Source organism: Vombatus ursinus, unplaced genomic scaffold (genome assembly GCF_900497805.2).
Source record: "Vombatus ursinus unplaced genomic scaffold, bare-nosed wombat genome assembly UNPS02000026.1, whole genome shotgun sequence".
Taxonomy (NCBI): Eukaryota; Metazoa; Chordata; class Mammalia; order Diprotodontia; family Vombatidae; genus Vombatus; species Vombatus ursinus.
In genome coordinates, this window is record NW_020939804.1 from 1 (window position 1) to 54,211 (window position 54,211).

The 54,211-nt window shown below is 43.6% G+C and overlaps 2 protein-coding genes across 2 annotated transcripts; one reads left to right on the forward strand and one right to left on the reverse strand.

The window, feature by feature from the left end:
* Positions 1–17,577: 17,577 nt before the first annotated feature.
* Positions 17,578–31,037, reverse strand: LOC114046557 (putative protein ZNF720). The gene is made up of 5 exons (XM_027867290.1): positions 30,972–31,037; positions 30,233–30,292; positions 27,775–27,901; positions 27,132–27,227; positions 17,578–19,561 (listed from the first exon to the last, which is right to left on the reverse strand). Exons 2-5 carry the CDS (start codon positions 30,254–30,256, stop codon positions 19,140–19,142), a joined length of 669 nt encoding a protein of 222 aa, XP_027723091.1. The 5' UTR covers positions 30,257–30,292; positions 30,972–31,037; the 3' UTR covers positions 17,578–19,139.
* A 4,838-nt stretch (positions 31,038–35,875) lies between these two features.
* Positions 35,876–51,520, forward strand: LOC114042864 (zinc finger protein 3-like). The gene is given in 3 exon segments (XM_027862019.1): positions 35,876–35,892; positions 50,906–51,195; positions 51,198–51,520. Coding segments are annotated over 3 exon segments (630 nt in total).
* Positions 51,521–54,211: the final 2,691 nt, after the last annotated feature.

A 54,211-nucleotide genomic window follows, 5' to 3' on the forward strand; every position in this document is an offset into this window, starting at 1 on the left:
TTTAATAGACACTTTGAAAAAACAAAGAAGCCAAGAGAAACAAAGAGAGGTATTTGAACAATTGGAAAAGGCCATAAAATGATCAAGCATTGACATTCTAATAAGAGAAGAAACAAATGTCCCCTCATAATCTTAATGTCTTTAAAGGTCACAGGAAATAAATAAGACAGAGAGCCTAGGAATAGTTTTGTTATATGTTCATGAACTTAAAAGAAAAAAAGGAAATAAAAAAGAAATACACAATGAAAAAGAGAGACAGAAAGAAAAAAGGAAAGAGAGAAAGAAGATAGAACTATCTCACACGCTTGAGAAGAACTATACAAATGTGGAGAGAGGAGTGGGGCAAAGGCCTATATAGAAATCTTACTTTCATACGGATCTGACAAATAAGGGTTGAAAACACACATACACACAAACACACAGTTTGGTGTAGAAATACATTAAATTCAACAGGACATCAGGAAAAAATAGAAAGAGGGAAGGAAGGATTAAAAGGGAGGGAAGATTCAAAGGGGGGATGGCTTAGGAATAAGCAAAACGGATTCCAATTTCAGAGGGTGAATACTGAATGCAGGAATAAAAGGAAAGAATGAGAGGATAAGAATCTGTGATCAGGAACTGGTCTAGAGACGGTAAGATCAGAAGCATATTACATTAACTACACACATCTCTACTGTTGAGCACACTCCTCTCCCACCATTCTCTATTTCCCCATAAAAAGTAAGAAAACTGGCAAAGAGAGAAAAAAGCATAAAATAATAAAATGGAGGGAAATATACAACAATCATCACTGTGAATGGGAATGGGATATACTCATCCATAAAACAGAGGAGAGGGGCAGAAAGGATTAGAAAGCAGAATCCAACACTATCTGCTTCACAACATACACAAAGGGGTTCAAATAAGGGGCTGGAGCAAAACTGCTGCTTCAAGCGGACTAAGAAAAGCAAGTTGTAGTAATCAGTAAGAAATAGTAAAAATAAGTGTAATTAAAAGAGACAAACAAGAAAACCCCATTATGCTTAAAAGTACCATTGACAATGTCAATATTAAATATATAAGCATGAAATGGCTATCTAAATTCTTAAAGGAAAAATTAATATAGGCAATAAAATTATAATAGTTGGGGAATCTCAATGTAGCCCTCTCAGATAAGATAAATTTAACCAAAAGTTAACAAGAAAAGAGTAAACTAACAAAAAAGTAAAGAACCTAAACAGAATTTTGTAAAGGTTGGATATGATATATCTCTGGCAACTACTGAATGAGGAGAGACATGATTATACATATTTCTTAGTTGTACATGGCATCTTTACGAAAACTGACCACATATCAGGGCATAAAAACTTTACAAACAAATATAGGAAATCAAAAACATTTTATATCAAAACAACCTTTACCAACCACAACTGAATAAAAATATATTCACTAATGGGGCATTTGAAGAAAGGATTAAAAATTAATTGGAGGCTAAATCCTAAAGAACAAATCATAAAAATAACTGGATAAAGCCAGAGCAGTCATGAGGGAGAAATTTATCTATAAAAACTTTCATCAACAAAAAAGAGAAATAATGAGTAAATTAATTGGGCATGAATATTTTTTTAAAACCTACAAAATCAACAAATAAAAAAAACACTAATAGAAATTCTAAAAATCAAAGATGAGATAAACAAAACTGAAAGTGAAAAAAACAATCAAATAGATAAAGCACTAGCTTATTTTATTTTATTTTATTTTTTAGGCAACTGGGGTTAAGTGACTTGCCCAGGGTCACACAGCCAGTAAATGTCAAGTGTTTGGTCTGAGGTCACATTTGAACTCAGGTCCTCCTGACTTCAGGGCCAGTGCTCTATCCACTGAGCCACCTAGCTGCCCCTTACTTGATTTTTAAAGAATAAAACCAAATTACCAGTATCTAAGTGACACCCAAATAAGGTTCATTTTAACTCTAAAATTCCAATGTAAAATACGAAAAATTTAGGAAAACATGGAAATACTTGTACCAACTGGTAAGAGTGAAAAAAGAAAAAACAAAAGGACAATACACAATGGTTACAACAATGTAAACAAAGACACCTTCGAAAGACAACTGAACTTTAGTCAAATATAGTAGCTAATGTTGGTTCCAGGAGATTGAAATTAAAACACACTTCCTACAACTCAAGAAGTCTTTGTAAGCACCTACTGTCCGCAAGGCCCTGGGCTAAGATATCTTAATATAATGATAAACCTGAGGTCCTTGCATCCTGCTGAGGGGATACAGCATTTTCAGAAACAAGTATACATGATATAATTTGAGAGGTAAGAACTAGAGGTATTAGGGAAAGTAATCTACCAAAGAAGCCAGGGATTATTTTAAGAGGCAAAAGCTAGAACAGAATGCATTCCGACCACAGTGGTCAGATTCCACGAAAGGCCGATGACTGGATATGGAATGTCCAATTCCGGGAACAAGTAGACCAACCCATTAGAACAAATGGGAATTTCAATGTACCCCTCTCAGATAAGACAAATTTAATCAAAAGTTAAAAAGATAGCAAAAGCTGTTTCCATAGGCCAACCTTTGATGATGACCAACAGACTTGAACATGTTTTGTCTGTGGTTCTAACTATTTCAAGTGGACACTTCTAATAAGAAAAAAGGATGAAGGGTTGTTTCTCTCCTTCTTCATCTCCAACTCTTGGAATCTAGGACTTTCTTCAAGGTTCAGCTCAAGTGACACTATAATACATACATACACACATACATACATATATAATATAAATATATATGTGTATATAATATATATATATATATATGTGTGTGTGTTGCCTTTCATCTTTCAATGTTCTTTATATTTGGAAAACAGAGATCTTGCCCTCCTTGAATAATAAATTTGCTATCTGCATAACTATTGTATCCCAAGTTCCTTTATATCCCCGGGGCCTAAGCACAGTATGTTTAACAAATGTTTCCTGACATGAGTTGAGCAGGAAAAAAAGATACCTTTTATGAAGACTAGATGGAAAAGTGAGCAGAAATATCAGGAACTATGATACATACAGTGGAAAGCACACAAGGCAAGCTGAGAAGATGAAGCAAGAGTGGTGCTGAATTCCAAGCGGTTAGGAAGGGCCCTAATAAACTAGACAGATGTTTAATTAAAGCCAAGACATGAAGGGATCTTGAGTTCATAATGTATGACAACAGGCAGAGGGAAAGGGAGATTTTTCAATTGGAGAAGAGAAGCCTCATGTGAGGACACATCAGACATCTTCTAGTATTAAAAGGGCTGTCATGTAGAAGGCAGCTAGGTGGCACAGTTGATAGAGTGTCAGGCCTGGAGTCGGGAACACTCACCTTCATTAGCTCAAATCAGCCTCAGATACTTACTAGCAGTGTAACCCTTGGCAACTCACTTAACCCTGTTTGCCTCAGTTTCCTCATCTGTAAAATGAGCTGGAGAAGGAAATGGCAAACCACTCTAGTATCTTTGCCAAGTAAACCCAAAATGGGGTCACGAAGAGTTGGACACGACTGAAATGACTGAACAACAATAACCTGGAGAAGAGCTATGATGCTTGGCCCCAGAGGGCAGAGCTCCAGGCAGAAGGTATGAAGAGCTGGTAAATACATCCCCCATGTGAGCTGTCTAGAAGAGGAATGAATGGGCTGCCTTGAAGGTGGTGGGTTCCACCTCAGTGAAGGTATGAAAACAAAGGCTGAACGCTTGGCAGGTAGGACCTGGAATGGATTCTGAAGTCCCTTCCCATGCTGAGATCATGTAATTCTTTCTCATGTCAAGTCTTCAGTGGCCTAATCTATAAAAGCAGATGGTAGAAAGGACATCTAAGGACACCTAGATCTACTATTCGGTGACCCTAGGGAAACTGGCTGGTTGAAGTAAAGGTGAATATACATGAGAACACTGCAGCTGGACAGATGCAGGCTTTCTCCCTGAGCCCAGGAAACTTTGAGGCATGGACCTCAGCCAATACTTGAAAGACACTGCCCCTGAACAACCAGAAGACTGCCGCTCTTCCTTGCAGTGACTTCCATCTGCCTGGTTTTCAATCACCCACCTGGAAAGATGCCGCCTGAGACAGCTGGAGTCCATGGTGCTTCTCCTCTCTCCAAATGGGAGATAATACCTGGTTTGTTAACAGCCAGTCCTGCTCAGGGGGAAGAAATGGGAAAGTGCTTTGAACAGTCTCTCTGGGTCCTAGTTTTCTCATCCACAAAATAAGGGTCAGGAATTAGATAATTTCTAGGGTCATCCTTTCCAACTCTAAATTTGGGATCCTATGAGCCCCAATATCACACATATTCTAGAATATGCCTGCCCACCAAGCCAGCTGAGCCCTGGAGACACCACACAGCCCCTAGCAAATGAGAATGTGAAGCCCCAATAAGCAAATTTGGAGTCAAAAATGAAATCTGCCTTTACCCAGGGAGACCAGGTTCCTGTAGTTCTCCAGCATCACATCCCTGAACAAGTTCCTCTGAGCAGGGTCCAGTTGCCTCCACTCCTCCAGGGTGAACTCCACAGCCACATCCTCGAACGTCACTGATTCCTGAAACATTCAACAAATTCCTGGTCACGCAGGAAATCTCTTTCACATGGGCCTTGGGGAAGACCACAAGTTGTCTATGCAGGGAATATTTTTTTACAATTCAGGGTCATAAGTATTCCTTACGTCTGCCTTTTCCACCTCTCCCTTCCTCCCCCACAACTGCTCACCCCAAGTGGCTGGTTACCGCCCCGCCCCCCCGGAAATTAACTTGCTTTTACTTTTTATATAATTTGAATTGCCCTACCTGTGTTCATTTTGTTCTCCCACCCTATCAGAGAGTAAGGTCATAGAAAGCAGGGCCATATTCAATCAATCAACAAACCTTTAATAAGCACCTTTACGCGAGGCATTTTGAGGTACAAGCATGGAAATTAAACAGTCTGTTCTCTTCATGGAAGAAGTTTTGGGAGGTGTTCTTACAGATGGGGATAGTTCACATTCAATGGGGGAGGACTAGGTATATGCACTTAAGGATATAAAAAAGCAATACAAAATAGAGAGGTATTGGCCCTGACACATGGGGGAGGAAGAGATCGAACGTCAAGAAAGTCTTCTTCAAGGTGCCAAGATGGCTTGGTGTGTTAATGATAATGCATACACAGCATCATTTGCACTCTGCCCCAGAGAGGTCCAAAAGTGGAAAGCTATGAGCCTTAATGCCAATCCTGAGTTGTCTGATGGAGGAAAGTCAAGTACATAGGATAGGATAATCTTTGTCTTAATAAGCATTTTTGGGTAGTTGTAATCCAATATCCAAAACATATTTTCTTTAAAATAAAGGACAAAATAGGGGAGTAGGATTCCTCTCCAGGACTCATCTCCACAGGACTTCCTCTCCCATGTCATAAAAACCTTTTCACCCTGGAAGCTCATTCTGTTCCCGGTAGAAGCGGCCAGCCCTCCAGCTCCTCCTAATTGTCTGGTTCCTCTATGAACCTCCATTTTAAGGAGGAGGCCCCGACCAACCAGGTCTTCATTTGTCTCCAGGCTGCACTCCTGACTCATCTCCACAGGACATTCTCTTCCGTGCCCTTCCTCCCACAGGTAGCTTCCCCTCCTTCCTCCCCTTTTCATCTACCTTTTATGTGTAGTCTTCCTCCATTAGAAAGTAAGCTATGGGGGGGGGGGTGGAGCCAAGATGACGCAGTGAAAGCAGTGACTTGCTTGAGCTCTCCCCCAAACCCCTCCAAACACCTGTAAAAAATGGCTCCAAACAAATTCTAGAGCAGCAGAACCCACAAAAAAAAAAAAAAAAAAACCAGAAAAAAACAAATTTCCAGCCCAAGACAGCCTGGGTGGTTGATCAGAAAGGTCTATCGCGCCAGGCAGGGAGGGGAGCGCAGTTCGGCGTGGGCGCGGAGGGCACAGCGACCCCGGAGCAGGCCTCAGAGGACTGAATCGCGGGCAGCTGGGGCGGATTCCAGACTTCTCGCCTCTGGGATTCGGGGAGCTGGGGGTGGGGTGGGGGAGGGGGACTCTAAGCACGCTCGTCCATTCAATCCCATCGAAACTCCAACTCACCTGGAAGGCAGCTACAGGGACGACGGGGATCATCCCCTTTCCCTCTCGGAACACAGCAGGGATCTCTGCAGGTGAATGGGAAGGAGAGCGCTCAGGCTTGGGCCCGGGGCTCAGGGCAGGAGCCCCAGGTCGGAGGGGCTCGGGGTGGGGCCGGAAAGCACCTGCCCGGCCCCATCGAGTTACAAAGGAGGGGAGTCGGGCTCAGAGCCCCGCGGCCCTGCGCCGGGGACGCGGACGGCTGGGAGCGGACACCCCGGGCCGGAGCGGCGGCGTCCCCCGCCTCGTCCCTCCCCTCCCCCGGTGGCCGCCGCGGCACAGATGGACGAGGAGAAGGGGCCGGGCTGGAGCCCCGGGGAAGGGGAGGGGAGGCGACGCTGGGGGGGGGGGGGAGAGGGACCCGGAAGCCCTCACTAGGAAGGAAGCGGAAGTCTGCGTGGTCAGCACCGCCTGTTCCGGTCGCTCTCCGAGGTGCCTGACGGAGCTCCTGCAGCTGCCTATCGGTCCCCGGGCTGGGACTTCCGGGAAATGTAGTTCTGCGCCTCGGGCAGCCGTGGGCGCCTGCTCCGAGGGCGCCTGCTCCGAGGGCGCCTGCTCCGAGGGCGCCTGCTCCCCTTCCCCGCCCAGGTAATCAAAACCCATCAACAGACGCTGTGTTCGACAGCATGGCCATAGTGTGTACACACAAGTCCACAGCTGTGGTCCCCCACCTCTCCACCGGTTGTGATGTTTCATTAGCTCATTAAAATTCCTGTCTTCAACTGCCTTTTAGTATTAATTTTTGACACTTTCAGGGCCACAGTGTAGATAAATATGCCTTTTTTTTTTTTTTGGCTTCTTGGTGAGGCAATCGGGGTTAAGTGACTTGCCCAGGGTCACACAGCTAGGAAGTGTCAAGTGTCTGAGGCCGGATTTGAACTCATGTCCTCCTGACTCCAAGGCCGAAGCTCTATCCACGACACCACCGAGCTGCCCCGTATGCGTTCTTAATATGTAATAATTGGGTTTTCAATCAAGAAGGCTAAGCAGTTAAAAAAAATATCCAGGGAGTGGACCCCTTCCAAAACTCCTTGCACCATCGAATCTCCTCCTCAACTCACCAACAATACTGAGGGAACGTTCAGGAAAAGAAATACAAAGAAGCAAGGTTAAAACACTTGGAGAAAAGGAAAGAGCTATAAGGATGACCCTGGAGCTTTGAAACCCACACGACCCTGCATTTGGTGCATTTTTCCCCTCAGCACCTCCACCCACACTTCCCTGTCTTCCTACTTGATCAGGTTGGGGGACAAGGGCTGTGGGGTTCTTTTCCCTCTTTATCCTGCAATATTGTCCTGAGCTCTTCAGGTTCAGAGGTACTATTGCCCAGTACACAAGCCCAGCCAAAGGAGCTCCAGGAATATGGGTTTCCAGATGGCAACCATATTGAGCAGAGGCCCAGGTCCTCCCCACTTCCAAACTAGGGCCACTAGAGCCCCAAACCTGCAAGAGCTGCCTGCCCTCCCAGAGCAGCAAATTCTGAGCAAACAGAAGAGTGGAAGTTGGCTTCATCTTCTAACCAACTAAGGCTCAGGACATTCCTAGTACCCCTTGAACCACCTCAGCTAAGGGTTAAGAAATAGAATATGAGCAGTAAAACAAATCAGATAAATAAAACCCAGGATCAATCAAGCACAGTAGCACAGGGTTTAATAAAATCAAGATGCCAAACTGATGGCAAATCTAGGAAAGCTGTCTGGCAGAAGTTAAATTTTAATTTTAATTTAAGTTAAACTAAGTGAGAGGTGATCAAAAATTTAATTTGGGGGAGCAAAAAGAATGCCCTAAAGAGCAAAATTGACCAAATGGAAAAGGAAGTCCAAAAGCTTACTGAAGAAAATACTTCCTTAAAAATTAGAATAGAGCAATTGGAAGCTAGTGACTTTATGAGAAATCAAGACACTGTAAAACAAATCCGAAAGAATGAAAAATTAGAAAACAATGTGAAATATCTCATTGGAAAAACAACTGACCTGGAAAATAGATCCAGGAGAGAGAATTTAAAAACTATTGGACTGTCTGAAAGCCGTGATCAAAAAAAGGGCCTAGACATCATCTTTCAAGAAATTATCCAGGAAAACTGCCCTGATATTTTAGAACCAGAGGGCAAAATAGAATTGAAAGAATCCACCGATCTCCTCCTGAAAGAGATCCCCAAAGGAAAACTCCTAGGAATGTTGTAGCCAAATTCCAGAGTTCCCAGGTCAAGGAGAAAATATTGCAAGCAGCCAGAAAGAAACAATTGAAGTATTGTGGAAACACAATCAGGACAACACAAGATTTAGCAGCTTCTACATTAAGGGACCAGAGGGTTTGGAATATAATATTCTGGAGGTCAAAGGAGGATTACAACCAAGAATCACTTACCCAGCAAAACTGAGTATAATCCTGCAGGGGAAAAAATGGTCATTCAGGAAAATAGAGGACTTTCAAGCATTCGTGATGAAAAGACCAGAGCTGAATAGAAAATTTGACTTTCAAATACAAGACTCAAGTGAAACACGAAGAGGTAAACAGGAAAGAGAAAATCATAAGAGACTTATTAAGGTTGAACTGTTTACATTCCTGAATGGAAAGACAACATTTGTAACTCATGAGACCTTTGTCAGTATTAGGGTAGTTGGAGGGGAAAAAATTATATGTATGTATATATAGATATAGATAGATAGAGGGCACAGGGTGAGTTGAAAACAAAGGGGTCATATCTGGAGAATAAAATTAAAGGGTGAGAGAGGAATATACTAGGAGAAGGAGAAAGGGAGAGGTAGAACAGGGTAAATTATCTCACAGAAAAAAAAAAGAAAAAAGGCTCTTACAGTGGAGGGGAAATGGGGGAAGGTGAGAGGGAATGAGTGAATCTTATTCTCATAGGATTTGACTTAAGGAGCGAATAACATACACACTCAATTGGGTATGGAAATCTGTTTTACCCTACAGGAAAATAGGGGGGGAAGGGGACAAGAGAGTAGGGGGATGATAGAGAGGAGGGCAGATTGGGAAAGGGGGCAATCAGAAGCAAATACTTCTGAGGAGGGACAGGGTCAAAAGAAAGAATAGAATAAATGGGGGGATGGGATAGGATTAAGGGAAATAGAGTTAGTTTTTCACAGTATGTGTACTATGGAAGTGTTTTGCATAACTGCACATATATAACCTATATTTAGTTGCTTGCCTTATCAATGAGGGTGGGTGGGGAGGGAGGAAGGGAGAGAATTTGGAACCCAAAGTTTTAAAAACACATGTTTAAAAAAATGTTTTCACATGCAACTGGGAAATAAGAAATACAGGAAATGGGGTACAGAAATCCATCCTGCCCTACAGGAAAATTGAAGGGGAAGGGGATAAGAGAAGAGGGGGAGAGAGATAGAAGGGAGGGCAGATTAGGAGAAGGGGTATATGCATGCCATCTTGGGGTGGGGGGAGGGGCGAGATGGGGTGAAAATTTGGAACTCAAAATCTTGTGGAAGTAAATGTTGAAAACAAAAAAATAAATTAAAATTACCATTAAAAAAAGGGCAGATCTGAAAAGCTCTTCAGTTTATCTGATTGTCTTAATTGTGGTCCTGCTGCAGCAGATGTTAGCTGCATCACTGACTACAGAATTTTGACACTGCTTTGTATCTTGCCTTCCTCCATGCTGCTGAGGACTCCTGAAAAATCATCAGAATCCCATGTCTTTATTATACCTATCCTGGATCTTACTTGGGACGTATACTCACGTCTGAGTGGTCTGAAGGAGTGGTTAATCACTGAATGTATGAAGGGCTGCTGGACACTAGAAGTCAGATTATTTTCATTCTAGTAGACTCCCAGTGGGCCCATCCAAGGACTCAGAGGGCAGACCACCAAGGGAATGGACATCCTTTTTTAGGCAGAGGTGGGTGTATGACTCCATCTGGGCTACAATTTCGGTGGTCAGTCGGGCTGAGTGCATTGTGGGAATGTATATCATGAATCCTTGCGTGTTAATACCTCTTTGAGCACTTAAGGTAATCTCTGTGCTGGTAAATATGGGTAGGGCCAGATGGAAAAACATTAAAGTGGCCTGATCCATTGAGTGTAGTTACTAATACCAGGTCCTGAGAAGAGTGAAGTCCTCCCTAGTGGTGGGACTGAAGGCCAAGGTATTTTGATACACAAACTCCCCTACCAATAACCCTGCTTGGCTGGTGAAGAAGGCAGCTAGCAACTGGTGGCTTACAGTGGACTATAGGTAATTTAACATTTTTATCAAGCTGATTGCTGTGACCATCCTGGACATCATCAATGTAGCAGACCAGGTAGCCAACCTGAGTAAGTGGTCTAGAGTTTTTGTCTCCATTTCACTTTTGCCTTTTTGTAATTCTTATGGATGAAACTAGGTAGGCACAGTTTGCCTTTACCTGCTGAACCCAGAATACCTTCAGCACTCTTCTTCCAGGCTGCCTGAACCCTACCTTCTACAGACACAATCTGGAAAGCAGATTTGAATGCATGCTATAGGTTCAATGAAAAAAAAAATTTGAGGACATTGAAGTCTGCCACCACATTAATGACATAAGGTTGATCAGGCAGGGTGAAGCCACAATGGAAGAAACCCTATATTACGTAGTGTTCCACCTGAGGAAAAAAAAAAGGATTTGAGGGGAACAACTCTAAGGAAATCCAGAATCCGACCTGCTCAGTCAAGTTTTGGGGAATACTGTGAATGGTAAGAACCCAAGCAAGCTTGGATATAGGCCAGAGCAAGTTAGTGACACTTGTTTGTCTACAATCTAAAAAGGAAGTTCAGAGGATTATCGGACTCTGGGTTTTAGACTCCTCACTTGGTATTCTGATGGCCCCTATTTTCTAAGTCTTCCACCGCTGGGCTTCTTTCAAGGGAAGTCTGGAACAGGCTTCAGCCCTGGAGGGCCCAAAGTGGCCATCCAAAAGTCTCTCCTCTGGGCCCATAATTGGGGAGATCTCTGTAAGTGCTAGATCACGTTACGTCTCTGGAGCAGCTACTCCCTGTGTCACTTTTGAAAAACAGCAGTTCGCCTGTTACTGGGTGATAGTTGCTACTGAATAGATGATGAAGACTCACACTATCACCCTTCGTCTAATGTTGGGGATGCAGGATGGTCCTACTAATAAGATGGGCAGGACATAGGAGGGCTTTATTATTAAATGGAAATGCTACAACCAAGATCATGCTTGCCTGGGGCCCTCAGCTGTATTCCTTCACAAACAGGTTATGACTCTGCCAGAGGCTTGGAGTTCCCGTCCCAGCCCTGACATCCTGCCTCCTTTGTTAGCCCAATGGGCCCCCACCTATGAAGACCTATCTCCTGAGAATCACTTACATTTTTTTTTTTACCGACATCCCTGCATACTATGAGAAATGCCTATTCAACTGGACCTCAATGGCTATCCATCCAGTAAGAGGGAATACCCTAAGGGATGGGGGTCCTGGAAGGGCTTCTACTCACTGAACTATAAGCCATATGGCTGGTATGGCAGAAAGTCTGGTGGAATGGCAGACAAGATCTTCATCTATACTTATCCCTGACTAATAGCCTTGAATCTGCCCAAGTGTTAGGGGACAACCAAAGGCTGTCTCCTTTGGGGTCAGAACAAATGTATGATTTTTGCCAGTGTTTCTTCTCACATATTGTTGTTTGTAGGGCATGTCAGTGCCTGTCAGAGATATTGTAAGTCCTCTGTTGAATAACCAGGTTGATGACTTTATAAAGACAGAAGAGGATGAGGAGCCTCAGAAAAGGGAACACAACAGCACATTGCAGTGGGTATGAGATCATACAATCCCCTTAACTAGGGATGAGATGCTTTTCTGCCTAATGGTGCTAGAATAGACTCTTGAAATAACAGCTCTTCATCATGCCTCTGACTAGAAGGGCTGAGTATCCCTTCTCCCAGAAACCATGACCTTGCTGAACCAGTGCCATCTCAGAGCATGGAGGAGCCTGCAGGCCTGGGGTTTTTAGATTCAGCCTCCAGCGAGGCTTACCCAATAAGGGTAGATTGCTTTTTCAGACATAATTTTGGTGGCCCTTTCATCCCTTCCTTATTCTGCCCCTTGAGCAGAGTCACCCAGATCTCTTAGAGGGCTCCGTATGCCCCAAGGAAATGGCATAGGCACTCTTCATTCTGCAGGGCTCCATTTTCCAAAGGCCACCCTCCTTTGCACTTCCCCACCACGTCCTCAGGAACCTCATTATCAGGAGCTTCACCTTCCCGAGATCCATCTTTTCTCCTTCCCACTCTCACCCCCAATTTAAAAGGAAAGAACAAGGTCCTTGTAACAAATGCATACACTCAAACAAAACCAGTGCCTGCATTTGTCCGGCAGCCCCTTCTCGGCTCTTACTCTCTGTGGTCTCTCTAGAGCACCCGATACTGTGGGTTACCTCTTTTGGCTCTTCTCTCTGAGCTTTTGTGACTTTGCTCTCTCCTAGCTCTCTTCCTACCTGCTCCTTCTTCATTAATTCCCCTCCACACTGTGCTTCTGACTCCCTGATTTCCCCACCATAACAGCTGTTGTCCCCCCCCCCCACCCCGTGCCTTCTCTCAGCTCCTGGAGCCTTCTTACTTTGGAACACCACTCTGCCACCCTGGCCCCATCCTCCCGTTGGTGAGTTCCTTCCGGGGGTGGGCCCAGGTTGGCCATGTTTCATTCTCCTATCCGCTGTGTTTTTGATTCTTCCGGACTTTACCATCACAACTCGGCTACCTTCTCACCCTAGATCAGGGATGCGGAACCTGCAGCCTCGAGGCCATATGTGGCCTTCTAAGTCCTTGGGTGCAGTCTTTTGACAGAGTCAAAGTTTTACAGAACAAATCCTTTTATTAAGGGGATTTGTTCTGTGGAGTATGGATTCAGTCAAAGGGCCACACTTGAGGACCTAGAGAGCCACATGTAGTCTTGAGGCCGCAGGTTCCCCATCCCTGCCCTAGAACTTCCCTTATCATTAGGGGCCTTCTCACCTTGGGACATCCCTCTACCATGCCAGCCCCTTCTTCCACTGGTAAGTTCCTTCTGGAGGCTTCTATTTCGGAGATGGGCCCACCCTGGCCATGCTTCATTCCCCTCTCGGCTGTGCTTCTAACTTTCCAGACTTTGCCACCTCGCCTCAATATGGCTACCATCCTCATCCCACCCCATCCTTTTAGCCCTCTTTTATGTATTTTCTTCCCCATTAGAATGTAAACCCCCTAAAGGCAGGGGCTATCATCTTTTTTTTTTTTTTGCTTTCATTTGTATTCTCAGTGCTTAGCACAGCTGTGGCACACAGTAAGTGCTTAATAATCAATTATTGCCTGCCTGCCTCCTTCCTAGTCTTTATGGTTTCTTCATCTGTGCCAAATCCACCACCTGTGGGTGTTTGTCCTAGACCCTCTTCTCTTCAGCTACCATAGACTTTTCCAGACTTAGAAGCAATTTTCGGACTTTGAAAGGTTGGTAATTCCTGGGTCTCTAAGTCAGAGCTTACTAGTGGGAGTTTCCTTGGACTCGTGACCACTCGTAGGAACCCCCTCTCTCACCTGATTTGGTGAGATAAGACATAAGACACGGATCACGAGGAAGTTGGGCAATGCAGCACTGAGATTAATGTCTTCTCTACTGTGCATTTGTCAGTCAGTCAACATTTTATTAAGACCATCCTATGTGCCAAGAAATGTGCTAAGCTCTGGGGATACAAAGAAAGGCAGGTTAAACAGTCCTGACCTTCAAAAAGCATGCATTTTAAACGAGGTAGAAATAAGATTTGTACAGTGTAGAGGGAAAGAAATCTAAGAGAGAAGGGACTATTAGTAACAGGGGACTGGGAAGGGTCTTATGCAGAAACTGAGCCTAGAGCCGTCTTGAAGGAAGCCAGTAAAACAAAGAACAGAAGTGAGAGGGCAGTGCATTCCAGGTAGAGGTACAATCAGGGCAAAGGCAGAGACCAGGGATGGAGTGCCATGTTCCAGGAGCTGCAAGAAGGTGGATTATAGAGTCTGTGTAAACAGACTCAGGGTAGGAAGGGACCCAGTTATGACGAACTTTAGATGGCAAACAGAGGGATTTATATTTATTCCTGGAGGTAATAGCAAATGGAGCTCATTGAAAAAGAAAGTGATATAGTGACTTTGACTCAGTGGTGGATGCACTGGAGTGGAGAGCCCTGAGGCAGGGAGAGCAGTTAGAAAGCTATTGTAGTAGTCCCGGTGAGAGATAATGAAGACCTGAATTAAGATTGTGAGCAAAGAGAAATGGATGTATATGAGAGATGTTATAGAGGTTTAAAAAAAGGCAAGATTTGGCAATGGATTGCATATGTAGAGTGAGTGTGAGGGAGGAATTGGGAAAGGAACTGAAAATTCGAGCCTGAGTGACAGGGACAATGATGGTGCCCTTGACAGTGATAGGGAAGTTCAAAACAGGAGAGTTTGGAGAAGAATGGGTTGTTTTGGTTGTGTTGAATTTGAGAAGCCAATGGGACATCCCATTCAAAATATCCAACAGGGAGCTGGGATGTGGAACTGGAGCTCAACAGACACTAGGGTTGGATGTATAGATATGGAAATTATCTGCATAGAGAAGATACTGAACTTAGGAACCTTTTATATTTTTAACGTCTAATGGGGAAGAAATGAACAGCTGTCTTATAATAGGAATACATTATACATCAAGTACCCTTTGGGAAAATCCTGGACATGAGCCAAATCTGCCTGCAGTAGGAGGCAACTAGGAGATGTAGAAGATAGTGTGCTGGAACTGGAGTCAAGAAATGTTGTTCAATAGGGGAAGCTAGGTGGCGCAGTGGATAGAGCTCCAGCCTTGGAGTCAGGAGGACCTGAGTTCGAATCTGACCTCAGACACATGACACTTACTAGCTGTGTAACCCTGGGCAAGTCACTTAACCCCGACTGCCTCACCAAAAAGGCAAAAAAAAAAAAAGAAAGAAAAGAAAGAAATGTTGTTCAACTGTTTCCAACTCTTCATGACCCCACTGGGGTTTTCTTGGCAAAGATGCTGGAGAAGTTTGCCATGTCCTTCTCCAGTTCATCTTACAGATGAGGAAACTGAGGCAAACAGGGTTAAGTGGCCTGCCCAGAGACACAGAGTTCGTAAGTGTCTGAGGCCAGATTTGAACTCAGGAAGATGAGTCTTCCTGACTCCAGGCCCAGCACTCTGTGCTGTCAAGAAAACCCAAGTTCAAAATCCTCCCTTCAGACACTTGTTGTGTGACCCTAAGTGAGGCACTTAACTTCTACCAACCTCAATAGCTTAATCTGAAAAATGAGGATAATAGCGGCACATAGCTCCCAGGGTTCTCGTCAGGATATGAGATAGCATTTGCAAAATGCTCTGCAAGCCTTAAGTGGTACATAAATGCTAGTTATTATTTTTTAAAAGCAATTCTCCCTAAAATTCTGAGATGGGGATGTGAGGTGGCAGGATTCAAGGAAAAAACCCTAACACCTTTTTATGAGCCAGATCTGCTTTGGAACGAACCTCAACTTTGAGTATGAGCCCAGAGTGGAGGTCCCTTTAGTGGGAAAGGGGAGATGCCCTAGCCCCACTGGGCCCAATACTGGTTGTTTCATTACTTTCAAAACTCCTATAGGTACTTCCTATTGGAAACCATTTCTGATCTCACTACATGTAAGTACCCTGTCCCTCTTCAAATCATATTGTCCATACCTATTTAATTGCAGAATCTCCCTTATAAAATGTCCTTTTGCTGCCTCATGGCCACTAATCACAGATTTAAAGCTGTGAATTACTTGGTCCAACTTCTTCATTTTACAAATAAGAAAGTTAAGTCCTAACATGTTAAGAGAGCTATCCGTGGTTACACAGTAGTAGAAGGTATAGCCAGGTCCTCTGATTAGATTCACCTCTCCTCCCACTGTACCAGGCTATACCATCTCTATGCAGTTCACCGTCATCATTTCTTCTCAGTTCCTTAGGCATTTTCAACGGCTGCTTGACCTAACAAGCATTTACAGAGCATTTTAAGGTCCGCAAAGTGCTTTATAAACATTATTTCATTTTATCCTCACAAACACCCTGGGAGATAGGTGCTTTTATTATCTCCATTTTACAGATGAAGAAACTGAGATAGAAGTTGTGACTTATTCAGAGCCACACAGCTATTAAGTGTCTTTGTTTGTGGGTTTTGTTTTTTTTTTGGCTAGGAAACGGGGTTAAGTGACTTACCCAGGGTCACACAGCTAGTAAGTATCAAGTGTCTGAGGCTGCATTTGAACGCAGGTCCTCCTGATTCCAGGGCCAGTGCTCTATCCACTGCGCCACCTAGCTGCCCCAAGTGTCTTAGTTTGGATTTGAACTGAGATCTTTACAATTCTAGCTCTGCTGCTCTATCCACTGCACCATGTAACTGCCTCTGGACATCACCTGGATATCCAAAAGACACTTGAAACTCAACATGTCTGAAAAAAAACTCATTACCTTTCCCCTTAGATCCCTATTTCTCTGAAGGGCATCATCATCCATGTTTACAACCTAAGAGCCTCCCATTAGAATGTAAGCTTGGTGAGTAGATTGTTTTATCCTTTGAACTTGCATCTCTAGCACAGTGCACGGCACATAATAGGTGTTTAATGAATGATTGCTGGTTGATCATCAGATCTTCTTTCATTCAATGCCCATATCCAGTCTGTTGCAAGGTCCTGTCAATTCTATCTCTTCAATATCTCGCACATCTGTCCTCTTCTATTCACACATAAGTAAAATGGTATACTAGGCTACATTTTAAAGAAATAACAGGGCCAAGAAAAAAGGAGCTGATAGTTCTGTTTTGTAAGACCACATCTGAAGTGCTGTGTTCAGTTCTAACCATCATATTTTAGAAACTACAAGCTAAGGTACATCCACAAGACAGTGCCCAGGATGGTGAGTAAGCTGGAAAATACTTCTTATCAGGATCTGTTAAAGCTACTGGTAGAGTGCGAAGAGGTGGGATGTATGACAAAAAAAGACTTTTTCTTTTTTTTTTTTTTTTTTGGTTGGCCCCAGAGGACAGAATCAAAAGCAATAGTTACAATGGATGGAAGTTGTGGAAAGACAGTAAAGCTTGATGTAAGGAAAAGCTTCCTGACAATTACAGCTATCTAAAAATTTTCTAATGATGATTCCCCTTCCAAGGAGAGACCACATGGCCATATTAACATCACCATCCAGTGAAAAGCAATGCTAATTGGTCAGGTCTGGGTTCTACTTGATGTCCTCAGATTCTCTGAAACAGATTTTGTGAATGCTCTTTTGTAGAGTAAGATGGGAGTTGTGGCTGAAGACTTTAACCAGTCACTGCACTCAGAGTTTCTCTCCAGCATAAACTCTACAATGTTAAGGCAAAAGTCATTGCTAAAGGTTTTCACAAAATGGTAACAAAGGGTATGGTAACTGTATGGATAAGTCAATCATCATTTCAGTTTGAATTGTGTAATGTAGTGATAACACTAGAAGCAGTTATGGAATGTATCAGGATTTACTTTTGGCATTAATCAAAATGCTCATTAATCAACATACTATAAGTGCCATTTACTGTAAGCCACGGACCTGTAGCCTGAAGAGTGGATGTGACTCCAGACCCTAGGAACCTAAGGTTGTACCCATGCAATAGGCAACATTGATAAAATCACTAATGCACCAGTGGCAACCAGGAACACTATACCATATGCTGTGTGCCTCCTCACCCAGTCAGGAGAGAGGTTTTTATGCCCTCAGGGACTTAATGGAAAACTACAGACACAGTTGGGTTCTTCTGAAGGAAGCTATTTAACACAGGACGGAAGCTTATACCTGAGTGTGTAATTCAGAACTTGGCCCTTTCTGTGTGTTTCCAGATGCAATTCTCCCTAGTTACCCTTGCACATTGGACAATTAAAGATTCAGGAACTCAGGGCATGTGGTACATCCCTTCCTTATTTTTGATGAGAAAGCCAGGAGTTAAAAGAAATACTATCCTGCAATATAGAAATTTAAAGAGCAAAGTAAAAGTGAGCAATGCAGCATATGTTTTAACACAGAGAAGTTCTACACACTTGGTGAAAAATGTCATTTTGAGGTGATTCACAAGTCAGTAAAACTACTGGTCTCTACAAAGGCTTTCTCCCACCTATACAAATACTTTTATGTTTACTAAGGCATCAATGATATCTAAAGAACTTTTCACAATTAATATAGTAAGTCTTTCTTTCAGGTATGAATTCTTTCAATAATGACACTAGCTAAAGGACTGCCCGTATTCTGAGATCATAAATTTTGGTGCTTGAAAGGGATTTTAGAGATCAACTAATTCAACTTCCTTATTTTACAAGTAGTGAAACTGAGGCCGAGAGAGGTTGAATGACCTGTCGCATATCACAAGTAAGTGACAGAGCAGGATTTTTGAATTCTGGTCCTCTCTCTAAATCCAAACTCAGTGTTCCCTCAACTGTTGGTAGAGGTACTTCTAACTTCACTGAAAAGATGTATCTCCAATATGAATTCTCTTATGTGTAGTAAGCTGTTGCCTCCAGCTAAAGGATTTCCCACATTCATTACGTTCGAAGTGTTTCTCTCCAGTATGAATCCTCTCATGTGTAGTAAGCCTTTCCTTCCGGCTAAACGATTTGCCACATCCATTATATTTAAAGGATTTCTCTTCTGTACGAAGTCTCCTATGTTTAGTAAGGTCTCCTGAGTAAAACATTTCCCACAGTTGCTACAGTCAAACTGTTTCTCTCCAGTATGACTTCTCTTATGGTTAGCAAGGTATCTAGGATGATTAAACAATTTCCTACATTTGTTATATTTAAAGTGTTTCTCTCCCATCAGAATGTTTTTCTGTTCAGTAATATGCTGATGCCAACTAAAGGACTGACCACGTTCATTATACTCAGTGGGTTCTTCTTCAATCTAAACTCCCCAACGTAGAATAAGACAAGATCGGCAACTGAACACTTCCCCACATTCATAACATCTATTTGAATTTTCTTCAGTATCTTTCTTATGATGTTGAATAATGTCTGAATGGCAACTGAATGCCTCCCTACATTGATTGATGACACTTGCAAAGCTTCTTGTCAAAAAAGATTCCAATGTGATTACTTTCATCCAAACACTGTTTGAAGTTCTTTCTACGTGCATCACATCTCTGCAGACACTGTCCCATATGAACTCTCTGATGTGGAACCAAGACTGGGCCCAGACCGAAGCCTATTCCAAATTTGTTATATATATTGGCATTAAACTTAGTAGAAGTATTTCTGTGGTTGATCATAACTTGCTGGGACTGTTTTTTATGACTGCTCTCCTGGTATTCTAATCTAATATCACATTCCCAGCCTTTTCCAAATTTGGAATTACAGATTCCATGCTTCTTAAGTTGTTCCTTGGATAGCTTTCCAACAGAAATGTCTTGCCTGGGAATTGCCTCCATTGTTTCACACCTAGTGCCTGGCTTAAGGCACACTGAAAAAAAAAAAAAAAAAAAGAAAACAGTGTCAATATGCAATAATCTCTGTGCTGAGGTAACAAGGTGGCATAACGAATAGGGTTTAAATCCCGTCTCAGCCACTTAGTAGCTGTGTTAAAGTTATTTTACCTCCTTCACCCTCAGTTTCCTCATCTGTAAAATGGGAATAATAGAAGCTATCCCACACAGAGGTGGAACAACAGAACAACATGGTGGTTGTGAGGATCAAAAAGGATAACAAATATAAGATATTTTGCAAATGTAAAGCAATATGTACATGCTAGCTATTGTTATAATTTTGTTAATCTCTAGGTTGTCTCATCCATCAAAGATGAATAATATACAAATGACAGAACACTGTTTACAACAAATTGAAGCCTAAGATATGTGAGAAGATAGTAATAGAGCATCTTAATGCTTTAAATGAGTTCAAGTATCTAAGACTAAATGAATTACACATTAGGGTATTAGAAAAAATATGATCACAGAATTACTGTTGATGAGCTTTAGAAAAATATCTGAATTTTCAGGAAAAACAAACAGGTTGAATCTGGAAATGACAGACTGACAAGCCTGATGCTAATTTCTGCCAAGATTCCATAACCTACAGTAAAAGAGATGGTTTATGTGCAGTTATAAATGAAAGTCTTGATCAGTAAGACCTAGCATAGGTACATTAAGAATAAACCCTTGTCCAAAGGAAAAAAAAAATTCCTTCATGCTCTTAATTGACACCTTAGATGGTCGATCAGAACACACTGCATACAACATGTATCTAGCTTTCAGCACAGTATTTGATACAATCTCCTAAGCTACCTTTTCGGACAAAATGAAGGTAATAGTAGAGGGGAGGAGCAGGAAAAGGGAGTTAGTATTTGTACAGCACCTACTATGTGCCAGGCACTATGCCGAGCACTTTACAAACGTTTTCACATGTGATCCTCAAGACGACCCTAGGAGAAAGACTGTGTTACTATCTCCTTTTTTTAGATGAGGAAAAAGGCAAAGGTTACGTGATCTGCCCAGGGTCACGCAGCTAGAAGTATCTGAGGCTGGATTTGAACTCAGATCTTCCTGTCTCCAGGCTCAGTGCTCTATCCACTGTACAACCCAGCTTCCCCAGGTAGGCGAACACGTTAAGTCACCTTACTTCCCAAACTTTTATGGGGGAAGGATGGGGATCATATTGCTTGCGCTGCAGCCCCCACCCTGTCTTTGAGCTTCCTTACAGGACGGTCCTATCCATTGGGCGGGGGGGCTAAAAGAGATAGCTGCCCTAAAGGAGAGTCTTTCCTGTTCCTAGCCCAGCAACTGGCCCTGTTCAATCAAGGGATACCATTCCTGCTCTGCAAGCACTCTGCCCAGTTCTAAGGAACTCCAGAGCCAATTTACCTCCTGTCTAAACCGAAGCCTATATAAGCTTTGTCCTCTCGTTCCTTTGGGGAGTCTCTGACTGTGAGGGTGGGGCTCCCTTACTGGAGAACTCAACAAAGCCTCGTTGGTTCCTAAATGGGTTTGGGGTTAGTTCTGGTTTGTTCCTGCACCAACCATTTTACCCATGAAGCTCACATTCTAATAGTGAAGACAATGGATATGAATCAATACATACAAGGCCAATATAGAGTAGATGCAAGGTCACCTTGGAGAGGGTGATGCTAATACTTGGGAGGACCAGGAGAAGCCATCTGCAGGAGACAAATGTGTCTCCACCACTATGATTCAGGGTTCTAGATAATTCAATGCTTCTATCAATATCATCTAAAGTGTTCATCCAAGAAAATACGGAAAATCCATCAATTGTGCAGATGACACATAGCTATGAGGAATAGCTAATTTACCATACGACTGAATCAAAATTTTAAATCTGCTCAACAGGCTGGAACAGTAGTCTAAAACTTTGACATCCTGCATTCAGAATTATACAAGTACAGAACTAGGGAGATATGCTCACGTTCAGAGGGCTACAAAGTTCCTGTGGATATCAAGAGCTGTATGAACAAAGAGTCTGCTCATACAACCGTTGTTGTTCAGTCAATTAACCTTTCTAGGCCTGCTTCCTAATCAGTTGGACTGACCCTCTGATGTCTCTTTTAGCTGCAGATGCCATGATCCCTCCTGGTGCTGCTGCATGGGCCCACCTCTGGCAGTACTGCTTTTGGGAACAAGCACATTGTCCCTAGTTTTATGTGACAGATTTTGAAATTGTCCCCAGGCCCCACACCATTCTCATGCCTTTGGTTCACGTCTTTGAAATGGTGTCCAGAACTGAACAAAAAACTCTAAATGTGGTCTGGGCAGAATGGAGTAGAGTAGTCCTATCACTGGAATCTGAACACTATGCCTCTGTTGATGGAGCCTACAAGTTATATTAGGACAGCTAGGTCTCTCCCATCCACACATCAAAATTATTCAAGAATCTTTTAAAGCTATAACAACAGTGATAACCTCATTCAATGACACTCTCTTCATGAACATCAAACAAGGCCTAAAATAAGGAAATGTATGTTCACTAAAGAAGTTCACCACTGGGGGTAGCTGGGTGGTGCAGTGGATAGAGCACCGCCCCTGGAGTCAGGAGGACCTTAGTTCAAATCCGACCTCAGACCAGACACTTGACACTTACTAGCTGTGTGACCCTGGGCAAGTCATTTAACCCCAATTGCCTCACCAAAAAAAAAAAAAAGAAGTTGACCACCGTCATGGAGAAGATCCAGTGCAGAGCTGAGTTGAAGAGGAAACTGATGATGGAGTAACATAGCTGTGAGGTATTAATTCATACGGTACACGAAGGAGGGGAAGTTTCAGGAGGCAAGGCCAAAATCTCGGGATTTTTTTAATCAAGAACACCCATAACCTTTCTGTATGATTACTTTCCTATCTACACAAAATCTTAATGAGAATTTTCTACACACCTATCACAGGCGCCTTCAAGAAAAGCATTCACGGGGAACAAGCAAGCAGCTTTGTACAGATGATGCTCAATACCAGAACACATCTTCAGCGCCGCGCCAGGGGACGACACAAAGAATTCCAGGTCTCAGTCTGCTTATTGCTTGCTAATTAGGAAGAAGCACGGGACTTGGAGCAAAACGCTTCCTTGGAGTCTCCCTCCCAACAAGGGGTCTCCCTATTGATAAATCAAAAGCTTTCATGATTCCTTGAAAGAGAGAACAGAGCCTTGCTCTGAGACACTCTGGTGAGTCTCAAAACAGGGAGAGAGACACGCTCATTAGAGGCATCTATCCCTGGATGGAGGAAATCCAAACTTAATAACAATAATAGCAATGTTTACATAGTGTTTTAGTTTACAAACCACTCTGAATAGATTATCTTATTGAATCCTCTCCACAAGGGATTTTCCTAAAGCACAGGTCCAGGCGTGTCACCCACAACTCAGTAAATCCCAGTGGCTCCCTGTTGCCTCCAGGAGCAAGTTCGAAATGTGTTTGGCATTCAGAGCCCTTCCTCACCTGGTCCCCTCCTACTTTTCCAGTCTTCCTACATCTTACTCCCTAACGTGGGCTCTTTGAGCCTCCTGGCTGTTACAGGAACAAGACCCTCCTGCTCACAGCTCTGGCCATTCCCTCTGGTTGTCCCCCAGCCCTGGGACGCTCTCCATCCTCCGTCCTGGCTGCTGACCTCCTGGCCTCCTTCAAATTGAACTAAAAATCCCACTTTCTACAGGGAGCCTGCCCCAGTCCTTCCTAGTCCCGGGCCTTCCTTCTGTTAATTATTTCCTATTTATCCTGCATATAGCTTGCTTTGCACATATCTGTTTGCATGCTGTCTCCACCATTGGACTGTAATCTCCTTGAGGGCAGGGGCTGTCTTCTGTCTCTTTTTGTATCCCTAGTGTTGAGCACAGCGCCTGGCACATAGTAGGCACTTAACATTTATTGACTGATTCAAAAACCCTGGGACGTAGATATTCCCATTCTTCCTATTTCACAGTTGAGGAAACTGCAGCTCAGAGAGGCTGAGGGGCCTGCCTGGGGTCGCACACCAGGGTCATCCTGACTCCCAGGGCCTGTACGTGATCCCCTGGGACGGCCTGGGGCTCACTGGGAAGAGGGAGCGCCCCCAGATGCTCCTGCCAGCAATTCTGCACACTGATTTCACGCGCACCCGGCCTGCTCCGTGCCTCCCATCTCCTACCTCTGTGCTTTCCTCTAGCTTCTCCCCGTGCCTGGAATCCATGCCTTCCTGAACTCCACCTCCTAGAAGCCGCAGCTCAGGTGCCACCTGCGACAGGAAGCCCTGCCTGGTCCTCCTGGACTCTTCACGCTCTGTCGTCTCTGAGGTCACTTTGTGTTTACTTAACTCTTGACGCGGTGGGGAGCCAGACTACGAAAGGTTTGACACACTAGACATTTCAAAGCTTGGAGGATGTAATAGGTAGTCACCCCTCCAGATTCAATTACCAAGATGACTCTCAAGGCTCTAGATCCAGGCCCGGTTTCATATGTGAACTCCACATGCCTGTTGCACATCTTCCCTTGGGTACCACATGGGGATCCCAGATGGCTCCATTAAGCTCTGGAACCTTGCAGAAAGCCTCCAGAAAGAAATCCGTAACTACTCATAAGAGTTCAGCCTTGCCATCCCAACAGGGAAGACTAACTGGATGGTCAGATTATGACACCCAGGTGGCCATCCGTGTATATATCTGGGGCAGACAGTACAAATGGGTACGTTGGACCCATGGAGAAGATTGAGTTGAGCATGAAGAAGAAAACAGCCTGGATTACCTTCAGGGCACTGAAAACCTCCTTCAACAACCCCAAACACTTTCCAGCAACAAAAGCCTACCTTTTTTAATACCAACACTCTCCTGGTGTTGTATGGCTATAAGGCATGGAGTACCACAGTCTGCAAAGAATGAAAATGTGTAACACAAAGAGGGCAGTGGAGGTGTGGATGATGGCTTGAGCTATAGCATATAACAAACGAGGAATGTGGAAGAAGAGGAGTGAAGGATGTTATCAAGGAAATACATAATGGAAAGAGAAGCCTGGCTGGTCAGATGGTGAGGGTGAGGGATGCCAGGTGGGCAACCTCAGAGAGCTTCACTGGTATCCTCATGGTATAAAACAAGAGGGAGGAAGGCCTCCAGCGTAACGTGTGGACTCACACAAGCCATGTGCAATGCATAAGCATGGCGGGTGGGAATCCAAATTGATTCAATCATAATCTAATTTAGTATTTGAATAATCACAACAACAGTTAAGTAAATGCAAAGTATTTTCTGCAGGGAGACAGCTCTACAGAGGCCAGAGAGGAGAGGAAGGCTTCAGAAGATGGCACCTGAACTGGAGCCTGAAGGAAGCCTGGGCTTCTGAGACTGATAAAATCATGACACTGATTTTAGGGATGGAGGAGAACCTATACAAAGGCACGAAGATGGAAAGTTGAGTTCAGGTAACAGCTAGCAGTTGGCCAATCTTGCTAGAATGAAAAGTGCATAAAAGAGAATAATGGGAAATAAGTCTAGAAAAGTAAGTAGAAATCCAGATTATAAAAGGCTTTAAAATGCCAGACAGAAAAGCTTATAATTTCTCTTTGAGGTAACAAGGAGCTACATTCAATCATTTGGATAAAGATTTCAATTATTTCAAAGCTCTATGTCCAACCCTGATCTCACAAGTGAACTCTAGTCCCACATCACCAACTGTCTGCTAGGCATCTTCACCTGGAGAGCACATGAGCATCTGAGACTCAACATATCAAGAATAAAACAAATTATAATTCTCCTCAAACTCTTTCCAGTCCCAAACTTCTCCATTTCATTCATTTATTCATCATTCCCTACTACGAGCCAAGCTCTAGGGAAATGAAGAGAAAAATAAAACCATTCCTGCCCTCACAAAACTTACTCTCTATCGAAGGAAAGAACACGCACCCCAATAAGGCGGTACAAAGTAATTTCCAGGAGTGAACGGGGGTGGAAAGGGGAGGTACGAAGAGGACTTGATACCAGTGGGATTGGGATAAGGGTTTCTCCTTGATTCCACTCCCCCAGAGTCATCCAAGATTCCTCCCTTCATTCCACTATATCTACCTATTTATCAAGTCTCATTAATTATGCTGACATGTTTCTCCCATTTTCTCCTTCTCTACACTCACAACCACCTCTCTTTTTCTACACTTACACCCTAGAGATGCATCAGACCTTCATTACCTCTTGTCTAAACTATTTCATTAGTCGCCTACATGGTCTACCTGCCTTCTGTTCTCATCAGTAATAACCTATCTTCCACACATGACAACATTTATTTCATATGCATTTTACACACGTTTACATTGCTGTTGTTGTTTTGTCCTTTATTTTCAAAGAGGACCAATGACATCATGGGTGATACCTTGACTCATGGGTGAACTGGATTTAAGTGAAGCAGAATTGCACAAAATCGTCAGCCTCACTCTCTCTTCCAGAGTCATGGAAGTCCCATGGCAAGTCCAAAGTCAGGATGACTAGTGATGGCCTGGGATGCAGTGGATAGCTGACCTTGAATGATAGGCTCCTTAGCGACAGAAATCATTTTTCATTTTTGTTTTGTGGCCCCGGGGCCTAACACAGTAGGTACTTAATAAGCTTTTGCTGGCTTGAATTACATTGTAAAAGATAAAGGATTACAGTGGAGGGGACAAGGCAGGAAAGACTTGGAACCAGAGTACAAGAGAAAGGGTTAGTGTCTGAGACAAAGAACACTTTTCTCTGAGACAGGATGTGAGGAGGGGTAGAGATATGTCTGGAAATGGGAGAGCTCCTAGCTCACGTCAGAAGATATAGGTTCAAGTTACAATGCCAATAACGTGCAAGCTGGGTGGCCTTAGGCAACCTCTGAGCTGTAAGGAAGGACATGGATGAAGCAGAGAGTAGACAAGGTAGATGGGGAAACCACGGCAGTGAAGGAGCTCCAGAGCATGGCTTATGTTGATTGGAGAGGAGAGTGATGGGGAGATGGGACAGTCTTCAAGTATGTGAAGCTTGACGAGACTTACTGTAGTCGCCTCCCAAAGGGAGAAGTTGGGGCAATGGGTAGAAGTGAAAAAGAAGTGAATTTACACTTGATATAGAGAAAAATTTCTAAATAATTAGAGCAATCCAGAAGTGGAAGTGAAGGCCTCAGGAGGCAGTGAGTTACATCTCACTGGAGGTCTTTCTCCAACTGGATTAGAGGCTCCAGGTAAGATGGAAAAAGATGAAAAAAAATCACTTAAGTTTGAGTTGGAAGATAAGGCCTTTGAGGTTCTTTACAACTCGAGGGTCCTGGGATTGTTTCTTACTTTATCTCCGTGGGCCTCAGTTTCCTCTCCTATAAAATTAAAATCTAGAGATGACAGATTAGTTCCTCTCCAGATCTAACATTTTGTGATCCTATAGAAAGTGGTTTGCAAAAGTGAAAATGAGTATTTACAAGGAGTATGTAGGAGAAAGCTCAGAGTCAGACCTTCCCCTTGACCCTAGGAAACTGTGAGGAAGTCTGCTGATCCAAAGTTTCAAAGGGTTATCTCCTCAAAGGAATAGTTCACTATTCCTCAGTGACTCCCACGGACTCTACTCACCTGGGTAGGTGCTCCTTAGGACTTCCTGCTCTATTATCCAGGGCGTATCTCCTCTCTCCAAGTAGAAGAGAACATCTGGTTTATCAACTGAAAGTCCTGAGGGGGGAAATGGGAACGTTCTTTGAACAGAGCCATCTAAGAATGCAATCTCAACTTTTTCCACTTTTGGGAAAAGAAGGTGTGCTAGGAAGGACGGGCGGCAGAGGAGAACAGGGGACCTCTGAAGGCTGTTCAGCACTGTGTTACAGGGTCACAGAGTAAACTGGGGCTCAAAAAGAAAATTAGCTCATATGACTCAATTCTTGAATGGAACATCTTTCTCATTTTCACATAGCTGCCCTGGTATTTTAATGCAGTGGAACGAAGAATGGGGAAGGTACAGCTTCAAAGCTAGGACCTCAAAGCTGTGGATTTCCATCTGTACAAAGAAAAGACCTTACACCTGGGAGCAGGGTTCTGGCCCGTGCTCTTTCTTGGTTCTGAAGGAGTTAAGGATCTCCTCATATTACAATTGTTTTAAAATATCTCAGCCTACCAGGGCAAAAATGGGCTAACACTAGATACCCCCTGGCTCCTGGAAAGCAAGAGCACAGAGTCACCCCAGCCAGCAGATTCCAAGTCACAAAGGGAAGTTTGTCTTTACCCAGGGAGACAAGGTTCCTGTAGTTCTCCAACATCACATCTTTAAACAAGTTCCTCTGAACAACATCCAATTGTTTCCATTCCTCCTGGGAAAATTCCACAGCCACATCCTTGAAGGTCACTGATCCCTGAAATATTCAATACACTCCTGCTCACCCTGATCTTCTCTCACATGTACTTTGGGGGGGATCTGAAGTTAACTAGAAGTAGAAGGGCTATCTTTCAAAATGTGCTGGGTACTGAGTACTTTGAGTCAAATACTGGAGCACGTGCTGGATACTGCATTCTTTACTTGATGTTAACTTACCAATATTCCTGCCCCATCACTCAAAGTCATCCATATATTATAGTCTGCTCAAGTTAAGTCCCCAACAAATGGTACTCTTAATTTAGAACCAGGTAAGTACTCCTAAGTACACAAAAGCAATTGGGTTCTATGCAGTTTTGCTAAGTCTATCTTGTTGTTTTAGAGGTTAAATTGAGAAGTGCCACGTTCCCAAAACCATAAAAGTCCAAGCAATGCCCTGAACGCTTTCATGGTGACAAAATTCGTAGCCAATGTAGGCACCCAGAAACTGTAACTTCAAAACACAGAGTAGTAAGAATCTAGATTGCACAATAAGGTAACTTGGTTGATAAAAAGGCTTTAAAAGGCCTATCTGGTAAGACCTCAGAATGACATCCTGTCACCTACTTTCCTGAAGACTGTAGCCTTTGAAAGCCAGGGGAATTCCGACTCACCTGTCCTGATCTCCTTTCACCTGAAGGTCTTGAAGGAATCCCAGTCCTCTATCTTGAACCCAAAACCCCAGCAATATTCAATATGACAAGAGTCATGAAGATGCTACAGATACTATTGAAGTCTTTCAGGGATGAAAATTCTCTTGAAGGGAAAAGTGGACAGTGAATGAATTTCCCCACCCCACTAAAGGACTAAGAGTTCCCTTGTCCCACTTATGGACCTTTAAATGTAATGTTGTAACTCATCTCCAACCTGTGGGGACAAGGAGCCCTGAATCTGATCAGAGGTCAGGGCTGTCCTCTTAAGTTATGAACACTAAAGGTTCTTGGGTCAAAAAAGGAGTCTTCTTGCTTCACTAGAAAATAAGCCCATTTTATCTATCAAAATCCCTTTAAAATCCAAACTCTCCTGCTTAAGAGATGCAGATGTCGAGCTCTCTTTTGCCAGTGGGTTGATACTGTCAGGAGGAAAAAGCCCTTAGGAGATATCTTCTGTCAGAACTAGTCTGGAGAAAAAATTCCAGGTGTCAATGAAAGGCTCTATTAAGTTGATGAGAAGATATAGATAGCACTGTTTGGTTAATTGTATGAATATTAAGGAAAACTATCAGCTTTAATCCCAACTGTGATTTATTTGTCAAAGGAAAACAGTATTTGCTAGGATGGTCTTTAATAGTATTAGAGGATAATTTTGGCTATTCTTTAACATAATTCTAACCAAATTTCACCCTAAATAAAGAGAAAACAGAGAGGGATATAGGGAGATTGGACTTAGCTGGAACCTTGTTATTGTTCAGTTGTTTTTCAGTCATGTTCGACTCTTCATGACCCCATCTGGGGCTTTCTTGGGCAAAGATACTGGAGTGGTTTGCCATTTCTTCTGCAAAGGGGGAACCTTACGCTCATACAAATGCTATCCAGGGCCTCTTGTGCTACGCGGTGTTTGGGCCTTTTGGTTTAAATGGAGCTAAATAAGAATGTTCAAAATGTAATGCATTAAAGGGAGAATTGAGCAAAATCCCTAGCTTTGAGTTTCTGCTGGGGAGAAAGTGAAAGCAAAGACCCACAGGAACAGCATCACATGATAGATAGGTGCCCACCTGTGGAGAAACAGATGCTGAAATATGGTACCAGCCTCTCAGGAGACAAACAGGAGATTGTGACAGAAGTCGAGGCTCTTTGCCCTATTGGCATCCATAACTCTGTGCCTCCTCCTTTTAAGCTTTTGCCTCCCATCACCACTCAAGTGAGTCAATCAACAAACTTTTATGAAGCACTTACTATGTGCCAGGTACTGTGCTTAAGAACTGGAGATTCAAAGCCCATCAATCAAAGAAAGACAAAAACACCAGCCCTATCCTCGAGGAGTGTACAGTCTAATGGGTGATACGACATGCAAACAAGTACATGCAAACAACTATAATCTCAGAGAAAAGGCATGGGACCTGTGTTTAAAATCCACACCTGCACCCCTTTCCGAGTGGCGTTAACTTCTCTAAGCCTGTTTCTACATCTGTAAAATGAGGTCAAACCAGATGACCTCTAAGATCCTTTCCAGAGCTAGACATATGATTCTATGGTTTACGAATTTTTTTTATTGAGACGGTCGAATTATTTTGCAACTCTAGATCTCTCTCCTAACCGTTCCATTCATATTATAAAGATATGTGTCTGCGACTTGAGAATTCACTTCAGTAAAGGCAGAAACTCCCACTTACCTGGACGCTGGCTGTCCCGATCATCGTACCCTTTAGGAAACAACAGTCTTCAGAAGGCGGCTGAGGAGGAGAAAGGAGACATGAGGAAGGCTGGCATTTCCTTACATCTCCCGAAAGCAGGACCAGACACTTGGAGGCTTCTGCAGAAATCGCAGGATCACAGATTTAGGGTCGTGTCAGGGGGCTCAGAGATCTGATCGTCTAATCCAGATGCCCCCTTTGATACACGAAGAAACTGAGGCCCAGAGAGGTTTCCCAGCTTACCCAAGGTCTGCACAGTTAGGGTTAGGGTTAGGCCTAATCCAGGGTTAGGCCCCTGGATTAGTTTAGCGAGGCTGGACCTCAAATCCCGTGCTTTTACCAGAGGAAAGTCGGTGCTGAGCATGAGGAGCTCCTCCAAACTTGCCCTGCTAAGGGCTGTCCCCCTGACAGTGCCAACCCACAGGCCAGAGGGTTAGGACAGGCCAAACGAGCGGGCTGTGCTGCTGAGCGAGGGGAGGGCTGCAGCCCCGGACCAGGCAGTGCCCAGCTCCTCCGGGAGCGAAGCAGGGACGCAGTGGGGGTCGGCCTAAGGCCTGGGCACAAGTCCGGGAGATAAAGCCTAAACCTGGGGGGTGGGTGGGGGGGAGAGGGAGAAGGGGAGCAGGCCGAGGGGCAGAGAGGACCCCGGGCATTGGTCACGGCCGCGGCGGGGGTCAGGACGCCTGGGTCCCCGGGGAGCTGTGGGACGGACACTCACCTTGACAGAGGTCCAGCCGGGAAGGACCCGGTACAAAGAGAACACGGGAGGGGCAGCTGGGTGGCAGTGGATAGAGCACCGGCCCTGAAGTCAGGAGGACCTGAGTTCAAGTCCGGCCTCAGACCAAACACTTGACACTTACTAGCTGTGTGACCCTGGGCAAGTCACTTAACCCCAATTGCCTAAAAAAAAAAAAAAAAGGGAGAAGACGGGAACGGAAACCTGGGGTCCCCCCTAGCCGGAGCGGGCATTTCCGGATATCCCCAACTCAGCAGGAGGATGTTTCTGTGGCAACCACCCTCCCGGGACTTCTGGGAAGGGTGCGTGTCCAGCAGCGACTTCTGGGAAATGTAGTCCTGAGGCAGCGGAGGGCTTCTGCGCATGCCCAAAGAGCGGAGGCTGGCGCTGGAGATGTGAGGGTCTCTAAGAGCCTTGCAGGCTCTGAGTTGGCACAAGGCTAAAGGGGCTACTACTGAGAGGTGGGCAAGGGGTCCACGGGTGCCAGGAATACGGCTGGTTTTAGGCAAATTATAAGTGTTAGCTTCACCGGAGAGAGCTGTCCTTGGAATCTGAAGGTTTAGGGTTAGGGTTAGGGTCCGAATCCCTCCTCTGAATCAGGCTGGGGGACTGGCCAAGTCACTTGACCTCTGTAAGGTTCAGTGCCTTCACTGTAGTATGGGGATAATGACTGAGCGGGGTGGGGGAGCATCAATGGAAATGATGATGATGATGATGATGAAGTAAGCAAAACGTTTGGGGATTTAAGGTCCCGTGTAAATGCCAGTTATTTTAATATTTCACTACTAATGATTATTGCTAATAATACTGTTATACTAATCCTGATATTACACTATAATCTTTCACTAATAATCCTAATCATTTTACTAATAATGCTAATTATTGTCGTCGTCTGGTCAGTTTCCTCAGTACCTTCCTCCCTCCGTCTGGTCCTCAGAACAGCCCACGTCTCTCCACGTTTCATCCGAGAGTCTGTCTTCCTGTACCTGCCCTTCCAAGGTGACGTCACCACCTCCCACCAGGATCAACAAGCCAGCTCCCCGGGGGCAATTACTGCCTCTAGGGTAACCCGAGGGGTTGGCCTTTGTCTGCTTGCTGCTTCTGATACACCCACCCTCATCCCCCCAAAGTGCTCCCCAGACTTGCTGGGGACACTGGACAGCTCTTCTGGACAGCTCTAATTGGCAGGAATTTTTTTTTACTTCTAAAACCAGCAGGTGTCACTGTGGAGTCAAAGTTCACTTAGCGGCTCACTCTTTCACCCCTTCCTCCCAAAAGGAAAAGGGGGGGGGACACTTCTTCCTTTCTCCTTCCATGGAACAGCCCAAAGAGTGTGACCTTCTCTTTGACATCCACCCCCGCTCCTTTCCTCTTGGAGTTTGGCTTGGGCCCCCTACTTTCAGATAGACTTACCAGGTTACGACAAGCTCAGTTAGGTTTGGGGACAGGGGTAGGAAGGAGGGGAGAGAAGAAAAATCCCAGATCCATTTTAAATTCTGCTTTTTGGGAAGTTTATAAAATTACGTATCCTTTCATGAGTTTTTCTTGTTGTTCAGTTGTGTCCGACTCTTCATGATCCTGTTTGGGGTTTTCTTCCCAAAGGTACTGGAGTGGTTTGCCATTTCCTTCTCCAGCTCATTTTACAGATGATGAAACCAAGGCAAACAGGGTTAAGTGACTTACCCAGGGTCACACAGCTAGTATGTATCTGAGGTCAGGTTTGAACTTAGGCCTTCTTGACTGCAGGCCTGGAGCTCTATCCAGAGCACAATACAGCTGCTCTCATTAGTATATCTTCTTAATATAAAATACTACACTGGGGCAACTAGGTGGTGCAGTGGATAGAGCACTGGCCCTGGATTCAAATATGACCTCAAACACTTGACACTTACTAGCTGTGTGACCCTGGGCAAGCCACTCACCCCCTATTTGCCTCAGTTCCTCATCTCTAAAATGGGGACACAGTGGAGAAGGAAGTGGCAAACCACTCTAGCATCTTTGCCAAGAAAACTCCACGGACAAGTTCACAGGGTCATAAAGAGTTGGGCACAACCGAACAACTGAACAACAAATTGATAGTTTTGATTTCTTCTTCTGAAAACTGCCTGTTCATATCCTTTGACCATTTACCAACTGGAGAATGGCTCTTATTTTTATAAATTTGGCTCAGTCCCCTATATATTTGAGAAATGAGGCTTTTACATCACCTTCCTCTCTAGCATCCTGTCATTTCTTCTTACGATGACATAGTCGATTAAATGCCAGTGTTTGTTGTGAGGATACGGTCATGAAGCTTTATTGTGTTTAAGTAAATGGAAGACAGTGCTGATGAGAAGGTCATGAGATACACAAGTTTCCAGTAGTAAGTGACCATTGCTATTTCCAACTCTTTCTCCCAAGGACTCCCTGCCAGATCTTATAGTCTGCACCTGTTCTGGCATTAAAGTCACCTAGCATTACAAGCTTGTCCTTTTTTGGCCTGTTGATGATGAGGGTCTCCAGGTCCTCTGTGAAATTTTTCTTTGACCTCATCAAGGTTCATCATGGTGGGAGCATACACACTGATGATGGTGGCGTGGCACTTTCCTACAGGTGGCAATTGCATTGTCATGAACCTGTTGTTCACTCCTTTTGGGAGGCATGCAAGCTTGTTCACTTGATTAGATTTTATTTCAAAATCTACACTGGCTTCGTGGTGCTCCTCATCACGGTGACCACTCCAGAAAAACATGGATCCAGCTCCGGCTTGCCTTGTTTCACTGAGGGCTGCTATTTGGATGCAATACCTGCTGAGCTTTCTTGCAACAAAAGCTATTCGTCTTTCAAGTCTACTGGATTTCATGTTGTCCATGAGCTTGCACACATTCCATGTGCCAATGGTGAGTGGAATCATCTTCACAATAGTTTTTGTACATTTTCTTTATGATTCAACTGTAGGGTAGGAGCTCTGTAGGCCAGGGTTAGGTTAGCTGATGTCAGATCAGCTTAAATCATAAAAGGGGAAAATAACAGATATTGGAGGAGAAGTGAAAAAGTGAGACACTAATGTACTGTTGGTGGAACTGTGATCCAACCATTTTGGAGAGCTATCTGGAATTATGCCCAAAGAATTGTAAAACTGTGTATACCCTTTGCCCCGGCAATACCACTAGTAGATCTGTTCCCAAGGTGATCAGGGAAAAAGGAAAAGAATCTATATATTCTAAAATATTTATAGCAACTCTCTTTGTGGTGGCAAAGAACTGGGAATTGAGGGGATATCCATCATTTGGAGAATGGCCAAACAAGTGTGATATAAGAAACGATGGGCAGGTTGATTTTAGAAAAACATGGAAAGACTTGCATGAAATAATGAAGAGTGAAATGCACAGAACTGAGAGAATGCTGTACAAACTTGAATCATTGGCACAGGTTCTCTTCCTCCGTCTGTCCTGGAACTGTGACCTAGAACTGGGTGCTAAGTTACAGAGCTGCTGGTTGGCACCTAGCCCACACCACTTCTCACATTTACAAAATAAATATGACATGGTTTTGGGGGGTGGGGGGGAAAGCACTAATAGCTAGGAGGAGCAGCAAAGTGTTGGTATAGAAGGAGGCCTTAAGCTGAGTTTTGAAGATAAGGATAGCTGAGGCAGCAGTAAGGAGAGAGTGAAATCCAGACAAGGAGGACCGACAGCTTTGTGCAAAGGGATGGAGTTAGTAGACAGAGTCCTCTGAGAGCATTCTGCGTGAGGACGGTAGGCAGGCCAGTTTAGCTGGACTGTACAGTGTGCGAAAGAGGACAACGAGTAAATTAGTTTGAAAGGTTGGCTGGAGTCAGATTGTGAAGAGCATTAACAGCTAAAGGATTTTGTATGTTGTCTGAGAGATCATAGAGAGCTTCTGTAGTTTTTGGAGCAGGGGAGTGACTAGGTTTAGACAGGCTTTGAACCCAGTTTAGCAGTCTGTGTAGAAGTTAGATGGAGAGGGTAGAGACTTGAGAAAGGGGGACCAAGGTGATGAAGCCTTGGGTTGGGGGGTTTGTGGTGTAAATAGAAAGGAGGATGAGAAAGACGGGGCCAAACTGTACAGGGGGTGAGGAGGGGGAGGGCCCCTAAAGGTGGTGGGAGGCGAGGACCTCGGGTGGCCGACAGAGTACGGGGGCAGCCCCGCACCAGGGACCTCGGGACGAAGCCACGAAGCTGGAGCCTTGTGGGGCCCGCGCGTTTGCTGAGCTCAGCACGCTCCTGTCCTCGCCCCTTCTTGCTGACCCCATCGGGGCTCTCTAGGCTCTCACTCATGGCCCTGCCCCACGCGCTCTCCCCAGGAAGCCTGGGGTTTGGCCGGAGGTGGGGATGGAGGGGTACGGAATGGTGCCAGCATAGGTTGAGAACAGCTAAGCCCCCGCAGCAGGAGCCCAGAGCGGAGCCGTGGGACTGCGAGGCCGCCCTTCGGGTCTCCTCAGGTCCGCTGGGCCTCGGACAGCAAGGGCCTCACTCCTCCCTCCCGGAGAAGGCCATGGGCCCCGGGATCCCAGCGGCCGGCTTCCAGGTGAGATGAAGTGTCACCCGCGTCCGCAGGCCGAGAAGCCCCCGTTCCCCGCGTGCTGGGCCGCCCGCGCCTGCCGCTGCCCCCGACCCCACCCCTCCGCCAAAGACTGCCCTACTGTGCGCCGGCCCCTGCGCTGAGCGCTGCGGGTGCAGAGAGGGGCAGAAACGGCCCCTGCGCTCGCGGAGCGCACAGTCTGACGGGGCGGACAACGTGCAAACAATCAGAAAGAAGTTAACCGATGACAAGCAACAGCTAGCTGTCAGCCCATTTTATCCTTCCGACAGCGCTGCTAGGTAGGTGCCGTTATCATCCCATTTTACAGATAAGCAAACTGAGGCAAGCAGAAGTTAAGGGACATGCGCAAGGTCACGCAGTAAGTGTCCGAGGCAGGATTTGAGCTCAGTTCTCCCGTGCTCCAGGTCCAGGACTCTATCCATCCCCTGCCCCTTCTAGCTTCCTCTGACAACGATGTACAAACAAGATATAAACAGCATACATTGGAGATAATCTCAAAGGAAAAGTACATGAGGAACTTTTAGTCTCATTGCAGTATCCAGGCCAAATCGAACTGCATAATTGTGGTTAACTCCTGGCTTTTCTGGCATTGTTTTTCAAGTGTTATAGTAGTCTAAAGGAGGGAGACATTGATGGGGGCTCAAAGGAGCAGGGCTGGACTCTTGAACGATTCTTTAAGATTCTCTTGGGGATGTGCAGGATTTGTTAGCTGAGAAGGGAATTAACATGTCATCTTTGGGAACCAGCAGACAGTTCACATTAAGGAGGAGATTCCTCAGACCCTGATAAAGAGCACTGAAGGTATCTGGTCACAGCCTCTGCAGCAGCAAGCATCCTTCACCCTGTCATTGGAAGCAGGAGTACTTCACTGAAGGAGAAGTGTGCTAAGTCAAATAGGGACAATAATATACAGAGTGAAGACAAGGAGAGATGTGGTAGCTCGCAAGGGATCACTTCAGTGTTCTCTACAGTGCTGTTCAAAGAAGCCAAATTTCCATAGCTTAAGAAGGGAATGTGTTCAAGAAAAAGAGGAATGTGGACATTTGAGAGGAAAGAACAGTTAAGGTCTAGAATGTTCTGAGGTTCAATTGAGGAGTGGTAGCAAGTGTCATAGGTAAATGAAAATAAGAATTCAGCTGGAGCTTGTAGGGTGCAACGTGTTTCTTCTACAGATTTTTTCCCACTTGCTTTGGGCCAGGCATGAATGAAGCAGGCATTTCGAGGGAGATCCAGTATGATATAACATTCCGAGTATGAGGCCTCTTTAAAAAACAAAAACAAAAACCTTTAAAAATATTTTTGATGGCCTTTGATATTTTAATCAAAGACATTTCCAAGCATTCCATCCTCCTTTGTAGCAATAACACACAACACAGAAATCTGGTCTGACAGTGCATAAAATACTCCGGTCTTTAAGTCCTCCACTTCCCTGCCATGGGGGGGGGGGGGGGGGGGAGGCTTATTTTATTATCTGATCTCCAGGACAGTCTTTAGTTTTCCAATTTATTCTGAGTTCAGTTTCCTTTTAGTGCTCCTCTTTGGCATCACTGTCGTTACTGTATCTTTTGGTTCTACTTATGTCACTTTGCATGACTTTATACAAATCTTCCACATTTCTCTGAATTCTTCATGTTTATAATTTATTTACATGATACACTTGTATGCTGTGGTTTAAAAAAAGAAGTGTTTCCCCAAGAGTTCTTTGACACTGTGAGTGATTTTTAAAGTCTCTGACCATGGAAGCCAAACCATGCGGATAGTTAAATGTGGTTAGGAATGCTGATATTTTCAGCGAATTGGGCTGAGGGAATGCACTGATCAGTGAGCATGCAGAACAGGTGCAGTAAATGTGGGGGAGTAGAGATGATCAGCAAGGAAACTCAGGTAGGAAATAGGGACTTTCCATTTGAGATCTCTTGGGGTGAAACACTGGCATGTAGCAGTGAAGTTCATTTTGTGGACATCCTATCTGATGATGGCTGACCATGGAGGATATGTGAAGATCAGGGACGTTGATGACATTTCTACATTGTGAATGTTGAAGTCAACAAGGATGATAGGAAGGGCTGGATAGAAAGGTAAAATGTGAGGTGCTGAAGTCATCAAAGGAAGCCTAAGTGGCTCAGGGCCACTTGAGGAGCCAGGAGGCCACATGTGGCCTCAGGCCGCAGGTTCCCCACCCCTGGCAGGTAATGGCAAACATTATGCCACTTGTGGCTTTCCCTCTGAGGAATTCTCAAAACATGGGTTTTGGTTTCTGGCTCCTCAAGTGATTTTATTAGTGGTTTGGAGGAAATTGGATGGTTCTGTGCCACTAACTTAGAGAAATGTTTGTAAGTTGGAGGGTGAGAACTACATATGTATTAATGAGGTGGGAAGTTGCCAGTTTGCAGAAGCTCTTACTTAGCATGGGTATAGATAAGAGTCGAGGCAGTGTCTTCACATCAGTTCAGTGTTTCAGCCTCTATACCAGGCTGGAATGTAGAGCACCATCAAAACAATTGGATCAGTTGAGGGTCATTTTGGGTCGCCATTTTTCATATGCTCTTATACATCTCATAGAGATCTGGGTGGAGGTGCCATCGACACTGAACCAAAGAGAGAAACACAGATCGGGAGAGGGCCTAAAACATAAAGCGACTGATGCTGGACAAAGACAGAGGGAGAAGATGAATGACAAGTGTGGACAGAAATGAAAAACCTAGAAGTGCTAAAGACACACTGACCCAAGGGCAAAGAGCCTAGATTTATGTAACCCCCATTTTTTAAGATTGTTGTCATATTTTGCCAAAACTTCCCCCCCAAAATAGTTTTCATTTGAGCAACTGTCTACCATGTGATGCTGAAGGTTTTACTCTGCCTTCCCCCCAGCAGATTTTCAGGGAAGAAAATTTTGCTCAATGCCCTTTTATCTAACTAAATTCTGATTATCCTTACTTAGCTTCACTAAAACCAATAGACTCAAACATTGAAAGGGCCTTGTATAAGGGTCCCCCCCCCCTTCATTTATCAGGACTTGACTTGGCACAATTTCCCTGTGGGTCCTTGTTTTCTCTTTATTTTGGAAAAATATGAATAGGTTATATGGTTAATGCAGAATGTACCCTAATATATATTATTTTCCCAAGTCAGACAGCTCGAGGGTATTGTTAAGGCTGATAATTTCCCATAACCAAATAATGCTATTTGAAGCTTGTCATTAATTCTTCAGGCTGTATTGGCACCCAGAACCCTGCTTATTTCAAGTAACCGGTTCTGACAGAGCATGTGTCCTGGGGGTTTTATCCTCAGTATATCTACAAGTAGTGGATCTCAATCTTTTTTTCTCCATCCCTTCAGTAAAGTATTTGGATTTTAAAGGGACACGTTAGATGATAGTGTACTTTGTTTCCCAGGGAGTCAGGAAGACTTCTGTTGGCCCAGGAACCTTGAGTGTTTATATCTGAAAGGAGAGCCCTGACCTCTGGTCAGACTAGAGGTTCCCTCTCTCCATAGGTGGAGGCAGAGGCCCTTACATACCCTAGGAGAGAAGCCAATGTGAGACTAAGAAAGTCAGTCCTAGCCCTGCAGCGTTATAGATGGGAAATAAAAATGCTTAATCCTTTCATGGGATAGTGAAATCAAGAGATTCTTGCCTTGTCCATAATTCTCTTCAAGGGAGATATTGTCTCAGGAAGGCTTCTGTCCCTGGGATTCCCCCCAGCTTGCCTTCTGACCATCTGAATAAAGAAACTTGTATTTTATTTTGTATCTCTGGGGATTTAGCGTTTTGAGCTAAGCCTGGTATTCCTTTTAGATCTTTAGTTAAAAAGAGGTTAAGGAGGAGGCGAGATGGGATTCTCTTAGCTTTTCTGGGCCACTATAATGGTCACAGTGACTTGGAAAGTAGATCACCGCACTGTTATTCTGAGATCTTTCAAAGCAAGTTTCTAAAGCCCTTCATGAACTCTCTCTACCTTATCTATGGCTTAAACTTGTGGGGTTGCGACCCACAGTTTAAGAAGCACTGAAGGAGGGGCAGCTAGGTGGCGCAATGGATAGAACACTGGCCCTGAAGTCAGGAGGACCTGAGTTCAAATCCGGCCTCAGACCAAACACTTGATACGTACTAGCTGTGTGACCCTGGGCAAGTCACTTAACCCCAATTGCCTAAGCAAAAAAAAAAAAAAAGAAGAAGAAGAAGCACTGAAGGAGTCATGAGTGGAAAAAGTTTAAGAAGCCCTGATATGCAGTCTTAAAGCTTGCTACTCCTTGTATTGAAATAACAACTTCTGGGTGCCTATGTTGGCTCCGTGTTAACATGAAAGCATTTGGGGTTCCTTCCCGGGGCCCATGGCTTTTGGAATGAAGCGCTACCCAATTTAGTTCCTAGTAAGGCAAAAATTTCTCAGCAAAACTAAGTAAAGCTTAACTACTTTTGTGCAGGCATGACTCTTTATTAGGTTCTAAAGTAAGGGTAAAGCGTATGACTCCTTTGGGTTTCACTTGAAGAAGTATTGCTTAAGAGTGACATTGAGGCGCTCAGCAGGACAGTCACCATGCTATAGAGTTTAGTAGAAAGTTAGACACATAACAGGTATGCAATGAATATTTGACTTGGAATACATCGTGAAAGACATTTCCTATGCCGTCAGCTAACTTCAAGTCTCCCCCAAGGTCCTCGTGAGAGAGGATCCCTGGGTGAGCAGGAGTGTGTTGCATGTTTCAGGAATCGCTGACCTTCAAGGATGTGGCCGTGGAATTCACCTGGGAGGAATGGAGGCAACTGGATCGTACTCAGAGAACCTTATTCAGGGAGGTGATGCTGGAGAACTATGGGAACTTTGTTTCCTTGGATAAACACAGCCTTCCTTTTTAACTTAGAAGCTTCTCATTGGGACAGCTTGGTATTTTCATTTACCGGTGGCTGTGGGGTGCCTGAAAGGCATGGCAGAAATAGAGGAGAATAGATCTGATAATAGGGCTCAGAAGGGAATAGAATCATTCCTAGACTTAGCGGTGGAATGGGCCCAGAGGGATTCCAGCTCAACCATTTGGTCTTAACAGTGAGGAAAATGAGGCCCGGATGGGTGAAGTGTCTTGGCCACAGTCACCAAAGTAGTGAGTATCACAATTCAGGCCCAGGTCTCCTGACTCTAAATCCAGTACCCTTCAGCCCCACTACGCTTATTTTCCCTTGCTGTTTGCAATCAGGAAATGATCAAAGTGGAATGTGGCACATGCTGTTGGGCATAATTAGACTATTGGTCAGGTTTGTAAGAGAAGAGAGAAAGGCTGGGAGGGACAGAGAGTCGGTGATGGGCTCTTTTATTTGTTTTCAGTACTGAGGAGACCTAAAAAAGAGCCAATGGAGAAGCATAGATTTAAGATGCAAGAGATGATTCTTAGAATAAGAAGGGTATCATGGGACCAAGGGTTCAGGAAAAGGAATCAGCCTAAGCAAGGAGTAGTGATAATTCTTTGCTCTGTGACTGAAAAGGACAGGAAGTCCTTAACTCGGTTAGGATGGACAGGGCTTCAGTACCTGTTTCCAGGTGCAAGATCTTTTCTTTGTATAACTAGAAATTTGTAGCTTCATGTTTCTGCCCCAAGCCTGCCCCTTCCCCATTCTTTGTTTCACTGTCAGAGATTCTCGATCAAAACACCAGGGCAGGTACTGGAAAACGTGCAGAATTCTTATTGAATTAGGTATACAGGCAAGTTTTCTTTTTTTGAGTCTAAAATCACTTTGTGATCCACCTTTCTCTACTTAGTAATATCAGTCATGAACATCCTTCAGATGTCCTTATTTATACCTTCCCAGTGCACTTTGTTCCTGAAGTGCTGTGAGCTAGAAATGGACTCTGATGTGGCCCTGTCCAAAGTATTTTCCCATTTCCTTCCTCTGACCAGAGCTTGCGGTTACCAAACCAGATGTTATCTTCTAGCTGGAGAGAGGAGAAGCTCCATGGATGCTTGAGACAGAAGTGCCAAGAAGCACGCCTACAGGTGAGTGAGTAAGATGGGAGTCATCTAAGAAAGAGCTGAGCTATTCGTTTGGGGGGGGGGGGGGGGTGAATGCATTTGAAACATTTGACTGAATGCTGTCCTCACAGAGGAGGTCTGAGTCTGTCCGGGTTGAGCTTTCTCACACTCATTCATTTTCATGTCAGTAACTTAGTTTCTGTAGGGTCACAGAATGATATCTTCCTACTCCATTTGAATTCTTTCTCAATTCAGGTCAGCAGACATTTATTAAACAGCTACTGTGTGCTGGTACTGGGGATGCAAAGTCAAAAATGGAAGACCTTCTCTTGCCTGAAGGGACTTTTCTACCACCGTGGGGCTCAGTGTGTATGCAGGTCTCTTGAGGAGGAAGTAAGTGATGTCAGCTGGGAGGTGGGGGGGTAGACAGGAAGAGCAGAGCCTTCACGCAGGAGCTGAGCTGAGCCTTAAGGGAGGCACAGGATTCTGAGAGGCGGAGGTGAGGAGGTGCGCTTTCCAGGCCTGTGGTAGAAAGTGGTGGCACAGGCTGGAGGAAAATCTCGAAGCAGTATAGCCGAAGTATAGAGTAGAGGAGAGGGAATAATGTGAAGTAAGTCTAGAAAGGCAGGTGGGAGCTCAGTCACCAAAGCCTGAGGGCTGTCTGCGTTGTATTGGAAGCAATACGACGGTGGGGTGTACGTTTAGATCACACCTGCACCTCAGGGAGATCATTTTGGGGCCTACGTGGATGAGAGTGGAAGGAAGCGAGGAGTCAGATTAAGAGTCTGTGGTAACGGTCCAGGTGAGATGTGAGGAGGACCTCAGCTAGAGCTGGGGCTGTGCGAGTGTGAAAAAGGGATAGATACAAGAGATGTGGTGGTGGGGGGGAATTCACATGACCTGGCATGGGGTGTGGGTATCATCAGTCTAGAGCTGGGAGCCCAGGGTTAGGGGAAGGTCACAGAAGTAATGACCTCAGATCCTCTAAGTCCAAATCCAGCTCTCTTTCCATTGCTGTTATTCAGTCGTTCACTCGTGTCTGACTCTTTGTGATCCCATTTTTCTTGGCAAAGATACTGGAGTGGTTTGCCATTTCTTTCTCCAGTGTGTCCCCATTTTGTAATTGAGGAACTGAGGCAAATAGGAGTTAAGTGACTTGCTCAGGGTTACACAGTCAATAAGCGTCTGAGGCTAGATTTGAACTCAGGTCTTCCTGATTTGAAGCCCAGGGCTGTATCCATTGCACCACCTAGCTGCCCCCTTTTACCATTGTGCCACAATGAAAGTCCAAAATAGCTCCTAGTTTGCTAACCTGGGTGAGAGGGCCCTCAATAGAAATGTGAAGATTAACCCAGGGGGATGGCTTTCTAAGAGAAATTATACATTTTTCTTCCTGGCATTTAAAGCCTTCCACTATCTGACTCCCCGCCTCCAGGGACAGCATCGTGCAGTGGAAAGGGTACTTGTTTAGAGGTCAGTGAGACCTGTAGTAGTTGTGTGACTCTGGGTAAATCACTTCACCTCTCTGTCCCTCAGTTTCCTCATTTGTAAAATGAGGGGGTTGGACTTGAAGACTTTTGAGGCCCTCGCTCTATCCTTTTTCAGGATCATTTCATGTTAATTTACTTTGTGCACTTTGTGTTCCAACCAGTATAGTCAGCTAGCTGTTACCTGAATTTGGCATTCTGCCTTTTGCCTCTGCTTTTGTTGGAATCCATACCTGGAATGAACAGACTTCTCACCTAACTCTTAGACTCATCCCTAGTTTCCTTCAAGGCTTATTTCAGGTAACATCTCCTCCACTAAACCTTTCCTGGTTTCCCACCTTGTTAGTTCTTTCTCTCAACTCTTTGCCATCAGCAAATAAGAAAAGTATGCCATCTGTGCCTTTATTTAAATCACTGATAAAAGTGGAAATAGCAAAGGGCCAAGCACATGTCTATGAGGAATTCCACTGGATAATCCCTTCCAAGTTAATTTGAACTTTTAATGTGATTATTTTTTGGGTTTGACTTTTAAACAAGTTCAGAGTATTGATAATGGTGATGATGATGATAACTAGCATTTATATAGTGCTTTAAGATTTTCAAAGTGCTTTATAGATATTACCTCTTTATCCTCATAAGGATACCTCACAAGGAGGTGAGAGGTATTATCTCAGTGTACAGATGAGGAAACTGAGGCAGAAAGCTGCAGAGTCATCTGGGTTAAGTAACTTGAATTCATCAAGTACAGCCAGATTTTCTCTCAGGCATTAACACTCTTCCCTCTTCAGCAATTTTTGTTCTGTCATTTCCAGTTCAAAGAACATTTCTACTTGGCAGAAAAAACAGAGGCAAGATAAGGGTTGAGGACCTCTGTCTTCTTTCTCTCATCAGTTATCATTGTCTAACTCATCCCAAGCTATACTCCTATCCTTTCTTTCCTCCCAATATTCCTTTGACAATTTGTTTTTGTTACCCTTAGCTTGCATTCTGAGCTTTAGCACTCCTGGCACTGTTTTTACAGGACCATGTCATTGTCTTAGTTATCCTGTTACTGCCTTTGCTTTCATCTTTTGTACTTATATTTTTTAATATAAGTTCTCTGCATATCCACATCACTCTTTTTAGATAAATCCTGTTTTTCTTCCTCGTTGGATTGTTTTCCTTTATTTATTGAAGTTCCCATCACAGAAGTTGTTGTTGTTGGTGGTGGTGGTGGTGGTCGTGGACGTGGTCGTCCTTTATTCTCAAAGAGGACCAGTGACATCATGGGGTGATGTCTTGACTTGCAAGTGAATTGGATTTAAGTGAGGCAGAGTTTCACAAAGTCCTCAGCCTCATTCTGTCTTCCCGAGTCATCGAAGTCCAATGGTAGGACTAAAGTCAAGATGACTGGGGATGGCCCAGGATGCAGTGAAAGACCTTGGAGCCACTGGTGAGAGTTGGGTGAAAGTGGACCCCAAAGGTGGATGAGCAGCTCTGAAAAGGGCTCGGTAAGCCCTCACACCAGAGGTGTTAGTCCTCCCTAACACCCCACATACTCCAACTGAAGTTAACACCGAAGGAGTTGAATGGAACCTTAATTTGTTTTATTATCTTTACATGACATATTCCAAGAATTCCTTCTTACCACAAACAGATTTGTGACATCATCATCATTTGAAAGTTCCCTTCAGCAATATTAGTCATACCCCATTTTGGGTGACTCTCATATTCTCCCAGAAGTTCAAACATGCTAGAGACCTTCCTCACTCTGTCTGACATTGCAGACGTACTCGTGAAGTACCTTGTCCGCCTGTCATCCCGTGCTCTTGCCATGTTACTAGTCCATCTTTTCTTCCTAGTATTATGATTCCTTAGTGATGCCCTTTCCTCCTGTTCTTCATAGGAGTTCCTCAGTTCTCTGCAGCCTGCTCACACCCATCATGTGCCCCAGCATGGTATTCCCTTATTTCTTTGGATGAAGTAGTATTCCATATTTTCCCACCATCTAGAAACACTGGTAAAATGTTACTATTCGAAAGATGGGGCCTTTGCTTTCATGGGAAGATTGGGATTAGTAAAAAACATTGCAGTTATCCAAAGGCAATACGGTCTTCTTTCCCTCTCCTGTTCAATTCTGGGCCCAACCGGTTGTCCATTTCTACTGTCTCATGTGTATGTTTATGTAATGTACATAATATTGAACACACTCCAAAATGCATATTGGAATCTGGTTAGCAGACATTCTTCAACACTTGTTTTTCCCATGTGGCTGGACAGGCCAAACTTCTCAGAGTGATTATAGTTTTCTTCTAGGATACTCTGGAATGTTCTGGAGCCTGATGTACTTAGCACAATGTCATCTGCCAAAGGAGCATTTGGAATTCACCTTCCACAGAGACTCTCTCCTGGATATGGACTCTGTGCTAGATTCCTCCATCGTAGTGATCCAGACAACTCTGATTTATGCCTCACTTGATATTGGTTATCAGAGGATCATTAAACAGGGCTATTTTTTAACATTTTAAAAAATGTTTTTCTTAATATCTTTTGTTTTTAACATCACCTACATTCCCTACTGTATCCTTTCCCCACCATGCCAATATAATTAATAATTTAAAGAAGAAAGAAAGAAGAGAAAAAATGTGCCACAAAACTAGCACAGAAAACAAAAAGCCTGATGTACGTGCTACTCATACTCTTCTACTTTTTGCAAAGAAGCAGAAGGTGGAGCTCTTGGTCAAGCTTGGTCTTTATAATTTCATAGCATTCAGTTGTGATCATTTTCGTTCTTTTCCATCGACATTGTTGTCGTCATTGAGCATATTGTTTTCCTAGCCCCTCTCACTTCATTTTTAATCAATTTATAGAAGTGTTTCCGTGCTTCTCCGCATTCATCACATTTATCGTTTCTTATAGAATAGTCATATTCCATGATGTTCTTGTACCACATTTTGTTGTTCATAGTTCTTTGCTACCACAAAAGAGCATTGCTTTAACTATTTTGTTATATGTGAAGCCTTTTTTTTTTTTAATGCCCTTGACCTCTCATAGGTTTATGTTTAGCCATGGAATCTCTAGGTAAAAGACTGTGAGTGTTATAATCACTTTCTTGCATAATTTCAAATTACTTTCCAGAATGGTGTAAGTTGCAGCTCTACCAACAATGCATTAGTGTGCCCATTTTGCCATAGTCCCTGCAACATGGTCTTTTCCCTAGATGCAGGGATGCATGTTTATCCATGTGAGATTTCTCCTTGTTTGTGATGGGAGTAATCGGAGAATTCTCCTTAACTACCTAGACTGGGGTACTCCCATTGGAGCTGATCACGTGCCCAGGCCCTTTCCAGTGGTCCTGTGATTGTACCATTTAGGATAGCACAGATGTCCCGGATTCTCGCCACGGGGCATGTGTGATCTCAGAGACACCTGGTCAGCCCCTTGGTCCCTACGATGGTAGTGGTGAGTGATAGAGGATTTGCCACTGGACAGGAAGAGCTGCTCACTCTAACTTTAGAGGAGAAATAGCTTCAAGCTCTCCCTCAGAAATTCAGTGAGAGTGGGTGGGGATTGTTTTCTCCTCTTCTTCCTTTGGAAACAGTGGCAATTGTACACTTATGTCAGAGAATATATGTCCTTGCTAAGCTGCAGAGCTTTATACTTGAGGAAGGGTTGACTGAGAGATTTTGGCAAACTCTCCTGGGTGAAAATTTCCTACCATGTATCCTACTGGCACACTGGGCAGTCCATTTATTTCCCCAACATATCTACTGCTATTGTATAGGACAATCCCTATCCAGGCATTCTTATAACATATAGGGCATCCCAGACGGAGGGCCAAACCCATCTGACTCTAGGACAGTCGGGGTTTGCTCAAGAAGCAAGCAAGCAAAATCAGGTGAGCCCTAAATATGTGTTAGGATTAAAAAATGGGATTCAATACCTGGGCTTCATCGAAATCAACCCCTCACATCCTCAGTGGTTCCCCAGATGTAAAGTTCCACTCATCTTGGTCTTTATGTACGGAGGCTTCCAAAAACATGGACTCCATGTGCTCGTGAGGGTCTATGTGAAGAGACTGCTGACCCACATACTTTAGGTCTTTTAGTGTGTATCTGGTTCAAAGTCCCGCTTGACAGAGACATACTTGTGGGTGCCCAGGTGAGCAGCATAGGTTCTCTAAAACCTCAAAAGGCCAGTAAACCTCTGGCCTTTTTTTACTTTGGGTAAGTGAGTGTCAGTAGCTTGTTCTGGACTGTCTGTATCCCCTAAAGCTTGACTGAGTGAGCTGGATCCAGGATTTTCTTAAGTCTGACCTCCCACCCCCTGTTCTTCATGTGGGCCACCATCAATCTAGGGCCTTTGCCACTATTGCCTCATTGACCTAATCAACATGTCTTCCCTATCGTGATGGCTATCAGTGCCTTCAGGAAGTGGGACTTCTTTCAGGCCTCTTTGCCCACCAGACCAGCAGAATGAGTGAGGTTCAGGTGTTCTTGGTGAAGGATAGTGAAGATACCTGGACTCCTTCCCAGGAAAAGATGGACTACCCCTGACTAGCCTTAGCCACAACAGTAGATACAAGAGCATTAGTGAAGTCAGTAACCCTATACCAGTCACTGATAGGAGCTTGGCAACTGCTTAAGCAATTGGTGTAATGACTTTGTTTGGCTTCCTGTAGTCTACTGTAACCCTCTAATAAGTGCCACCCACCTTCCTTATTCACTGCCCAGGGTTACATCAGGTGAAATAGTGTGGTGATGAACTCTAGTCTTCACTATCTTTACTTTCCTTCATTTAGGAAGGAAATAAGACCTTGTATTGTTTGATGTGAACTATACCAGATGGCTTGTGCAACTCCTGGGGTTTCCATTTGGCCTTAAACACAATTACTGGCATGGAGATGACTTTCATTACCTCTTCAGGATCTGGGCTGGGCATGACTGAAGGGCTTTGACTGTCAGTGCTGGATGTTTTAGTTCAGTTTTACCAGCATCCTGTAGGCTGATGTTGAATTATTTCCTTACCAGTCCTATATTTCAAGAGCCATACCAAAAGTTCATTCTGAGAGGCGTCATCAGCCGTCACCTACAGAGTCTGAGGCAGACACCGTTCGTCTACCCACCATCCCTAGAGTGCATATTCGTATCCGCCACTGTGGCTCTCTCCATCTCACTAGTAATCCTGCCCATGACTGTACTGTGAGATGATAGGAGAGGCCCACAGTTAAAGCTTAATGCCACTGAAGTTGGGATCCAACCTTTCAGAAGGCAGAATCTAATTGCTCCTGGCTGGTCATTGGGAGTAGGGACTAGGTCAGGGGTAGGGAGACAGGCCGGTGGTACTGCGCTCCTTGCTCTTCCTCAAACAAGACACTCCATCTCTTGGCTCTAAATATTTTCAGTGGCTATTCCCCCATGCCTCGAATGCTCTCTTTCATTTCTTCCTCCTAGCTTACCTGGCTTCCTTCAAGTCCCAGCTAAAATCCCACCTTCTACGGGAAGCTTTTCCTAATCCCCTTTAATTCTAGTGTTTTCCCTCTGTTGATTATTTCCAATTTATCCTCTGCTCATATCTGCAGGGTTTCTTTTTTTCCAGTGCCCTTAATTGAGTGTAATTCACTTAGATACTTAAATTCACTCATATAAACTAGATGCTACCTTATTGTCTCTTTGCATAGCTTCACTTCAAATTTCTATTAATAATGTTTGTTCTAAGTGGAGGCAGACCTCCAATAAAGGATGAAACCATGACCTGAGGCACTCTGATTTACTTTTGGACAGATCTGATAGTTGGGAAATTTTTGCTTGCCTTAACTAAAATCGACCACCTGGAACTTCTATCCACCTTACTTAAGCTGAAAGTATAACATGTAGAGAGCTAAGTGTACGTGTGTGTTCTGTTAACCTGAACTCAACAAATGCAGTGAAAAATAAATAAATAAAAATTTTTAAAAATAAAAAAAAATTACGTTCTAAACACATTCCAGAAGACTAATGTATGAAGCGTGCTGTCCACCTCTTGGTGGAATGGATTCAGTGTGCTGAATGAAACACAAATTTTTTGACATAGCCAATATGGGCATTTGTGTGACTTGACTATGCATATTTTAACAAGGGTTTTATTTTTGTTTTTTCCACTGAAGTAGGAGGGGGAGGGAGAGGAAAACTAAAAATTGAATTGTTTAAAGAAATAAAAAAGACACAAAGGGTCATTGAAACATTTTTTTTCTAAATAGATAAAAGAACAGAAGGAAGGCCAGAAGGAAAAACAGAGGAGCAGAACAACTTCAACAGTTAGAGCTTGAATTTATTTTATACTTAAAAAAGAAAAAACAAACGGTTTATAATAGAGAGTCACAGTTTCCAATATAATCCTCTTTCTGTTCTACTTTTTATGTGAAAATACTGATTTTATTTAGTGTTTGCTAGAAGGTCAGAATAAAAAAAATTAATCTAGTGTTTGTTCTACAATTTTAAAATTGCAGATTATTCTATATAGGAGATGAGGCAGAATCTAGGATTTACTATAAGAAGCAGTTTCCTTTCCCCTAGCATGGAAAGTATTGACTTTTCTTTCTTTCCTTCAGAGTGCCTTAATCTGGAGTCTAGGTGGGAAACAACAGAGGCTATTGCAGTCCAAGGCATTTCTCTAGGGAAGTCATCTAAGGAAAGAATTAAGGATGGGCCATGGGATTCTGTGTTAGGAGAAGCTTAGGAATGTGCTTTTAGATCGGAGCAACAGAAAGCCAGCTATGAAAAGCAATCCCAGCAGGTGACAATCCGTCATAGAAAAACTTCTGATTTTTATACCAACGAATGTAATATGTTGGGAACAGACTTCAATCTGGGGTCAATCCTGATTCCACGGCATCAAGATCATAAGGGGAAAAATATTCATAAATGTGATACACATGGAATAAACTTTAAACAGTGTTCAGAAAAATGTAAGCATAATATTATTTTTTCTGAGACACTTTGCAAATATAAATACAAAAAGTCAGACAGTTGTGCTTTACATCTTACTCAAAATGACAGAAAATATACTGAAAAAATATTATGTGAAGGTGGGAAAGTGTTGAGTAGCAATGCGTCCCTTACAAATCATCAGATATTTCCAGCTGCACAGAAATCTTTTCAGTATAATATATGTGGGAAAGACTCTAGCTGCAAATCTCTTCTCTATCAAGAACTTCATACTGAAGAGGACACCTCTATGTAAGGAATGGGAAAAATCCTGTAGCTGGCATGAACAACTTACTGAACATAACAGAGTTCATACTGGAGAAAAACCCTTGCAATGTAATAAATGTGGAAAATCCTTTAGCTGGAGGGGACGTCTTGCTCTACATAAGAGAATTCATGCTGGAGAGAAACTTTTTGCATGCACTGAATGTGGGAAATCCTTTAATCAGTATGGAAAACTCAATGAACATAAGAGAATTCATACGGGAGAGAAACCCTTCCCATGCAATAAATGTGGCAAATCCTTTAATCGGCGGAAAGCACTCATTATCCATAGGAGAATTCATACTGGAGAGAAACCATTTGGTTGTAGTGAGTGTGGGAAATTCTTCAATCAGAGGGGATACCTTACTGGGCATAAGAAAATTCATACTGGAGAAAAACCCTTTGAATGTAATGAATGTGGGAAATTCTTTAGGCGAAGATGACACCTTACTACGCATATGGTTATTCATACAGGAGAGAAACCCTTTGAATGTAATGAATGTGGGAAAGCCTTTAATGAATGTGGAAAGCTTACTGAACACAAGAGAATTCACACAGGAGAGAAGCCCTTTGAGTGTACCGAATGTGGAAAATCCTTTAATTCAAATGGACAACTTACTACACACAGGAGAATTCATACTGGAAAGAAACCCTTTCAGTGTAATGAATGTGGGAAGTCCTTTAATTGTCGAAAAGCACTTATTGTACATAGAAGGATTCATACTGGAGAAAAGCCTTTTGAATGTAACGAATGTGGAAAATCCTTTAACTGGAGTAGACAACTTACCGCACATAAGAGAGTTCATACTGGAGAGAAACCCTTTGAATGTAATGAATGTGGGAAATCTTTTAGCAGGAGTGCCTCCCTTACTAAACATAAGAGAATCCATATTGGAGAGAAACCCTTCGAATGTACTGAGTGTGGGAAATTCTTTAATTGTCATGCACACCTTAGTGAACATAAGAGAATTCATACTGGAGAAAAACCCTTTGAATGTAATGATTGGTCTCCTTTAGGTGGAGAGGACAACTTACTAGACGTAAGAGAATTCATACTGGAGAAAAACCCTTTGAATGCAACGAATGTGGAAAATTCTTTAATCAGCGTGGAAACCTTACTGAACATGAGAGAATTCACACTGGAGAGAAACCCTTTGAATGTAGTGAATGTGGGAAATCCTTTGAACAGCGTGGAAACCTTACCGACCATAAGAGAATTCATACTGGAGAGAAGCACTTTGAATGTAATCAATGTGGCAAATCCTTTAATTGTCGTGGAAAACTTATTGACCACAAGAGAATTCATACTGGAGAGAAACCTCTTTGATTGTAGTGAATGTGGGAATTCCTTTCCCTGTAGAGCAGTGCTTAGTGACATAAGAGAATTCATATTGCAGAGAAATCCTTGAGTGTAATGAATGTGTATAATCTTTTCACTGGAGGGGATAGCTTACTAGCATAAGAAAATTCATTTATGAAAGAAACACTTTGATTGCAGTGGATGTAGGAAATCCTTTAACCAAAGTGAACAGCTATTATACATAAAATTCATGAATTAAAGCTACTTGGAATGTTCAGAATGCAAACTGTCTTTTAGCTGGTACCAAGATCTTACTAAGCATGAGAATTCATGGTAGGGAGAAAGCTTTTGTGGAGTACAGCAGTTTCATTGGCATGTGAATCACCTTGAAATGGTGAAATGGTGAAATGGTGAAATGGTGATGGAATACATCTCACTGTATTACTTTCTATGTAAAAGACACATACCGTATGTCACCAATTTTTCTTTTCTGCTTAAATTTGTTTCCAAGGCATCAGCTTCCCTCCACGTCAAGCTTTTCCTCCCTAGATAAAAAAGACATGTACTTCTTGCTCTGAGCTCCAAAATCTCCCTTAACTGCAATTTTTGCAGGGTGAATTAAGTAATATTTCATCTTAAATCCATAATAAAGGCCCAAATTGAGGTCATTTATCCATTTATCCAGAGAAATATCTCTCTTCCCTGTTGTGAACTACTCTCAGTGGAAAAAAAGGAAGAAAAACTCTTCCATCAGCCCTTTTTCATTGAACCCCAGAATGGGTCCATTTGGGATACTGGGCGGAACCAATGGGGCACGTTATTGGTAGGTTTTAATGGTGGGGCCCTCTGTGCTCTAAATGATTGGGAACCACAGGTCTGGGGCATGCACAGCTGTGTGGGCTGACAGTCCAGGTGTTGTAGTGAACTGCACTCACTACAGTTTAAGTTTCTGGATTTCACTTGTGCTTGTGAATGCCTGCAATAAACCTGGCTATGTTCCAGAACTGCCACTGTGTCACTGATACTGAACCTCCGATTTGATTACCGTATCCAATCAGCTATCACACCCTTGGAACATTAATCAATATAGGAAAATGTTCACAAATGACCTGCTTTATTTGACAGTGTAAAGTTCACGTCCAAGAGAAATTCTTTGTAATTGTTATGGGAAAGTTTTCAGCCACAGCCACTGCCTTATGTAGCATTAAAGCATTCACAAACAAAGGATGTCAGAAACCAGAACCCATTCCTGACCAGTATTCTCCTCCATTTGCTGGAGATACTGTAGTCATCCAGCCTCTGATTGAAAATCTCCACTGAATGGAAACCCACTATCTGAGGAACTTCATATTACTTTTAGACAGTTCTAATTGTTAGGAAGAAGGCAGCTAGGTGGCGCGGTGGATGGAGTATTGGGGCTGAAGTCAAGAAGACTCACCATCCTGAGTTTAAATATGGCCTCAGATACTTAGTAGCTGTGTGACCCCGGGCAAGTCACTTGACTTTGTTTGCCTCAGTTCCTCATCTGTGAAATGAGCTGGAGAAGGAAATGACAAACCACTCCAGTGTCTCTGCCAAGAAAACCCCACATGGGGTCGTGAAGAGCTGGACACAACTGAAAATGACTCAACAGCCACAGTTGTTAGGAAGCGCTACTTTAGAGCAGAGGTTCTTTTAAAAAATTGTTTTAAATTATATTTTTTTCAATGAACAAAAATCCACCTTGACGTCTCCCTAAGAAAGAAAACAAAACCCCCGTTACAAACATGAAATCAAACAAAACATTGTCAATGTCCAAAAAGAGGCCTTGATTTTACACTTGATCCCACCTCCTTCTGAGGAGATAGATAGCATGTTTTGTCATAAGTCCTCTGGAATCATGGCCGTTCATTGTGTTGATCAGAGTTACTAAGTCTTTTAAAGTTGCTTATCTTTACACTATTGTTTCTATTATATAAATTGTTTTGTTTCTACACACTTAACTCTGCAATCAGTTCGTACAAATCTTCCTATGTTTTTCTGAAACTATTCCCTTCATCATTTTTTGTGTGTGTGTGTGTGTGTGAGACAATTGGGGTTAAGTGACTTGCCCAGAGTCACACAGCTAGTGAGTGTTATGTGTCTGAGGCCATATTTGAATGCAGGTCCTCCTGACTCCAGGGCCAGTACTCTATCCACTGCACCACCTAGCTGCTCCCCTTCATCATTTCTTATAGCACTATAGTATTCCATCATACTCATATGTCATAACTTATTCAGCCATTCCCTAGCTGATGAACACCCCCTAAGTTTCCAGTTCTTTACCACTTCCTAAAAAGCTTCCATAAATATTTTTTAGCATATGGATTCTTTCCTTCTTTCTTTAATCTCTGAGGTACAGACTTAGGAGTGATATTGTTGGGCCAAAGGGTATGCACAGTTTAATAACTTTTTGGTCATAGTTCTAAATTGCTTTCCAAAATGACTGGACCGGTTCACAGCTCCACAAATCAGTGTGTTAATATACCTGTTTCCCTTCTCTAGCATTTGTTGTTTCCATTTTGTTTGTTTGTTTGTTTTTGATCAACTTCGCTAATATGGTTGTGAGGTGGAACTTCAGAGTTGTTTTATGTAAGGGACCACAGGCCCAGTATGACCTCTGGAAAATTACTAGGTTGCAGTTGTCAAGGCCTCCTTGTGATAAGAACAAATTACTACCTCTTCCTGGAATACCCCTAT

Excerpts from the sequence above, each read along its gene's own strand:
- LOC114046557 (XM_027867290.1), bottom strand. The coding sequence starts at position 30,256 with ATGATCGGGACAGCCAGCGTCCAG. Across the intron at positions 27,902-30,232 it reads TCGGGACAGCCAGCGTCCAG|GGATCAGTGACCTTCAAGGA; the intron begins GTAAGTGGGAGT and ends TGAATATTTCAG. Across the intron at positions 19,562-27,131 it reads CCTAAGGAGCACCTACCCAG|TGTGCCTTAAGCCAGGCACT; the intron begins GTGAGTAGAGTC and ends TTTTTTTTTCAG.